At 33.2% G+C, this 72,089-nt stretch overlaps 4 protein-coding genes and 1 non-coding gene across 5 annotated transcripts in view; 4 read left to right on the top strand and 1 right to left on the bottom strand.

Annotated features, from left to right (window-relative positions):
• LOC131654882 (F-box/FBD/LRR-repeat protein At1g13570-like) overlaps positions 1 to 662 on the top strand; it is a 3,917-nt gene extending 3,255 nt beyond the window's left edge. The window contains exon 4 of the mRNA XM_058924805.1: positions 1 to 662. This exon is cut by the window's left edge and continues 1,479 nt beyond it. The gene's annotated coding sequence lies outside the window, so the exon portion shown is untranslated.
• A 3,757-nt stretch (positions 663 to 4,419) lies between these two features.
• On the bottom strand, positions 4,420 to 5,567 carry LOC131654881 (uncharacterized). The gene has a single exon (XM_058924804.1). It carries the CDS (start codon positions 5,255 to 5,257, stop codon positions 4,709 to 4,711), a length of 549 nt encoding a protein of 182 aa, XP_058780787.1. The 5' UTR covers positions 5,258 to 5,567; the 3' UTR covers positions 4,420 to 4,708.
• A 38,405-nt stretch (positions 5,568 to 43,972) lies between these two features.
• LOC131660263 (kinesin-like protein KIN-6) lies at positions 43,973 to 57,292 on the top strand. Its single transcript, XM_058929472.1, has 35 exons — positions 43,973 to 44,578; positions 44,681 to 44,865; positions 45,678 to 45,801; positions 45,886 to 45,980; positions 46,568 to 46,703; positions 47,027 to 47,092; positions 47,279 to 47,341; positions 48,036 to 48,086; positions 48,235 to 48,317; positions 48,412 to 48,553; positions 49,274 to 49,313; positions 49,407 to 49,475; positions 49,558 to 49,638; positions 49,722 to 49,799; positions 49,881 to 50,035; positions 50,169 to 50,357; positions 50,778 to 50,884; positions 50,988 to 51,054; positions 51,319 to 51,467; positions 51,579 to 51,654; positions 51,929 to 52,023; positions 52,132 to 52,207; positions 52,693 to 52,799; positions 52,917 to 52,974; positions 53,098 to 53,204; positions 53,319 to 53,376; positions 53,498 to 53,604; positions 53,714 to 53,771; positions 53,884 to 53,990; positions 54,150 to 54,207; positions 54,670 to 54,755; positions 54,855 to 54,930; positions 56,386 to 56,516; positions 56,613 to 56,691; positions 56,829 to 57,292. The coding sequence occupies exons 1-35, from the start codon at positions 44,069 to 44,071 to the stop codon at positions 56,934 to 56,936; spliced, it is 3,777 nt and encodes a 1,258-aa protein (XP_058785455.1). The 5' UTR covers positions 43,973 to 44,068; the 3' UTR covers positions 56,937 to 57,292.
• A 2,203-nt stretch (positions 57,293 to 59,495) lies between these two features.
• LOC131657522 (uncharacterized) lies at positions 59,496 to 61,575 on the top strand. The gene is made up of 2 exons (XM_058926910.1): positions 59,496 to 59,564; positions 60,807 to 61,575. Exons 1-2 carry the CDS (start codon positions 59,496 to 59,498, stop codon positions 61,236 to 61,238), a joined length of 501 nt encoding a protein of 166 aa, XP_058782893.1. The 3' UTR covers positions 61,239 to 61,575.
• An 8,609-nt stretch (positions 61,576 to 70,184) lies between these two features.
• On the top strand, positions 70,185 to 70,268 carry TRNAL-CAA (transfer RNA leucine (anticodon CAA)). Its single transcript has one exon. It is a non-coding gene; the product is annotated as a tRNA-Leu (tRNA).
• The last annotated feature ends 1,821 nt before the right edge of the window (positions 70,269 to 72,089 follow it).

Below are 72,089 nucleotides of genomic sequence, written 5' to 3'. Positions count from 1 at the left end.
TTTTTTATTACAGAAGACCATTAGAAGGAGTTGGCATGCGCAACTATAAATGCTCTAAATCTTGCATGTTTGCTGTTTAATTTGAGTTTTAGTGCTTAGGGTTTTCTGGTTCTAACTGAAATTAAATTGTACTGTTGAAGTTTGAGTGGATTTGGGGGTGATATTCATAACCAGGAATTAAAAATGAGGGGGATGGTATGTTGCTTTCTGGTTCACGGCCGCCTCGCCAGAATTCGTGGCAGACAGACGGCAGTTTCTTTACGCAGTGAGAAGTAGGGGTGCTCGCGGTGCGGTTTGGGCGGTTTTGACGAAAAAAATATCCGAACCGCAAGAGAAAAAATAGTGTGGTTTGGTTTGGTTCGGTTGGTTCGGTTTTTTACAAATATTTTATTGAGCCATACATACACATATAGATGATAACATAATTTTGTATTTATACATTCATACACTATCAAATAACAACAAAACTCGTCATATTTTGACAACAATTTTCCATTTAATATGTAAAAATTAAATTAGACAAAAGTGGAATATTAAACATAAAATAATAGCATAAAACAATATAAAAATTATTATAGCGAAACAAAAAAATAGAAGAGACGAAAGATTAGTGAAAGTGAAAAAGAAAAAAAGTGTTGAGAGATTAGAGAAGAAGATATGTGATAAAAACGAAACAGAAATACGGAACATTTACATAAAAAGGAGAAGGTGAAAAAGAACGAATATAAGAGAGTAGAGATTATAGAAGAAGAGGGAAGATGTATGTGGCAAAGAAGGTGCGATAATGTTATTAGAGATTTTAGAAGATCGGGACTGAAATTATATGTGTAAGGATGAGAAAATTATTCGTAATCATAATGCTAATGTATAATAAGTTTAAGTTTGGGTTGGATGTGAGTTAGTAAAATTTAGGTTGTAACATAGTGCGGTTTGATTCGGTTTGGTTCGGTTTACAAAATACAAACCGCAAACCGAACCAAACCGTGCGATTTTGTAAAAACTGACCCAAACTAATCCGAACCAAATGCGGTTTTTTGCGTTTCGGTTTGGTTTGGTTTGGTTTGCGGTTTTCTATTGGGTTGGTTTGGTTTTGATCATCCCTAGTGAGAAGAGAGAAAGATGAAGTATTTGTTTGAGATGTATATTTTTTAATTGAAAAATGTTTGGTATCCGTGAAAAAATAAGAACTGAATGTATAATTAATAAAAATAATTGATGTGTGAGTTTTGGTACGGGACGCGCATTTGTTTCACATGTATATATTTTAATAGAAAAATATATGGTCACAAAAAAATAATAATTGAATGTATAATTAATAAAAAATATTTTAATGCACATGTTCTGGTACGGGACACGCATTTGTTTTAGATGTATATTTTTAATAGAAAAATGTCTGGTTAACCGTGAATAAAATGTTCAATATTTTGATCAGTAACTTCATGTTCTTCTATATTGATCAATAACTTCATGTTCCCGTTAATATTAAATATTTTGATTAGTAACTTCATGTTCCCGTCAATATTCAATATTTTGATCTTTAACTTCATATTCTCGTTAATATTTAATATTTTTATTTAAAGATGTTATGTAACATTTTTTTGTTGGAATGAAATTATAAACGATACAGTTAAAAGATTTTTTTTCGTATACCATTTTTGAATAAAAAATATTTGAATCATAAATATCATTTTTCGTGTATAAAAATATTTAGAATAATAATAATTTTTTTCTTATACAAATATTTATTTTGTTTAGGTATCGTTTAAAAAAAATTGAATCAAAAGACATTTTTCTCTCATATACAAAAATAACAGTTTAAAAAAAGTCTATTAGAGTAATATACACCTATTGAAATCTATTGTATAGTATCAATAGTAAAAATCTATTGAAAGCAAATATTATAAAAGTGTTAACAAATGTATTATATTCAGGCCCGACCCTGTGCAGGAGCAAGAGGCTCCCCAAATTTTTGAAAAATTCAATTTTTTTGCATTAATATTAATAAATATATAAATTGATATAAAAAAATTTAATAAATCAAAAAAATGTTACAATAAAAATTTAATACAATCAAAAAATGAGATTTATCAAAGTCCAAATAATTATAATTAATTTTTTTTTATCAATACATAATTATATTTTATTTGTGTCATTTTTATTTATTATAATTGTATTTTTTTTAAAAGATTTGGGCTCATTTTATAAATTAGAACAGAACTTTCTGCTTGATTGGGCCGACCCTGGTATATTATATAAATTAATTAAGTTGTAGTATAAACTTTTCAAAAACAGAAAAAGATAATTACTTTATTAGGAAGAAAGAGAAATGATTGGAATTCATTTAAGACATCCACGTGGAAGCGCATCAAAGCAGCAGGACAATATTGTCTTTTCTGGAATATAAAATTTTCTTATATTATAGATTAACTTGACAAGTGGCAGGCCTGGTTTGTACACCATTTTAATTCAATCAAATTTGAATAAAATAAAAAAGCAAACAACGAATCAAACAACGTTAAATGGGGTTTAATAATTTTTTACTCATATTACCCGTTTTTCAAAAAGATTTCAAGATAATTCACATTTCAATTTTTTTTTCAATAAACTCCATTTTCAAAATAATAAAAGCAACGAAGTACTGGTGTCAAATGAATTGACGCATGCGCCTAAATTTAAAGAGGAGGCGCCAATTGAATTGGCACCTACATTAGGTGTTTTCAACTCAATTGACGTCTGTGTGTATTTTTTTAAAGGCGGTGTCAATTCAATTGGCACCAATGTGTCTGTTGTGTTTTTTTAGTACAAATAAAGGTGTCTCATATCATTTCAATTTCACCTCTTTCCATAATCTTGTTTTCTTTTCTTCACTATCTCTATTATGATTGTTAAAAGAGACGGCCATGTATGTTATTTGGTAACAAAACCTCTTATGAAAATGCATTTTTGAACATCCAAAGTTTCGGTATCCTTAAAGGAGTTTGAAAAGTTGGTTAGACAGAGGGATTTATGATGGATAAAGAATTAGAAGAATCGATAGGCTTATTTCGTACCTCTCAATTGCCAATGACAGTAGTATCATGCAGCGTATGTGGCTGCGAGTTAAAGATGATAATGATGTTAAGTATATGATGTCTGCATTAGAAGGTAAGGCAAAATCCTTAAGTGGTTTACGATCATGTTCTTCAGCCATTGCTCTCTTGATTCTTTGGAGCAAAAGTCGTGCACATGCGTATCTTTTTGGTTCGGCTATTGGATCTCCTAAAGCTCAGGTATTGCGAGTTCTTCGCATTGATCGGAAAGGGTGCCTTAATCTAGACGGTGTAACAATAGGGTTACGATATTTGACGTAATTGGTCATCGACAACGGCGCAAAAAACTTTGATACTACTTTGAACATCGAAAGAGAAGCCTTAAGTTGCAGATTCGAAAGATAAGACTCTGAATAATCAGCCTCTGAAGAGGTCAACTTCTGAACACCGGAGTCTATAGAATTGTCAACCTATGATGGATCAGAACCTGATGACTCAGGTTGCGAACCAGGTCAAGGATCAAAACATGAAGATCTCAAACTCAGATCAGGTCAACATCTGAATATCAAGTCAACCTATAAAAACTTAGGGTCTGAAGGATCAAAAACTAAAACTCATCTTTTGAAAACTCAGAAGAACCTGGAGCAATTATAAATTGATAGAGTCAAATATAAATTATTTATTTACAATTACTTATAAATTGCTCAAGAGTCTTAAATAATACTAAGAGTTAAATATAAATTGTTTATTTACAATTACTTTTAAATTATTTAAAGATTGCACAATTTAATTACTTCTAAATTATTTAGAGATTGCGCAATTTACGTCCAAATATAAGACAAACAATTAAAATTTGTTGTTCCATTAGCAATCAAAATTTATTCTTCTATTGGGGATGTTATAGAAACATGGGAAATATTAACGTATCTTTAGGGTAATGGTTAAAATTTTAAATTAGTAACTTTATGTTGATAATTTGCGTATTTAATGTCTTGAAAATTAAAATATTAAAATTTCTATAAAATATTTTCTATTTTAAAAATGTTTAGCGACACACATATTTTAAAGCCATTTCTTATTCAATCTTTCCATTTGGAATATTTTACCATCATCATTTTTATAAATTAAGAAACTTAGCATAATCACTATTTATTTTTCATTTGCAATATCTTACCATCATTTTTATAAAATGAGAAATTACACATAATTACTACCGTATTTATGAAATTAAAATTTACTCTTAAAGAAATTACACATAGTTCTACTGCTTATGCAATCAAAGTTTATTATAAAATAATAAGAAATTACACATAATTCTAACCCCGCAATCGAGAGAGGTTTAGAACCTTTTGATGTCATAAAGGATCCCTGAACCCTTAACCAATGGTGATAAAACGGAAAAAACAAGTTTATTATAAAATAAGAAGAAATTACACATAGTTCTAATTCTACTACTTATGGATCTAGTGATGGTGCATAATCAACAAGCACTCATCATTTTTGTGCACCCCTAATTCAAAAACAACATAGGCGGTCACGTAGACTCAACTAACAATAACAACAGAAAGACAAAAACAATTCAAAACAAAATCAGCAAAGTTACCTTCGCCGATTATTTTATTTACATAATAATAACAATTAGAACTAATAAAACATGTCACGAAAAGAAGCGGACAACTTCACCGGAGACGTAGAAGACGCCGGAGATTGTTGGTTGCACCGTCGTCAACAAAACCACCCGCCACAGCAGCTTCTGTGTTGCAGCCGAGTTTCGATCTCATAAAAAACTTCGGCAACGGCAAGCTACTAGGTGGTGGAGCCAGATTGAAAACCGACTCTGAAAAAACGTCCATGTTTCCAACTCCAATAACAACAGGTAGATTTTTAGGTAGATCTTTCGGGTCAGGTCCCCATGGATTAACCATAAGAATCTCCGGTACAGTTCCCGATCTCTTCTTTGATTGTTCTTTCTTTTTTGATTTCGATTTCTTAGGTGACGGAGACAAGGTTTGCGTGTTAAGGCTTCGTGGAAGCAAAGGTTTGTGATGAAGAATGGTAGAAACATGTGGAAGAGGTAACAGCGGTGGTTGCTGTTGTTGCTGTTGAGGAAGATTCAAAAGACCTGCATAGGTGTTAGAAATGAAATTACTATTGCCACCACCTCGTTTGTTTTTCTTTGGAGTTTTGATTTTCATTTGCTTATTTGTTGTAGCAATGGATTGTTCCATTGAGAATGAAATTGAAAGAAAAAAAAAAAAGCAAAATTAAAACAGGCTATTGGCGGTGGTGATCTTTAAAAAATAAACAGATCAGTGGCCTGGAAATTGGTTTATATAAATATTAGTTAGATAGAAGAAAAATAAAACATATACATAAAAACTATGATAAGAAAATATAAGTATAATAGTTAGATATGAAATTAGAAAAGAAAAGAAAAGTTGGTATGATAAGAATTAGATGAGAGGGGAAGAAAAAAGTTAGAAGTTAGAACGTGAAGATTATGGTGGAAGGGACCCTGCTTTTTAAAGAGAAGGGTATTCCTTTATGTTCAAGCATGCTACTGTCGAACACCTTTTAATATAATCACGAGATAGTAGATACTCTCTAGGGGTTTACCGACAACCGGTTTGGTCGGTTACCTTTCTTGTGGAGTTCAATAGTTGAACAACCGCCATATTGATGAGAGCCGTTGGATTTGGTTTATTAAAATAGCCGTTGAGGAGAAAATGACCGTTGATGGGTTCATTGAGTTTCTTGAAAATGTGTGTGTGTGAGTCAGAAGAGTTGGCGGAAATCGTAGCCAAACACGTCGTTGTTGAAGTGGGGTCCATGTTTTAATTTTTGGTTTATTTTTTTTTGAAACAGCAAAAGATAATTCCATTACCAAAGGCATGAGACATGCCAATTTCCATACAGCATAAAAGTATGATATCAAGCATAGTGTGCAGCCACAGACCAACTGCACAGTGAAGATATCAGAACCATAATCACCATGAAACAATATTAAATTACAGCAATACACCTACATATTGAAAGATCATAACTAAAAAAACACCAACACTAAAATAGACTTGCTCCAAAAGCTAGGCTTCTCAGGATTTGATGAGGGTTCAGAGACTCTGGTTCCTTACTCGTATCCCACTGCCGACACCAAAACACCGAGACTCACAACCAACATAGATGAGCTGGAATTGCTAAACGCCCAGCCATGCTTACCACTCCCTCCAAACAGATATAGTGCTGCCACAAACTCAGCAACGAGCGCATTCAACAACCTGCCCTAAGATATGAAACTTCAGTGACAAAAGCCACCATCTAACACCGCCACGTGGTTTCAAACTTCCGGTAGTCTAACAAGAAGAGGAATGCGAAGCAGCTCCGACTTATGTCCCTGTGAAATGAGACAACCTTACAGCCCCAAAGACATTAAGGTCAAATAGGTTGTCCTACCGCTATCATGTTTATGTTATGACTCTGAACATCCTAGACAGACCCTGGGATTTACATACCACTGGGCTAAGTTCACTTTCATGTTCATATATTTTGTGGACAACCATCTGCGTGATTGTTCTTTAACATCCTCGAGTAACTTTCCAGAATCTATCTCCTTATTGCGGAACATTTTGTCATTCCTAACTTTCCATATGTTCCATACGCACGCGAACCAAACCACACTGACTTTGGACACTATTTCCTTTCCGCCTCCAAGCAGCCCTTCGAACTGGTTGAAATGCATTGTTCCTTCTCTATGAAATGCTGAACATATCCTGAACCATTTGCACACTTCCTGCCACAGACCTGAAGCAAAGCTACACTCGAAAAACAGATGAGATAATGATTCTTCACACCCACAACCCCCGACACAATTGAGCGACTCTCTCCCAATGACTCCCCTTTTAAGCAGATTGTCCTTCGTCGCTAATCTATTTTGAAACAACCTCCATGCTAGGCTAGCGACTTTCAAAGGTATGTATTTATTCCAAGCCTTAGACCATAAGGGGTTGGCTTGGTTAGGGACATTTTCGAGCATATCCCGATACGTTTCTTTAACAGAGAAGAAACTAGAATTTTCCCATTCACCAATATCGGTACCACCCACATCAGTCCACCACTGTGACACTCTATTCCTCGTAACTTCACTAAGGTCATCTAGCCTACCATATTTGTTTATCAATACATTGTACCACATACCGTTCCTTTCCGATTTAATTCTCCATTTCCATTTACCTAAAAGAGCTTGATTGAAAACTTTCAGGTTTCTAACACCCAATCCCCCTTCATCTAAAGGCCTACATACCTTCTCCCATTGAATCCAATTGATTTTCCTCTCATTCTCGCTCCCGCCCCACAAAAACTGTTTAAAAATAGATTCAAGTTTAGAGATAATACCTGTCGGAGCCTTGAAGAATGAGAGATAGTATACCGGAAGCGCAGTAAGGACTGATTTTAATATCACTACTCTGCCACCAAATGAAAGAAAGCGATTCCTCCATCCATACAGTCTTGCTTTAACCACTTCTATCACCGGGTACCATGTTTCTAATCTCTTTGAATTGGCCCCAATTGGGATACCGAGATATTTGAATGGGGTAGAGCCCACTTGACATTTCATGATCTGAGCTGCTTCTTCAAGCCACCTTTGATGGATGTTAATTCCCACTATTTTGCTCTTGTTGAAGTTCACCTTTAGCCCAGCCATTACTTCGAACAGTAAGAGATTTGCCTTCATTATACGAATATTTGACCAACTCTTTTCCCCTACTATTAGAGTGTCGTCCGCGTATTGTAAGTGAGTAAATCGTTCTTCTCCTTTCTCGAATTTGAATCCTCTGAACTTGCCGCTATCCACCGCCTTTTTCATTAGCATGTTGAATCCTTCAGCAACAATAAGGAAAAGAAATGGTGAAATAGGGTCTCCTTGTCTTAACCCTCGCTCCATTCTCACTTCCTTAGTCGGGCTGCCGTTGACGAGCACTGACACAGACGAGGTTTTAAGGCACTCAGCAATCCACCTCCTCCACTTATCATGGAACCCCATCTTTCCCATCACGTGATCAAGAAATGTCCAATCCACCGAGTCATAGGCTTTTTCGAAGTCGACTTTAAACATTAGCAATTCTTTTTTCCTTCTTTTAGCCTCATCCACCAATTCATTAGCAATCAAAATCCCATCCAAGATCTGTCGGCCTGATATGAATGCTGTCTGATGCTCTGATATAACCATTCCAATCACTTTTTTTATTCTGTTAGTAAGGACCTTAGAAATCACCTTGTATATACACCCAATTAGCGAAATTGGCCTGAACTCTGAGATTTGCAATGGGTTTCTCTTCTTTGGAATCAGCACGATAAAGGAACTGTTAGCACCCTTCACCACCTTACCGTTTTCGTGAAATTCAGCAAAGACCCTCATAAAGTCCTGCTTGATTTCGTCCCAAAATTCCTTCACAAATCCAAAGTTCACTCCGTCTGGTCCCGGACTTTTGTCACTGTCACACTCCCATACCGCTCTTCGAACTTCTGCCTCCGAAAATTCTCTAACTAACTCTTCATTCTGCTCTGCCCCTATTCTCTTAAAGTTTAGGTTCTCCGGAACCGCCCTACTTCCACTAGCTGTGTATTGACGCCTAAAGTGCTCAAAGATCTCGTTTTTTATTTCTTCCACCTCCGATATCCTTCTTCCATCTCTGACCAAACTCAGAATTTCATTATCCCTTCTTCTTTTGTTTATGCACCTATGGAAAAACTTTGTGTTTGCATCCCCGTCCTTTAACCATCTTAACCTAGCTTTTTGCCACTGAATGTTACAATTTAGTCTTGATAGATCATATAATTTTGATGCAGTATCTCTTTTAAGTAACAGCTCTCCCTCCGATAAGGCAAAGTTTTCAGCCCGAGTCTCTAGTTGATTTAACTTTTCCTTTGCCTCCAAGATTCTTCCATCCATATTCTGGGTATGGTTCTTGTGCCATTCTTTGAGACTTACCTTTATCCTTTTGAGCTTCTCTTTCAACACATACTTTCCCCTTCCTTCCACCTTGATGTCATGCCACCTTTCGACCACAAAGTTATGGTACCCTTGCATCTCCTTCCAACATTTTAACATACGGAAAGGTTTTGGTCCCCAATCTTGAGATGATTCGCAAAGCATGATCGGGCAGTGATCAGATAGTTCCTTATCCAGACACCACTGCTTACACTTCGGCCAGCTTCTCAACCATTTATCTGACATGAGGAATCTGTCCAGACGGCTCATCACCGAGCCCCCGGGTCTAGACCAAGTAAACCTTCTGCCATGTAGTGGAAGATCTATCAGCTCTGTCTCTATTATAAAATTGTCAAACGCTTCTATCTCGTCCATTCTAACCGCTTCGCTACCTCCTTTTCTTTCAGTGACGTCCCTGATTGCGTTAAAATCGCCCATTAAGCATAAATTCTCTTCCTTCTTACTTTCTATTCTTGTTGCTAGATTCTCCCAAAGAGCCCTTTTTCTTCTACTGTCGCAAGGCGCATAGACCATGGCTATGTTGACTACCGCGTGACCTCATGTGCAGGGAATAACTTGGGGCTTCCCATTTTTTTTCCACCAATGGCTTTCAAGACTCTTGATGTTGGAAGATTCTGCGTTTTGTATGGACCAATAAGATGAGTCAGCTTATTGGTTAAGTTTTACTATACTAGCTTGGGTTTGTTCATAGACGTGAATTGCATAAGTTTTGTTTGGACGTGGGAAAAGTAAGGGAAAACAAGGTTGAGTAAAACAAAATTAGAGATGCAACTCGTGTTGCTCTAGGTGAAAGCGAATTTTTATTTGAGGACAACTTCATTACCCATCGCAAAAACATGGATAATATACTTTCAGCAAATCATATAAATACTATTTAATTTTTATATATTTATTATTTATTAAATAGTACATTTGTTTGTTTTTAAGACATTTTACACTAAGGATAACCTTATCCAACTTTTTGAGTTTGGTGAATAATAATTCACCTTTTTATTTCTCTTAAACAGCGTTTTAGGTACACATGACATAACAATAACGACACTTATCACGTGTAATGAGAGTGTTTACATAAAAAAATTAAGTCATTAGTAAAAAATCTATATGTAATTTTTAATTTTTAATTTTTAATTAAGTTAATATTCATGCATGTGAGTAGGGGTGGCAAAATGGTCGTGGACCGTCGTGTCGGCCCGCGTACCCTTCAAAAAATAGCGGGTTGGGTTAGAATTTTAGGTCCGCCGCTCGTCAAAGTCTGTCCCGCCAAAACCCGCCGCCCACCATAGCTCGCCCCGTCAATGTCCGTCGTCCGCCAAAGCCCGTCTCTCCTCTAAAATTCCCTCTTTTTTAGTTAATTCTAGTAATTCCAATTCTTTATGATTTATTTTGTATATTTATTTGTAAATATATGTAATATTTTTTTAAGTAAAATTTGTTAAAAAGTTGCTTTTATAAAAAATTGTTTTAAAAATAAGTGAAAAATTTAATTAAAAGGTAAAAAAACTATTATTCTTTTAAAAAATGAAAAATAAATAAAAATAAAAATAGGCGGGCAAGCCCGCCGCCCGCCAACCAACATGATTTTTATGCCCATTTCACTTGGCAGGCATGACCGCCCCGCTCATTTTTTGGCGGGCTTAAGACAGGACGGACGGCGGGCGGGCGGCCCGTTTTGCCACCCCTACAGGTGAGGGATGAGAATCATAGTGAGAATTATGCTTTGTATTTCATTTTTTTATCTGCTATTTCCCCTTAACATTATTTTCCTCTTAACATTAAGAGAAGTAAGTCTTGATAACTTACTCTTGAAGTAAGAATATCTCAATGACGGCATGCTCTATTTCCTCAACTTGTCTAATTTTATTTTCTTCCATTATTTTCAATCATTTTTTAGCAATGTGATCACTATCTTCAACAATCTCTGTTATACTTCAAGACTTCTAATGACATGACTTCAAGTGCTTGACAGCGATGCCACAACTCAAGAAACCGACCAAACTAAAACCACCATAGAGATATGAGGATGTCAATAGCTACTTGTGTTTGGGGGTGAAGTTTTAATCTGTTTTGGGAAAGAAGAAATGACATTTCAGTATGAGTGACAACTAGTAACCTCTGTTGTCTACTATTAAAATTTGTAACCCCCGTAACGGCGAAGACTCTTCGCATGTAGATAACCGTCGCGACCGACCATGGTAGATGGCTCTGACCTTACTTGAGGAAACGTCTGTCGAGTTGCAAAGTCTATCTTCGCCGAACTGAAGATTTTTGTCGAGCCGAGCTGATGGCTCTTAAGGTTAATCCCTATTCTTATCCATCTTATTCTAAACCTACATTCTCCTTCTAATGTCGACTTGTTTGTTCGGCCTAATCATTCCACACACACACACACACACATATATATATATATATATATATATATATATATATATATAAAATAGGAAAGTTTTAAAAATAATAGATATGACGATTAAATATTAACCATTAGATTTGATAAATGGTCTTGATGAAGTCACATGTAAGCATATACCATAAATATTAATCAAGACTATTTATCAAATTCAATGGCTAGCGTTTTACTCTTCTACATATTATTTTTAAAATTTAATGGGATGTGTAAAATATTTTTAAAATAAGAGGTAGAAGGATTAAACGCTAACCATTGGATTTGATAAACGGTCTTGATTAATATTTATGGTTATGCTTACATGTGGCTTCATCAAGAATAGGGGTGGAAATAGACCAGGCCGATAACAGGGGCTTACAGGCTGGCCTATAAAGGCTCAGGCCAGGCCACACATTTTTTATAAATAGAAAAGGCCTAGGCTTTTTTATAAGCCTATTTAGTTAAAAAGGCTAGGCCGCAGGCCCAAAAAAAAGCCTTTTAGGCCTATCAGGCCGGCCTATTTAAATAAATATGAATAATTTTTTTATTATCAGTATGTTATGTTTTGTAGTTTGAATTAAAATACATAAATAAAACTTGGTTATCTTAAAGAACTTGTGAAAATAAGATGAAAATACCTAATAAACATTGTTTTCATAAGTTATCTTAAACAGATAGTCTGCCATAACTTATGCTAATAGGTAAGTTAAAATAAGTCAATGTAAATAAATTTTTGGTCTCTTGGTATTTTAGTTAGTTAGTCTATTCAAACAATATTTTAGTTAGTATGTCAAAACAAATAGGCTTTTATGTAGGCTAACAGGCTAACCAGGCTTTCGAAAAGGCCAGGCTCAGGCCTAAAAATAAGCCTATGACAGGCCACAGGCCGGGCTTAGGCTTCGATTTTTTTGACAGGCCAAGCCTAGGCTTGGCAAAGCCTAGCTCGGCCCAGCCTATTTCCACCCCTAATCAAGACCATTTATCAAATCTAATGGTTAATATTTAATCGTCCTACCTATTATTTTAAAAGCTCTCCTATATATATCAGAGAGCTTTTAAAGTAATAGGTAGGACGATTAAATATTAACCATTAGATTTGATAAATGGTCTTGATGAAGCCACATATATAGGACGTATCATATTAGAATGACATTTTTATGTGAGAATATGAGAATGAATCTGAACCATTAGATTTTAAAATAAATGGTGGATATTAAGTGTCAATTTTTTTCTCTTTCCTCAATATTTATTTTAATAATGGAGGAGAGAGAAAAAAAGATTCACACTTAATCTCCACCATTTATTTTAAAATCCAATGGTTCAGATTTATTCTCACATTCTCATATAAATTACTCATTCTCACTAGATGCTCTCTCTCTCTAGGCCGAACAGGAAAGCCGACATTAGAGGGAGAAGGTAGGTTTAGAATAAGGTGGATAAGAATAGGAATTAACCTTAAGAGCCATCAGCTTGGCTCAACAAAGATCTTCAGCTCGGCGAAGACAGACTCTGCAACTCGACACATGTTTCCTCAAGTAAGGTCGGAGTCGTCTACCACGGTCGGCCGTGAAGGTTACCTACATGCGAAGAGTCCTCGCCGTTACGGGGGTTACAACTTTTAATAGCGGACGACAGAGGTTACTACTGTCACTCATAATGAAAGGAATCCAAGGTTCCTCCATTAACACGGGTAATTATTGCTCCAGCAGCTATAAATATGACTCCCGAATGAGGGATAAGCAAGACATATTCTATCTTGAGCTTGCACCACTTGCACGACTCAATTCCCTAAAGCAAATACTTACAAACTCATGTGTGACTTCGCCGAAATTTTCTTCTGGGAAGTAATCAAAAGTGTTCTGCAGGAAAATATATATATCAGGCTCGACCCTATGTAGGAGCAGCAGACTCTATTGTACAAAGCTACAAATTTTGAAGGGCCTCTTAATCTTGAAAAGTCCATTTTTTTTACATTAATATTAATAAACATAAAAAATATTTAAAAAATTAATAAATTAAAAAATGCTATGATAAAAACCTAATACATTAAAAAAAAAGAGATTGATCAAAGTTAAAATAATTATAATTAAAATTTTTAATCAATATATAATTATATTTTTATGTATTATTTTTAACTAATATAATTGTAATTTTTTAATATGGTAAAAACTTAATACCTTGTCAAGACTTCGTTCGACCCCTTCATTAGTCTTAGGATACCTTGTTCTCCTTTGAAAGCATATCCTTTCTTGTCGAATTCACCAAGAAAAATCAAATTTCTCTTCAGATCAGGTACATACCTGACACCAGTCAGTAGCTTAATTGAATCTTACATATCCAATTCCTGCAATTTTGCAGGCTTTCTTAATTCCCAACATCATTGATCCACCATCTTGATCACAAAATTCCTTAAACACATTTGTTTGGAGTCATGTGCCAAGTGCAACCTGAATCTATGATCCATTCCTTTCAAGAATTGCTGCTCGAAACTACAAGAACATTAGATGATTCAAAATCATCTTGCACAATGGTTGCATTACCATTGTCCTTACCACCATGATTGTTATGTCAATCAAGGGCACACCTTTCGTGTGTGGCCCTCCTTCTTACAGTGATAACACCTAATTGTAGAAGTATCACCACCATAAGATTTATGATGACCTTTGCCCTTATTCTTTTCAAACTTACCATTTTTCTTCCAGAATTTCCCCTTAACAGACAAACCTTCACCAATAGACGATGGTTTATGCTCCTTTCGTTCATTCAAATCCTTATAGTACAAGGATGATTAAACTTATTTAAAGGTCATGGACTATCTTCCATACAAGAGAGTTTATATTTGAAGTGAGCATGTGACTTAGATAAAGAGCACAATAATAATGTTTGATGTTCATCATCAATACTAACCTCGATATTCTCCAGATCAATAATTAGCTTATTGAATTTATCCAACTGCTCTATCAAGACTATATTCACTCATCTTGAATGAATACAAAGCTTGCTTCAAGTAGAGGCGATTGACCAACGATTTGGTCATGTACAACTTTTGAGTTTCGGCCATACACCTGCCGCCGTTTTCTCCTTCGACACATGCCGGAGAACCTTATCACCAAGGCTCACTACGATGGTGTTGTGGGCTTTCTCTACCATCGTTATTTTCTCCTTCTCAGTTAGTGCAGCATCCATGGTTGCGGCTCCCTTCAACGCTTCTAGCAAACCCTGCTAAACTAGTAAGGCTTGCATCTTCAAGCGCCACAAACTGAAATCATTCACATCAGTGATTTCTCAATCTCATACTTTATTGACGACATCTTCTTCTTCAAGCTCACCGCACCAATTTGTTATAATGAAGTACCGTCAAGAACAAACCAAAACTATGAGAAATATTGAGTTTCTTGAAAATACACAAGAAACCTTATTAGACTTTTATGAAAGAGAGAAGAGAGAAGAAGAAGAAGAAGAATTAGGATTGATCGTAACTGTTTTTCTATTCAATTTATCTATTAGGGTTTACATATTACAAGTAAATAACAACAATCAACCTCTCTCAACAACCAAAGAGAATTAGTCTATTTATAGACTACTAAGCTAACTTAAGCTACAAGCTAACTTAAACAATTGGGCTAAGCAAACAGGTCTAATTCGAGATGCTAACAAACCTTGCATTATTGACTATTGCATGCTATAACACATTTCGAATAGAGTATGCAAGACTTCCACATCAGCATGTGAACAGACTTCGACAATATGCTTAAACTTTGTCGAACCAATAAGTTATCCCTACCGAGATACTAGAGTTCGATCCAAAAATCTCACAATTCTTTCTAAAAAAAATTCATAATGTAATCTAAAAGCCAAAGGAGAAAGGTGGTAATCCTAGGGAAACTTATAAAGGCAATTATATAAATTCACATCATTTTTGGAACTTTGGAAACCTTTGGATGTATCTAATGTGATTGAGAATCATTTTTAAAAACATTTTACTTGTGAGATTCATATATTCAATGTTGGAGAGATAAATACCACTTGGATAAATAGGCTTTGCTTTTGAAAATTTAAATGTCTATTTTTTTTTAACTCATTTGTAAATTCTTATAACCAGTCGCGGAGCTAAGACTCTGGTCCAGGAGATCAAAAAATAAATAAATTCAAGATTATGCAAATTAATAGTGCCAATAAAATTTTTAACCGAGTTCAAAGTGCCATTTATAAAAATATTTAAGTGTATATTTAAAGCTTAGCGGGTTCAATTGAACCCTCTCTACCCCTGCTTACAACAATTTTTAAAAATTAGAGTAAATTAGAGAGTTGCTATTTTTTTTTAGATTTAATCGAACTAAATAAACAAGTTCCGTTGTATTTTTATCTTTTACCTTTTTTTTATGGTAGATTTGCTCTCCTTTCATTATTTTGATTATTATTGTTCTTTATCAATCATCTTTATTTTAGACGAATTTAATATTAAAGTTCAAATTAATAAAAATTTGATATTTTGAAACTATCACCAAATTCAAAAAAAATTATAGAATTTAAAAAAAAAAAATTGTTGAACTTGTGTAACTTGTGAGAAATTACGATTCTTACTAATATAATTAGTTGTGATTTAATTTGAATGGTTTATTTGTACATTTAAACTATAATTAAACAAATTTAATCTAAATTAGTAATATTTAATAAATATAATAAATAATTATTCTGATGTTGTTATGAATAATTGGATCATTGTCTTTCAAGCATCTTACTCCTTATTTATAATATTGTGTATTTATTATATTATATGTATGTTGTCCTATAAATAGGACCAACCTCATTTAAAATATACATCGATGAAATAATACATAATCATTTTATCTTTCTCTCTTCTCTTTTATCTTATTTCTCTTGATTTTATAACAAATGTAAAATTTAATATAATAACTATTAATATTATAAAATAAGAATGATTGAATATATTTAAAATGTAAAATATTTTAAAAAGATATTGAGTTAAACTAATATATTATATTAAATATGAATATGAATGTGCAATAGCTTAACTATTTTGTGTTAGTTAAATTAAATATATGTAACGTGTTAGTCCGTGGCTCAATTTCTAATGCTTCTAGTGGCAAATTTATTTATATTTATATATTATAAATTTATATTTATAATAAATTAATAATTAAAAAAGACTAAAATATTAAATTAAAATAAAATTAAAGCCACAACAAATAATTGATATATATATATATATATATATATATATATATATTCAAAATATATATATTAAGAAAATCAAAATATATTTATGGGTTCAATGGTATAATATAATTTTTCAAATAGTATTTATAAAATTAAATTAAAAATATTTAATAATAATTAATTAAATATATTTTAAAATTAATTTGAAGTTGTAACCATTTTAAATATTTATATCTCTGGCACATCATTTCTTTTTTACTTTGCAATCAACTCAAATTAAAAATAAAATATATAATTATTTCTAAAATAAAAAATAAAAAATTATTTGTTTACTTCTTATTTTTTTTATCATTGAACCAAACAAATTTAATTTACTATACTTTATATTAAAAATTTATTTAAAAATATTTAGATGAGATTTAACCTTTACAATTACGTATAGAAAATATCCAATTTATAAAAAGAAAATATAAGTGATTAAGTTGTAATAGTTATTAAGTTCTGCTTAAAAATAAACAATACTTTAGAAGAACTCTAATTTATATCTGACTTAAATTGACTTAAATGTAATTTTGGTCTCTTAAATTTTTCAATTGTTTAATTTTGGCCTCCTAAATTTCAATTATTTAATTTTTCGTCCTCCATATTTTCAATTGTTTAATTTTGGTCCTTCAAATTTCTATTGTTTGATTTTAATCGTTCAAGTTCGCCAATAGCTTGATTTTTACCCATCAAATTTGTCAATTGCTTGATTAAATCCTAAATCCTAAACCACTAGCTAATTAAAATAAGAGACTCTTGAGCCAATAACATGTGTGAAGCTTTTAACAAAATCATTTTAAAATATAAGGATAAACTTACAATATAAAGATTGAAATTATACATGACCAATATGATTGATAAACACTAAGACTTTATGCTTAAATATAAGGGAGTTATTGAGTAAAGAGTTTATTATTTTAATTAGTTAGTGAACTATCTTTTTTGTTGTCAAAATAATTTTGTTATTAGACATATGTTAAATGAAATATTTAAGTTTTTCAAGATATTTGTTCAAAACTTAACTAATTAAAAAGTAAGAAAATTAGAAGAAAATTAGGATTATATAAACAAAAAAAAAAGTTCGATCAATTGAGAGACTATCATATATAAAAAGGGACAAATTTAAGAGGTCAATATCAAGCAATTAAAACTTTGAGGACCAAAATCAAGTAGTTAAAAATTTTGGGGAGTAAAATCAAACAATTGGAATTTTGAAGACCAAAATCAAACAATTGAGAAACTTAGGAAACCAAACCAGCACTTAAAGCCTTTATATTTTAAATAGAATAGTTATTACTTAGACTCAGGGGTGGCAAACGGGCATGTCTGTCTCGTTTAGGTCCGCCCTGCAAAAGCCCAAAAAAAATGAGGCGGGACGGACATACTTGAGGTTGCGGGCCGAAAAACTATGCCCACCCCGCAAAAAATTGAGGGCGCGGCGAGAAAATCCTGCGAGCACTGCACCTTTTAAGCCTAAAAACACAAAAATTTATGTAAATGACCGTGTCCGCAAGAGCCCGATTAAAAAACAGGACGGGGCATAGACAAATACATTAGAAGATGAAAGTCTAAATCCTTGACTCTTCTTACCTCCTAGATCCGGACAAAACAGACCTGCCCAAAAGAGCGGAACCATTTTGCCACCACTACACTCTTCTTACCTCCTTACCTAATTCTAGAATACCTAAATCCTTGTTAACATAAAAAAATTACCTTGTATTAAAATCTATTACATTGGTGCCCAGTAAATGTGAATATTGTAAAAAGAGTCAATATTATCTTGAAAATCACATACAAAGATAAAAAACATAACTTCTTCTAATTTGTTAAAAAAAGTTATTGATTATATATCAAAATATTTTTGTCTAGTAAGTTTAATGGCCAGCATTTTTAATAAGTGAGATATATTCAAACTTGTGTTTTTGCAATTAGATCGATGCTTTTACTGTTACCAACTAAATTAAATTAAAGATAAAAAAACATATCAAACTTTAAACTAATATATAATCCAGGGCCACTAAACTCTGAGATCAACAGATTATATTAATTATTTTCTAAGAAAAATGATTATAGAAATCAAAAGCAGATTTAATTTGAGAATTTTATAAGTTACATATCCTTTGGTCGGTGGATCCACTTACCTCATTATTGATTCTTCTGTATATTCAAATTATCCATCGAGCACTTATATTTACACTATTTTAAACTTGTTTATTTATATTTCAAATAGAGTTTTGAGTATTGTGAATAAAATGTTTGATTAAAATAGAGCACTGATAAATGATATGAACCTCACCTGGATAATATGAACGTATATTTAATAACACAAAGGATTTCTAGAAGCTCTTACACATGACAATAAACTACACACCCCTTATTGAATGAAACATGACAATCATCTACCTACTCATTATTGAATCATGACAACTTAGTTTCTTTTTTATTTTTCACATTTACACTACAAAATGTAGATAATTGTAATCAATTGTACCTACTTATTATTGAAACCGTTAAATATGTAATTCTTTTTGTGTTAAACAAAATTGGAAATTTTGACAGAGTCGAAATTGTGTATAGTTGATGGAGTCGAAGTAGGATATGCATGTATTTGATGGGAGATCAAACATTGCTTGTAGTAGATAAGTTGTGTGTATCCGATAGAGAGTCGAATACATCTAGTCGTAGTCGAAGCAACAAGCATTCGACAAAGTTGAATAACAACTTGTTGTCAGTTAGTCAGTTTGAAATTGTGAGATGTGCAATAAATCTCATTATAAATAGGGAGGTACCCTGCATTTGTAATTACAAAAATACTAAAGGAAAATCGCGATATAATATGCAGCAGAAATTAAAATTTTCCTTTAATGATCCTTACGAATGGTCATGATCAGTGATAGAAACGATTACCTCTAGTGGCGATTGAAACCTTTGACGCCGAATCGAAAGAGTGATCACGAGCGTTGATGAAGAACTACTCAGTCCACACGAACATATCCCTTTAGTCTCAGTGCTAGCTGGTACGAATGAAGACTTTGAGTGATAGAGAAGAAAATACGCCTAGGATTTCTCCGACCGAATTTTTATCAAGTCAAATGCTTCAGCACAAGGGTTCTATTTATAGAACCACTTGTGTGGCTACAAGCTAAAAGCTCAATTAAGGCTGCAAGCTAAAAGTCCAATTAAGCTTACGGGCATCATTCCTTATGATGCACTGTATATCAGTTAAGCACGTGGTACTTTACCACATTCCGAATTCACTTAAATGCACCGTACCTTACGGTGTTCCTTATTTTCTCTGTCTCTCATCAACCTGTCCTTATGTGTGTGATCTTGTAGGTTTTCGCAACGTTGGCAATTATATTAAATCACATATTTAACATAATAAACAGTGAGTGGTATCTGGTAACACATCACGGATACCCAAGTCACGAAAATGTCATGTGATCTGACAAAAAAAACCTTTCTGTGATGATACTTGTGTGTACAATTACCCTCTTTCCCTTATGTCTATATTGAACACAAGGCATAGACTGTGTCACCCTTGTCCAGTTCAATATTGGGCCCTTAGACATTTATCCTATTATGCATGATGAGCAAATTCCTTCTAGGTCACTCATGTCCCTCAGCATGCTTTGTGAAGTACCCATCAACGTTCTTTATGGTCTGCAATAAAGAATAACTTATGACAATGAGAATAACGTTTGATCAGCAATAAAGGATAACTTATGACACTTTGCATAACATTCTCCAATAAAGGATAACGTTTGATCAGCAATAAAGCACTTGACTATACATCTAGGGTCCATAGTGGTTTCAGGTCGAAGGGAGGTATACACCACTTATCACAATGAGAATAACTTATGACACTTTGCATAACATTCTATGTAGTATTCTCATAGTGGGTCAATCCAGTATAAATATTACTCCTAATATTTATACCTATGTCAAGACTTGATAACTCCTTATCTGTGATCCATGAGATGTGATCATCAGTCTATCTTCATAATAGTTTTGATGCTTTAATGTTATCCCGCTTCACAATAAAGCTCGACTATGGATACTTTAAGAATAGTGTCATTATGTTTAATGGGGATCTCAAGATTAAGTCGCACTTAACATTTCATTAAACGGACTAACTATTCTAATGACTTTATTATTTTAAAAAAACAAACATAACAAAGAAATGCCTTGTATTATTAATAAATAATTCGATACAAGTACCAAAAGTATTGGCCTCTAGGGCTTACGCCAACAAGTACAACAACAATGACAACACTTTTCATTATATTTTTCTTCCCCTTTTCTCCAAAAACCCTAAATCTTCTCCCTTCTCTTTGCTCTATAAAATTTATCTCCTCTATAAAATATTTGTGTGAGGGAATTTTCTTGCAACTAAGGAGTGGTTGAATCACTCGAGTGAAGATTAAAGAACAAGATTTTTGAATCAATCAAGATAGTGATTGAATCTTATTCTTTCAAGACCGGTTCCAACATATGGTATTTAGAGCACTAGTTGTGATTATTAGGAAGCATGGAGCAATGACTTCTCATCCAAACGGGCATTTTCCAACAAATCTTCTCATCCTGAATGACAAGAATTATGATAATTGGCGTAAGCGGATGAATGTTATCTTCTACTATCAAAACATTTGGGATCTTGTGAAGAATGGAGTAACACTAATTGGCAAAAATGCAACGGATGAACAAAAGGTTGTGCATAAAGATTTGAAGAAGAAAGATTATAAAGTTCTCTTTATAATCCATCAATGTATTGATCCAAACAATTTTGAGAAAGTTGGTGATGTTGACTCATCGAAAGAAGCATGAGGCATCCTAGAGAAATCTTTTAGAGGTGCTGAGAAGGTGAAAGAGGTGATGTTACAAACTAACAAAAGAATGTATGAGATGATTTAGATGGAATAAAGTTAAAGTGTGGCTAATTTCTTCACTAGGGTAACAAGACTGGTGGACTAAATCAAGATGTGTGGAGAAGTGTTGACATCAAAATCAATAGTTACAAAGATCTTGAGGTCACTGCTTTCAAAATTCGATCATGTGGTAGTAGCCACAAAAGAATTGAAGGACCTGTCAAGCATGACAAAAGAAAATCTTCAAGGGACGCTTGGATCTCATGAACAAAGAATGACTGAAAGATTTGCAAACAAGACGAAAGGTGATGCTTCTCTGCATGCACAATCAGCAAAAGAAAAGAAAGGCAAAGGAAAATGGATCGACAACAAAGATAGAGGTGGTTATAACAATTCAAATGGTAGAAGTCACCAACTAGAAGAAAATTCACCGAACCAGAGACAATCCACAAACCAAAGCAATCACAAAGGTGGTGTTGTAGGTAGAGGAAGAGGTGGTGGAAGAAAACCTGATAAGAGTCATATTCAATGTTTCAATTATCATAAACATGGTCATTATGCTAGTGATATCCCAGAAAATAGAATAAACAATCAAGATGGTGATGCAAAACTTGTAAGACATGAAGAAGAAATGTTGCTGATGATCACAACAAAAGAATAAGAAATATTCAAAGGCCAATGATACTTGGACCCGAGATGCTCTTCACTACACATGACTGGAAGGAGAGATTGGTTTGTCAGCATCAATCCCTTTATGAATAACAAGGTGAAATTTGCAAATGAAAATACCATAACTATTGAAGGTAATGGTGATGTCCTAATCATAAGGAAATGTGGCAAATGATCAATAATTTCCAATGTATTATACATACTAGGAATGTAAAGCAATTTGCTCAGCATAGGGCAACTAATCGAGAAGAATTATAAAGTATTGACTGAAGATAAGATGATCAGAATACTCACATTAGGTGGCAAGTTAATCTTGAAGGCACCTATGTCACAGAACATGACATTCAAGATTGGACTCGATGTGATAGAGTGTGTCATACCCCAAAATTTGCCCACATTATTTCTCTTATTCAAGCTTCAAGTCCATAGGCAAAAGCTCATAAACACACTCTCCTATAGAAAAGCTCTGAACTAGGGTTTGATTAATTCAATGGAAAATCATTGAATCAATGGCTCAAGGTGGTTCCATAGGGTCACCAACATCCCAAAGTATCTCCATATAAAGTTTCAAGTCAAACAGAACAAATTTAGTCCCTCAAATCCTGATTAGGTCAACAATCGACTCTCAAGGGCAAAACAGTCATTTCAAGTCAAAATACAGTCAAAGTTCAAGATATTTGGTCAACAATGTCCTTATAACCCTAAAATCATCATTTGATCAAGGGTTGATCATGATGATGCAAGGAAAGATCAGAAAAGTCAAAAGTTACTATTTTGGGCATGAACTGAAAAAGTCAACCAAAGCTTTGAAAATTCACCAAATATTCATACTTCATCAGAAAAATTCCCACCAAAGCTCATTTTAAAGGGAATTCATTCCTCTATCCAATAGTACAAGAATCAAAGCTCATAGGTCAATGGTTTAAGAGATATGGCTTCATACATTATAGGCCCTTCTCAAAAGTCAACAAAAAGACCCTTTTTTCAAAAGGACATAAGATGAGCATGGAAAATAATTTTGATATGAGACCAAAGACACTGGTTAGAGGACTCTCTAAGGTTTCTAAAAAGTCCTAGAACACCTCCATACCTCAAAAATTGAGGGAAGTATGCCTTGTCAAAGTTGGTCGATTTTAAGAGAAAAAATGTAAAATAAAAGGCCCCAAAATGATTTTTTTGCAAAGAGGCCCACTATTGTATGACCCAATCTTGATCCACAAGTCATCCAAGGCCTCAAATCTGGTTGCCACGAATTTTTGGATTTTTATTTAATTTTATATGAATTTTTAATCATTTAAAAGTGGTTTTAATTCATACAAATCAAATAAAAAATCAAATATTCAATCAAGAATCTTATTCCAATTATAATCAATCACAATAATGCTCCATATTTGATACAAATTCGTGCAAAAACAAGATTGGTAAAATAAGATTGAGATTGGCCAATTTTGGAAAGGGAAAATCAAGTTTCAATCAAGATTTCAATTATTGGATTCAAAGAGATTGGATTAGTTTTTGTTAACCTAAAATCCAACACACATATATATGGAGGCAATTCAGACTTTAAAGGGAGATTTTTTTGCTGCCTCGTGAACCCCTAACAAAAGCAAAAAACCGTGAAAACAAAGGGAGAGGGGAGACCAAGTTCCAGTGCAATTTGAGTCCTACAAACCGTTCCAACACGTTCTTGGGTGCACACTGATCGATTCCAGCCAATCTCAAGCAAGCAAAGCATCCTGAGTTGCAAAATCGCAATCCTGGTTTCATAACTTTTTCTCTTTTATTTTTATGTTCGGTTTCATGCATACACACGTCCTCAATCATATTTGATCATGTATTCCCGCTAATGTTCATGTTCTGATACTCACTGAATAATTTAATTGGATTTTTAACGCATGAATCGTCATCTGCCATGTTAGGGTTTGAGAGTTTAGATTTAGGGCTTTTTGAATGAGGATGAATTAAGGAATGATACTGGTGCTGTTGGATTCGCGTGACCAAGACGAGTTCAAATATTGTCTTGATTGTGATTTTTGTGCATGTATGAGTTTGTTTCACGTTGCAGGCGAACCGGCTACGAATATAGTCGCAGTTAATTCGTAGCAAAAGCGTAAGTTTGAATTACAGGTTGCTGCGAGGAAGACGATTACGTGTCCTCAGATGGTTGGGCGGTTCAAATTTGGCGCGCGTTTTGATCCATGGCAAGGTATCATATGTTATCATCTGGAGTCATATGCTAATCAAATGTGGAAAGCAGCCTAGTTGGTGGGGACGCTTGCTGGTAAAGCTGAGGCCGCGAGTTCGATCCCTTACCTCAACATTATATTTTTCACAAATTCTCAACTATGGATCCTATGCACACTGCTTACCATGAGCCATCATGCGCCGCCAACCACCAGCCTTCAGATCCTTTCAAACTCAAATCCAACGCAAGCCAGGTTGGAGGTGCACCGTAAACCTCAGGCGTGAGCCACACCCAATCGCAGCTAAGTGTTTTGTTTTATTATTTAATTCTTAATTTATTTACATAAGTCTTTTATTATTTTTAGTTTTTCTCTTGTATTCTTAATAAATATTTTTATATAGAAAAAGTGTTTATCAAACGAATATTTTTTCTTTTGTTATATTATTTTACTTAATTGAAAAATTCGACTTATCTTATAACATTAATAAATGATTATTTTGTATATACTTTTAATTAATTAGTTAATTAAATTAATAATTAGTTTTTAGGTTTGTTAACCTCGAGTCATTTGTAAACCCTAGAAACTTCTGGTAGGTGTTTTCCACTAACAAACCTTTTAGGTCGCAATAAGTTTTCTTAAAAAAGCCTTTGGGGTTTGCAAACCCTTCATGGTTTGTGGAACATTCATACACTAACTTTTCCTGCTTTTGTTCAAATTTTCAGGATTGATCGAGATTCTTCCGACTACGCGCCATGCCAATTAAAAAGCTAAGTTTCCAATCTTTATTTTATTTTATTTAAACATTGTTTACTTTTTGCCTTTTGCCCAAAACAGGGTTTGCCTCGAATTAGCCATACACTCACTACATCCTTTCTCTTTATGTCCAACTTTTCAGGATTATCGTCAGAAACCTCCGCCCATCAACCTTCATCAATCAAAGCTAAAGGTTTGCCCAAACTGCCAAAGCTACGGATGTTGGTAAACCTAAACCCTATTTTTATTATTACTTATGTCAAACCCTTTTAAGGGATCCGCTGGTTTCTTATTCCCTTCCCCCACTATTATGTAACTGTTTACTGGTTGTATTGTTTGGCCTTGAAGGCACTTAAATTATATTATTATATTATTATTGTGTGGTTAGTAATGTAGGGAGTGACAAGATTAATTAATCAAACGTTAGATCACTAACAAGATAAAATATTCGAATACAACCACGTGATTGTTGCACCCACACACCTTTAGGGTAATCCCTCTGGTTGCTTTTGTCGCCTGTTGCCTTGTTTCCTTTAAGTGTACTAAATAGTCAAAGTCCCTCGATTCCGAGGATACCTAAAGCAAAACAAAATGTTGCCCTAAGTTCATTATCATCAATTCTGCCCCTCGAAGCTGCCTCGGTAAAAACATGATGATTGTCCCAATTGCTAAGGTATCCTCGCATGATGCCTAAAAAGATTAATGACTATTATATCTTTCCCTTAGACTACCTGCCCTCTTTATGGCATGGGACAGTCTTATGGCGAACGATTACTCGATGACCCTTAAACATCCAATTGAAAGACTTCCTGCCCTTTATGGCATGGGTAGATCCTTTCGCCTCGAAAAGCTAAAAGAACGAATTTTCAAACTTAGGGTAGTTGCTACTAATTGCTCGCTCTTTTCAAATTCAAATTAAAAATACTTTTCCAACTCAATTTCAAATACTTTCAAAACAAGGCTACGCTTATTTACAAGCTAAAGTCCTTGGACAAAGTTTTTACTTTTTACACACTGCTCTTTTCAAACAAATCAAACAAACAAAGTGAGCTAAGCAATTAAGAGCCCATGGATAACCATGGATGCAAAGGGTGCCTTACACCTTCCCTTTGTATAACTTACCCCCCGAACTCAAAATGTTTTTAAAAGGTCTTTTCCTGTTCTTTTAGCCTTTCCTAAAATTGGATAAAATAAAAGTCGGTGGCGACTCTTGCTATCCGCGACATTTCGTTAAAGTCAGTTCACCGTATTACAGAACTGGCGACTCTGCTGGGGATGCTTTCGATTAAAAGAGGGGTTACCTTAAAACTAGGATCACTTTAAATTTTTTGATTTGTTTGATTTATACTTCAAAGGCTGTTTTGGGTATTCTGCTGAGTGAAAGATCCTACACCCGGATCTAGTGTACCTTAGGTATGTGGCATGAGACCAGGGAGGCTGTACGACATGTATCGTTATGGTTGAACTGGTGGCCACCGTTAGTGCGACGCTTTGGTTTGTCCTGATGGCCCTTGAATATGATCGAGGAGACATTTGGCTACCGGGTGGTGTCACAAGCACTAATTCGCCCTTAGAACCTTAGTTGAACTTGACTTTGGCCTATAGGAAGTAGCGAGATGGCTGGCTTTGGATTCCTGACTAAAGTCGGTTGATACTCGATGCTACACTCATTAAGATTGGACTCAAGGGATGCTTTTGGCTGGCCGATTGTGCGCTATGTTGAGACAATGCCCACGAGAAAGATCAGAGATATGAGCACCATAGAACCCGATCTTTATCTAGGACAGGTTGAACCAACTAAACTTCAGTGGGGAGGGTACTTACCTATGAACTTCACGCGAGCCTTTAAACCTAAGGACACTTGTGTGACTCGTCTGTGTTTGCTACTAAACTTTGTTTTCTTGCAGGTTTTGTTAAAAGACTTGTTTTCCCTCACTATTCTATGTTGTGCCTAATGAGGTGCATTCACATAACATACTAACTGTTGCTTCCTTGCAGGTTTTGTTAAAGGACGGGTTTACCCTTACTATCTCACACTATGTCTAATGAACTGCATTCGCATAACATCATGACATCATTAACTAACCCTTTCAAGGATCTTAGGAATTTAGGAAGCACAATTTCAGGTGCCTTTATCAAGGACTGAATTCCTATCTAGGGGCAAGAGGATTTATTTTCCTCTGGCCACGTACCTTCCAATTCAAAGACACCGCACCTATCAAAGGACAAGAGGATTTACTTTCCTCTTGCTATGTATCTTCAAATTCAAAAGTATCCCGAATCAGAGGCGATGACCCACTCAATATGGTGAGCTCGATTCTCAAAGAAGGATGTTCAAAAATGAAATTCAGAATTCTTCAAACAAAGATGCAACCAAATCATTTTCTAAAGTTGCTAACTAAATTCCTAAAGATCCTTGAAATTATTGCATTTGCATTCATGACATCGCATATTCCTAACCTTGTTTTCAGGTTCCGCCTCGACAATCATTCCTCTCAGATATAATCGAGCTGGAGATTCATTCTGACAAGCCCTTTTTACATTCCAAAACTTCGTCAAAATAACTCATCGACTCTAACAAGCAAGCATTCTCTATCAGATATGGTCTAATATATGATCCGTTCCGGTATCTTCAGTCAGATATGGTCTAATGTACGACTCGTTCTGACATTCCTCAACAGATATAGTCCAATGTAGGACTCGTTCTGACATTCTAACAGATATGGTCTAATGAATGACTCGTTCTGACATCCTTCATCAGATATGGTCTAATGCATGGCTCGTTCTGATTGTTCTCCTTCAGATATGGTTTAATGAATAACTCGTTCTGATGTCCTATGTCAGATACATTCCGGAAGCTCGAATCCCGGATACCCTGAATCTCTACACCAGTTCCACAACAACGAAGAAAGCCAGACGTACCCAAGCATCAATTCACCGAGATCAATATGTCATTGGTTCAAGCATTACAACATCTATTGAAGATCGAATTGATTACTCTGAGGGACCCTCCTAAAAATGCTAACACCTCCACTCCTGACTATAAACTCAACGCGAGGTGCGCGCGCCATCCCAACAGTCCTGGACATTACAAAAACAATTGCTGGACATTGAAGAATAAGATTCAAGATCTGATCAATGATGGAGAAATCTAATTCACCCCTCTTGAGACTCCTGTGGTGACCGCCGCTCTTATGCCTAGTCATGACAAGACTGATTGAGATCTAGACGGACGAACTATTGGATCATTAGATCTACTTTCATGTGCAATTTCTATTCTGTTTGTTTAAACATTTGACTCATGATAGACATTATCTGTTTTAATAATCATCATCAGTGCATTGCATATGTTTGTCTTGAATAAATTATTTCATTATCACTCATTTTTAATTATGTCTTTATTCCGCATATGTTTTTGTGGTATTCAACTCCTGCCAAGCTGTAAGCCTTCTGAGGGAGGATGACGAAAGCGATACCGCAACCTCACACAGTATGCTTTTGAGCGGACTATGCTGACGATGTACAGGCATTGTTTCAATTCCTAAATAGTGGAGATATAAGGATGTTAATCCCTCGTCAACCCCGTTGAGCCTAAGAAGTAGAAGATTTTCTTGTACTAATTAAAACCCTTGATCATAACCTGGGGCAAGGTAGTTCTCAGTTAATTTGGCTGTGCATTCTATTTTAAGAGAATCATTTAGTACATCTTTCAACAAAGGGTCTAATCACAAGCACTCATCCGCACGCATCAAAGAAGTGTTGGAGATGTCAGTCAAAAGACAATGATGGTTCATCAATCATTAAGCAACGCAGTCAATATCTTTCAAAAGGAAAAAAAATGAAAAAACATATATACAAAGAAAAGCCTGCTAAGTCAAAAATCAAAAAGGTGACTTAGGCAAAAAACAAGGCATCCCGCTGACTGTAAGCTCAAAATAGACAGTTCAGGCAAAAGTTAGGGATATCAAAAAGATGAAGAAAAAAAAAAGAAAAAAAAAAGAGGAAGTCAATAAATTCCTGAACAACACAATATTGTGACTACCAAAAAGAAGAAGTGACTGCCATCTCAAAGGTTCTCTTTGCTTGTAGACCATCATCAAGATCAAAGGTGCAAATCCGAAAGTCTCTTGGAACCTGAATGCATAAGTTAAATTAACTGAGCTTAGGACTGAAGAATATCACGATGAAGGGGATGGGTATAAATAAATTTTGAGCCATTATCCTTTGTTTCTTAAACCGTGAACCAAGCCACGTTACAACCCTTAAAAGTCCTAACTGAAGCATGGTTAGTTCGAAAGCATACTGTCACAAAAAAGGTATCCTGACTCCTTAAGGTTTACCACAAATGCTGAGTTGATATTTCATTTTTTTTACAAACATTTCTCTTTTACAAACATCACATTGTTACAAATAGCATGTTTTTACAAATATCACGCTTCTACATCTTCGGTTTTAATGTTTTTTCAAAAACTCGAGACAAACGTATGCATTGCATCTCACGAATACATTATTAAACATATCCTGCTACATAATTTCAAATGTTAGCATCAGAAAGAACTTGCACAGAGTACAACTAATGACTGAAAGTTATCCCGACAAAACAAAATTACTCCAAGAAGCCATGTCTCTTACGTATACAAGGGGCATGACGCGTTTGGCCCAATCAATCTGAGGCAATCAAGTCGAGATTCCGAGACTCTCTCATGGATGGTCGAACAATCAGGGGCATGCATCCAAGCATATCTAAAGCTACTCCCCAATCAACGCGAGACATTGTCATGAGCCTATGATTACTGGGGGCATATTGCCCATAGTGTACATCTCACAAAGACCTCGTGAGGCGAATCTTTCCAAAGTTCCTGTTAACTGGGGCAAATCTATGCAAGTCCAGTTCAACATTTCGATCAATACTCAGTAGCATGTCCTGAATCGAGTAGTAAATAACTATGATACTGGGGGCAACTTTCAAGACACCCACATCTCCCTACAGAGCCAGAAGATCATATCCCCTCAGGGTAATCAATAAGAAGATATCTTCAAATGTGCTCGTCCCGACAAAGACATGACTCCCCAACAGAGTTTACATCTTCGACACTATTATTTCTCCAACAAGTTGCTCTTCTTCAACATGGTCCATTTATATCTCTAAATCAGGGTACATCAAATTACTGATCATCCCCAAGCAGAAACCGTAAATCCCCAGCTGAACATCTTCAAAGATACAGAGATTTATTTTCTCAATCAAGACAACATGAATCATATTCACATATCACATGTCATAAACATATTCATACAATTGCATACACGTTCATACATAATACATAAAACAGCGCGACAATTGCATACATAACATACGAGGTCCTCATTTATTTTGAGAATCCCGTCACACAAACACATTGCATGCATCATGACATGGCATAAAGAAAACTAACCTCTACTTTTCAGGATACCACTATCTCCATTTACAAGAGTTAAGTCGACACCTTTGACGGTTCCTTAACAATCTATTCTCAAGTATTAAGTCGACACCTTTGACGGTTCCTTAATACATCAAGAGTTAAGTCGACACCTTTGACGGTTCCTTAACAACACACTTCAGATATAAGTCGACACCTTTGACGGTTCCTTATACAATCTATCTGCATATCTGAGTCGATACCTTTGACGGTGCCTCAATGATATGCTTCAAAGTTAAGTCGACACCTTTGACGGTTCCTTAACAACCCACATCAAAAGTTAAGTCGACACCTTTGACGGTTCCTTAACGACACACTTCAGATATAAGTCGACACCTTTGACGGTTCCTTATACAATCTATCTGCATATCTGAGTCGATACCTTTGACGGTGCCTCAATGATATGCCTCAAAGTTAAGTCGACACCTTTGACGGTTCCTTAACAACCCACATCAAGAGTTAAGTCGACACCTTTGACGGTTCCTTAACGACACACTTCAGATATAAGTCGACACCTTTGACGGTTCCTTATACAATCTACCTGCATATCTGAGTCGATACCTTTGACGGTGCCTCAACAATATGCTTCAAATTTAAGTCGATACCTTTGACGGTTCCTTAAGTAACCCAACACAGATTTGAGTCGATACCTTTGACGGTTCCTCAACATTCAAAAAAAGGGAAGACAACAAAAGCAGAAATTTTGCAACAATCCATACTCCAACAATTACCAGATGGCATCTACAAGCCCATCTCCGACAAAAGTCCCTGCTTCAAATAGGGCAAATTTCTTGGTATTCTAGTGTTCAATCAACTTCCACCTTCAGATACCGACTGGCATACAACCACTCTACATCTTCAGGTTTAAGAAGATTGAACAGGGGCAGCTGTCATACCCCAAAATTTGCCCACATTATTTCTCTTATTCAAGCTTCAAGTCCATAGGCAAAAGCTCATAAACACACTCTCCTATACAAAAGCTCTGAACTAGGGTTTGATTAATTCAATGGAAAATCATTGAATCAATGGCTCAAGGTGGTTCCATAGGGTCACCAACATCCCAAAGTATCTCCATATAAAGTTTCAAGTCAAACAGAACAAATTTAGTCCCTCAAATCCTGATTAGGTCAACAATCGACTCTCAAGGGCAAAACAGTCATTTCAAGTCAAAATACAGTCAAAGTTCAAGATATTTGGTCAACAATGTCCTTATAACCCTAAAATCATCATTTGATCAAGGGTTGATCATGATGATGCAAGGAAAGATCAGAAAAGTCAAAAGTTACTATTTTGGGCATGAACTGAAAAAGTCAACCAAAGCTTTGAAAATTCACCAAATATTCATACTTCATCAGAAAAATTCCCACCAAAGCTCATTTTAAAGGGAATTCATTCCTCTATCCAATAGTACAAGAATCAAAGCTCATAGGTCAATGGTTTAAGAGATATGGCTTCATACATTATAGGCCCTTCTCAAAAGTCAACAAAAAGACCCTTTTTTCAAAAGGACATAAGATGAGCATGGAAAATAATTTTGATATGAGACCAAAGACACTGGTTAGAGGACTCTCTAAGGTTTCTAAAAAGTCCTAGAACACCTCCATACCTCAAAAATTGAGGGAAGTATGCCTTGTCAAAGTTGGTCGATTTTAAGAGAAAAAATGTAAAATAAAAGGCCCCAAAATGATTTTTTTGCAAAGAGGCCCACTATTGTATGACCCAATCTTGATCCACAAGTCATCCAAGGCCTCAAATCTGGTTGCCACGAATTTTTGGATTTTTATTTAATTTTATATGAATTTTTAATCATTTAAAAGTGGTTTTAATTCATACAAATCAAATAAAAAATCAAATATTCAATCAAGAATCTTATTCCAATTATAATCAATCACAATAATGCTCCATATTTGATACAAATTCGTGCAAAAACAAGATTGGTAAAATAAGATTGAGATTGGCCAATTTTGGAAAGGGAAAATCAAGTTTCAATCAAGATTTCAATTATTGGATTCAAAGAGATTGGATTAGTTTTTGTTAACCTAAAATCCAACACACATATATATGGAGGCAATTCAGACTTTAAAGGGAGATTTTTTGGCTGCCTCGTGAACCCCTAACAAAAGCAAAAAACCGTGAAAACAAAGGGAGAGGGGAGACCAAGTTCCAGTGCAATTTGAGTCCTACAAACCGTTCCAACACGTTCTTGGGTGCACACTGATCGATTCCAGCCAATCTCAAGCAAGCAAAGCATCCTGAGTTGCAAAATCGCAATCCTGGTTTCATAACTTTTTCTCTTTTATTTTTATGTTCGGTTTCATGCATACACACGTCCTCAATCATATTTGATCATGTATTCCCGCTAATGTTCATGTTCTGATACTCACTGAATAATTTAATTGGATTTTTAACGCATGAATCGTCATCTGCCATGTTAGGGTTTGAGAGTTTAGATTTAGGGCTTTTTGAATGAGGATGAATTAAGGAATGATACTGGTGCTGTTGGATTCGCGTGACCAAGACGAGTTCAAATATTGTCTTGATTGTGATTTTTGTGCATGTATGAGTTTGTTTCACGTTGCAGGCGAACCGGCTACGAATATAGTCGCAGTTAATTCGTAGCAAAAGCGTAAGTTTGAATTACAGGTTGCTGCGAGGAAGACGATTACGTGTCCTCAGATGGTTGGGCGGTTCAAATTTGGCGCGCGTTTTGATCCATGGCAAGGTATCATATGTTATCATCTGGAGTCATATGCTAATCAAATGTGGAAAGCAGCCTAGTTGGTGGGGACGCTTGCTGGTAAAGCTGAGGCCGCGAGTTCGATCCCTTACCTCAACATTATATTTTTCACAAATTCTCAACTATGGATCCTATGCACACTGCTTACCATGAGCCATCATGCGCCGCCAACCACCAGCCTTCAGATCCTTTCAAACTCAAATCCAACGCAAGCCAGGTTGGAGGTGCACCGTAAACCTCAGGCATGAGCCACACCCAATCGCAGCTAAGTGTTTTGTTTTATTATTTAATTCTTAATTTATTTACATAAGTCTTTTATTATTTTTAGTTTTTCTCTTGTATTCTTAATAAATATTTTTATATAGAAAAAGTGTTTATCAAACGAATATTTTTTCTTTTGTTATATTATTTTACTTAATTGAAAAATTCGACTTATCTTATAACATTAATAAATGATTATTTTGTATATACTTTTAATTAATTAGTTAATTAAATTAATAATTAGTTTTTAGGTTTGTTAACCTCGAGTCATTTGTAAACCCTAGAAACTTCTGGTAGGTGTTTTCCACTAACAAACCTTTTAGGTCGCAATAAGTTTTCTTAAAAAAGCCTTTGGGGTTTGCAAACCCTTCATGGTTTGTGGAACATTCATACACTAACTTTTCCTGCTTTTGTTCAAATTTTCAGGATTGATCGAGATTCTTCCGACTACGCGCCATGCCAATTAAAAAGCTAAGTTTCCAATCTTTATTTTATTTTATTTAAACATTGTTTACTTTTTGCCTTTTGCCCAAAACAGGGTTTGCCTCGAATTAGCCATACACTCACTACATCCTTTCTCTTTATGTCCAACTTTTCAGGATTATCGTCAGAAACCTCCGCCCATCAACCTTCATCAATCAAAGCTAAAGGTTTGCCCAAACTGCCAAAGCTACGGATGTTGGTAAACCTAAACCCTATTTTTATTATTACTTATGTCAAACCCTTTTAAGGGATCCGCTGGTTTCTTATTCCCTTCCCCCACTATTATGTAACTGTTTACTGGTTGTATTGTTTGGCCTTGAAGGCACTTAAATTATATTATTATATTATTATTGTGTGGTTAGTAATGTAGGGAGTGACAAGATTAATTAATCAAACGTTAGATCACTAACAAGATAAAATATTCGAATACAACCACGTGATTGTTGCACCCACACACCTTTAGGGTAATCCCTCTGGTTGCTTTTGTCGCCTGTTGCCTTGTTTCCTTTAAGTGTACTAAATAGTCAAAGTCCCTCGATTCCGAGGATACCTAAAGCAAAACAAAATGTTGCCCTAAGTTCATTATCATCAATTCTGCCCCTCGAAGCTGCCTCGGTAAAAACATGATGATTGTCCCAATTGCTAAGGTATCCTCGCATGATGCCTAAAAAGATTAATGACTATTATATCTTTCCCTTAGACTACCTGCCCTCTTTATGGCATGGGACAGTCTTATGGCGAACGATTACTCGATGACCCTTAAACATCCAATTGAAAGACTTCCTGCCCTTTATGGCATGGGTAGATCCTTTCGCCTCGAAAAGCTAAAAGAACGAATTTTCAAACTTAGGGTAGTTGCTACTAATTGCTCGCTCTTTTCAAATTCAAATTAAAAATACTTTTCCAACTCAATTTCAAATACTTTCAAAACAAGGCTACGCTTATTTACAAGCTAAAGTCCTTGGACAAAGTTTTTACTTTTTACACACTGCTCTTTTCAAACAAATCAAACAAACAAAGTGAGCTAAGCAATTAAGAGCCCATGGATAACCATGGATGCAAAGGGTGCCTTACACCTTCCCTTTGTATAACTTACCCCCCGAACTCAAAATGTTTTTAAAAGGTCTTTTCCTGTTCTTTTAGCCTTTCCTAAAATTGGATAAAATAAAAGTCGGTGGCGACTCTTGCTATCCGCGACATTTCGTTAAAGTCAGTTCACCGTATTACAGAGTGCAAGTGATTGGAAACTGCAGCTAGCAGGGATCAACAGTTGTGGCACTACAGACTTGGTCACCTTAATTTTAGAGATATCAACAAATTGAAGAGGAAGAACATGGTCTCAGGATTGCCAAAGATTCACATTCAAGTTGAAGTATGTGAGGAAAGTGTGCAGGCAAAGCAACATAAGAAGAGTTTCAACAAGGATGTAGGAAGAAGTTCTCGAACTATACTTGAAGTGATATACTATGATGTGTGTTCCTATCCAGGTGGATTCGATTATGGGTAACAAATACTTTGTCACATCCATTTTTGAATCAAAATTTTGTGGATCATAAATACCATTTTTCTTATATAAAAATATTTAGATCAATAATAGATTTTTTCCTATATACAAATATTATTTAAGTTTAGATTTTATTTACAAAACTAACTGGATCAATAATACATTTTCCTATATAAAAATATCTAGATCAATAATATATTTTTTCTCGTAGACCATTTTTTGATCATAAATATTTGGATCATAAATATTATCTTTTGTATATAAAAATATTTAGATCAATAATAATTTTTTTCGTATACAAATATTATTTATGTTTAGGTATCATTTACAAAAGTATCTAGATCAATAGTAAATTTTTGCATATAAAAATATTTAGATCAGTAATAGATTTTTTTTCTGTATATAAAAATAAAACCGTTTATAAAAATACATGTATCAAATATATTTTATCCAGTACACAAATATTATTTTTTGTAGGCATCATTTATAAAAATATTTAGATTAATAATAAAATTTGACTTTGACCCACAACAAACATTTGACACATAATTAAACTAATAACATATATTTTAGAAAATAATTTACTTGTGAATTAAAAAAGAGATAATACTCATGCACTGAAAGTGTATAATTATTTTACATATGCAAAAAATAGATTTTGGATACAAAATACCCTCAAAATGGTACAATTTAGTTGCAAAAGTACAATTTATAATCAAAAGTACAATTTAGTTGAAAAATATAATTTAGAATCAAAAGTATAATTTAATTGCAAAAAATAAATTTTGGATACAAAATACTCCAAAAATAATATAATAACGGACAAAGACAAAAGATTAAAATTGATATCGTTCAAAACATCTAATTTTCTTATATTATAGATATTTTAAAGTTATGATAGGGTTAGATGTTTCACTTTATTCTCCAATAAACTTTTCACGTGAGACAATCCTCTCTCTATAGATCATGGCTTAAACGATATTTTACTATAGTTTGAAGGACTTTTCTTTAACATCTTTATTAATTACTAATTTATAACACTAATCGATGTTTATTCACAATTATTATAAGAGTATAAATGCATATATGTTGAACGATATTTTAAACAGTAATGCTAACGAGTGTTCTAGAGGCACTGGTTAAGAGTTTAAAATGATATATTTTGTTTATTAAATATTTTTATTAAATGAAGTGAAAATTAAAATAATTAACTATTGTAAAAAATAAAAGGTACGTTTTTCTTAAAAATATTTGTATTCAATGTATTGTAATTTTAAATAATTAATTTATTTAAAGAATATTTTTTATATTTAGAATTCTTAACCAGTGCTCCTGTGACACTCGCTAGCATGACCCTATTTTAAAATGGAAAAGACTCGCACAATCTAGTTTATTTAAATTAAAAATTTATTATAATTTATTATTTTAATGTTAAGTAAGTTAGGGACCAAAAAGAAATTAATTAAGTCAAATTATATAGCTTATAAATATCAAATTAAAAACTATATAAACTAATAGGAATTAAAAACTAGTATATTTTTACCAAAAAAAATAACCATTTTTATTTGTTCAAAAAGTCAAACATTTAATGAGTTTTAAAAAGTTTTAAAAAAAAGGATTTGGCTACAGTTTAGAACTTTCTACAGTCACGCAGTTATGCATATTGACCGTCCGATCTCGATCAGACGGTTGTATTTTAAGAAAGATACTTTTGAAATTATTAAATAAAATTAAATATGACTGTTCTAAACAGTTTGATTAAGATCGGATGGCCATAAACACTGTGACTGCATTAAAAGTATGACTGCAGGAAATCATATATCAATAACTAACTTCTACTTACCACACTAGTACACTCGAAGATCATAAACAAGAAGGGTGTAAAAAGCAAAACCATTTCAAATTCTCACGTAGTGCCGAATCGCAACGTCATTTTTCTCCCCCAAATTCAAAACCCCAGCATTTCTGCCATTTCGTGCTACACTAGTCGCCTTTTCCGCCATGTCGACAACGAAAATGAATAACAGCACCACCAAATCGTGCCCTTACACAATCACCGTTCGCCGGAACCCTGCCCGGCGAGCTCGTGCTCTTCCTTCACACGGAATCACACCGTTTCCGAACGAAGAAATTTTGGCTGAACAAATACCAAAAAATCCAAAAGCAACGTCAGAGGATGATGAGATTCTGGAAAATCCATCAACATCCGAGAATAAGATCAGATAAATCCTACAACATTAGAGACCGAGAATCTGATAAATCCATCGAAGAACAAAATCCTGAAAGTATTTCTCAGAATCCGGCCATCTCAACCTCCAAATTAAGCTTCGCGCGTGAGAGCCAAAACCGCGTGGCTGAAAAATCAAACTAAAAACGTAACTAACAATATGAAGAAGAAAAGCTCCTCTTCGTGTATATCCATTAAAGATTCACAGTCAGTGACATTATTAGTTCCTTCGGATTTGCAAGACACGAAGAGAGTGAAATCAGAAACATACGGTGGTTTCACTCACGTTTTCCCTTCCGATTCATCTAAGGTAATGTGATAAACTTTCTTTATCATTTTTTTTTTGGCATTCACAGTTTCTTCGCTTTCAGTTTCAGCTAACAATGTGATGTAATTGTTTGTTTCAGTTGGAAGTTTACGAGAGAATGGTGAAACCTATGGCGGAGGAGTTTACCAAGGGTAAAAGTGGAATGCTGGCAGCATTAGGTCCCAGTGGGTCTGGGAAGATTCATACTGTTTTCGGAACCCCGAGGGACCCTGGAATGGTACCTCTTGTCCTACGTCATATTGTCCGACCACAACCATACTCGCCCCCGGAAACAGTTTGTTGCCACCATAGATCTACCATCACGAAACTGCTGTAAAAAAACAAGCAAATCAGAAACATATGATTCAAATACATAGTAACAATTCACCTTCCTTCCATCAAACCCTAATAAAAAGTTCACATCTTGAACACCATCAATGATTTTTTATTCAAACCCCTATAATCAAAAAGCATCAACTGAACCCTAAACATAAAAAAATAAATTTGAAAAGCACGATTATTCATTGAAACCCATAAAATAAATATGCATAAATTGAACCATCAAAATTAAAATTTATACGTTGAACCCATAAAATCAAAAAGGATAAATTGAACCCTAAACGCTCCATAGAAGCATCAATGGATGCATTTTGTTCATACAATATTTTAGAGCTTGTTTATATTTGGTTGAAAGAAAAAACAAAAAGAGAAAGAAGGAAGAAGACGAAAAGTCAGGAGAAGGAAGAAGAAGTAAAAGAGGAAGAGGAGGAAGAGTGAGAAGAAGCAAGTAGAAGAAAAAAGACCAGTGATAGAGAGAGAGAAAGAGGATAAAATGAGGATTTAAAAAGAGAGAGAAAAAGACAATACGTGAGAGAGAAAGAAAAGTAAAATATGAGAGAGGGAAAAAGACATTTGTGAAAAGTAAAAGACACTTGTTCATTTGTGATAAGTTAGATTCAAAATGAAGGCATTTAATTGAACCAAATGAGAAATGTGTCATAAAAAATAATATTTGGACACAAAATAACCCTGAAACTAATATGTGTCATTTTTCTAACAAAGGGCAGAATTGAATTTTCTAGGGACATTTGTTTTCTTATATTATAGATTAGGAAATGGTAACCAGTTCTCTTGGGGCACTCTTTAAGTGATTAAAGTGGTGAATTTTTTTAAAAATGTCTGTATTCAATGCATTGAAAATACATTGAAAATTCAAATATTGACTTTTATAATGAATATTTTCTTTATTTTCTAAAACACTAATAAAAAATGTCCAACATACAAGCTTTATCTTCAACATCATTCTAAGATTAGAATGATTAGTGACAAATATCACAACTTAAACAACATTTCACACGAATATCAAAGCTTAGAATTAGAATGGACACTAAAGTGTTAGTCAAAGAGTTTCGCAATAGTTTGAAGAGGCATAACACAATCAATAATTGTTTTTTATTTCCTTTAACATCTTTATTAATTTATTTACAACACTTTTATGTATCACTACTACAAATAATATATTTTATAACAAAGCTTTCACCTCACCCAACAGAAATCCGACGTATAAACTCTGTGTGCATCATGTTTTATTTTTAATTTTTGAAAATTACCATCTATTCCCTTGGTTGAGACACATAACCGAGGGAAAAATAACAAAGAGATACACATTGAATCCCATCAAATGAAGTTTATGTTTTATTTCTTTTATAATATGGCCATTCTTTTATTTTTTTATGTTTCATTTAACTCATATTAAGTCATTTATTCTTTTAGTTAACGTACCAAGTGAGAGGAAATATTACTCAATTTTGTTTATAAAATCATTTGTTCATTAAAATTTAACCCAACCTAAGTCATCTGCAGCCGCTCCAAACTCATAAACATCATTCTCTGAGATGAATTGCAAGATAAAAAATTATTTTAAGGTTTCTTAATTAATTAGAAAATCTTTCAAGGTTGTATGCTATTGTTTTTTGCTGTTGATGTTGTTGTTACATTCATTCATTGAAGAAATTAATTTTACCAACCTTAAACAAAATATTTTTCTGCTTTTGCAATCTACCTCACAAAATGACATTATTGTTGTTCATCCCACCTCTTGCAATCCATTTTTATATCTTTCACAATGTTGTCATCATAGACAAAAATTCAATGATTTAATTATATTTTTGACTAACATCATTGAGAAACCTATTTCTAATCATACTGAAAATACATTGCAATCTAAAAAGAAATTAGTAAGAAGTTGTAAGTGATATTTCTTACAATTTACAATTTTTTTTGGGTTTGCTAAAATACATCCACTTATTTTTATGAATGTGAGTTTTAGCAACATGTATCTTGTAGTGCATTTAACCATTTTTTAGATAAGACCTTCATAAAATTAAGCGAGTCTACGTTAACAACCATACGATTATGAGAACTCTGGTTATTATGAGAACTGATTACTTTTAATAACAACCATACGATTTCAAATCAATGCTCAGATATGCATTCATGTGATATGTATTTAAACCAAAACCTATCTATTAATTATTGTTTTTTAAAATTTGGATGAAATCTGAGGCATTGATTTTAAATCGTATGGTTATTATTAAAAGTTCACAGTTCTCATTTGATACGTCCCCTATATATATACATATATATATATATATATATATATATATATATATATATATATATATATATATATATATATATATATATATATATATATTGCTAACGTAAACCCACTTGATTTTATGAAGGTCTATTTAGCAACATGCACCTTAGGGTGCATTTAATTATTTTATAGTTAATGTTTGCTAAAACACACCCTCATAAAAATAAATGGGTGTATTTTAGCAAACCCCACAAAGGTTTGCTAAAATACACCCACTTATATTTATGAAGGTGTGTTTTAGCAACATGCACATTAAGGTGCATTTAATCATTTTGTAGTTAATGCTTGCTAAAATAGACCTTCATAAAATTAGAGAATTTCTTTATTGACCCCTTAACCTTCTTGACCATCCACGGCGAAATTCCCAGAATGCCCCTATATTTCAGAAATGCATCTCCAAAATCACTTTTTTTCTGAAAAAAGTTGATTTCGGAAGTGCACTTCCGAAAATACAAAAAAAGTGTTTTCGGAGATGCATTTTCGAAATCAACTTTTTTTTTTTCAGAGAGGGGTGCCTTCGGAGATGCATATCCGAAATATTTCAATTTTTTGTCTTGGAATGTTTCGGATATGCATTTCCGAAAAAATTCAATAATTATTAAAAAATTAAAATCAAGGTGAATCAATACAATTACTAGTATAATTAATTGTATTAGTTACAATATATTATTAAATATATATCATTATAATCAAGATATAATAATAATAATAATATTAACCTGATAAATATTTAAATTAACATTTTATTTTTATATAAAAAATTAATAATAATAATAAAGATATTTATTTTCTATTTTTTTATGATACATAAAAGAAATTGTTTTATAAACTAATTTTCAAAAACAATTTTATAGTTATAAAAAAATCATTTTATAAACAAATATAAATTAAAAACATTCTAACTTATATAAAATTATTTTAATTTTCAAAATTTCCTAAACAATTTTAAAATTAAAAATTATTTTATTACCTTATATAAATTAAAAACATTCCAATTTCATAAATAAATTTTGAATTATATAAAATTAATTATATAATTTATTTATTCAATAAATAAAATTAAGACAAAATTTTCTTATAATTTTTTAAATTAAATGAAAAATAATTTTTTTTATCATAATTATTTATTAAAATAATTTTTATATTTTTGATTTTTATTTATTATTTATTATTTTGAAAAACTATGTAATTTGAAATTAATATTAAAATATAAATAAAATAGTAAATAATTTAATTTTTATTTGATCTCTTTTATTTTAAAATTTTGCTGAATAATTATTAATGTATTTATATTTTATATAATCATAATTATTGTGTATTAGTAATAGTTTTAGTAATAATTAATATGAAATTTATTTATTAATTTTAATTGAAATTAGAATAGAAATATCAATCGTATAGTTATCATTATTATTATTTATAACTTATAAATTATATTAATTTAATAATATATGAATCAATCAATATTCCAAAAAAATTTAATGTTTGGGATATTTTCGGATATGCATATCCGAATTAATAAAAATCTTAATTTTTTTGATGTTTCGGAGATGCATCTTCGAAATAATCAAAATCCTAATTTTTTTAGAACATGCACTTCCGAACTCTGGAAATATCTAGAAAAAAATTTACTTCGAAAATGCATTTTCGAAGTAGGGGTATTTAGGGGTTTTCGCTAGGGTCACCCCTATAGGACGGTCAGGAAAGAAATTCTCTAAAATTAAGTGGGTTTACGTTAGCAGATCATATATATATATATATATATATATATATATATATATATATATATATATATATATATATATATATATATATATATATATATATATATATATATATATATCTCAAAGGAACTCATTGAATGCGATAAACAATCTTCTTACCTTAAAATTTTGGCAAATTTTTTTGATACCTTTGAGTTTTAGTTGGGTACCGGTACCCTTAGTGTTAATTGATTTAAAATTTTAATTTTTTAAAATAGAATAATATTAAGAAATGATATGAATTGAATATCTTCATTTAATTCAAAGAAGATACCGATACCCAACTAAATTCAAGAGTACTGAAGTGTTTACCTAAAATTTATTTAGTTTGTAAAACCTTCATAAAAAATGTCCAACGTGCCAACTTTATCTTCATCACTCCTTTCGACATTCTCAAATAACGACGAAGATTAGGGAGCAAATTATCTCCGATCAATTTTTTTCTAATAGAATCCCAACCCTTCATTTTTTCTCTATTAAATACTATAATAATATTTTAAAATGATTATAAGGTGAGATGTTTCACTTTATTCCATCCAATAAATTTTTTACAGGAAGTCAATCCTCCCCTTAAAGATCATGGTTTAAACGACAGTTTACATAAATTTTAGACCCTAGAACCTAAATATAATCACTTCTCCATTCGTCCCACAATGAAGGACTCAACACACCATTTCAAACAGATTAAGAAAAATGTAAAAAGTAAGAGAGATAATATTATTTTTACTATAATATCTTTATTATGCATTGGAAATTATGAACTTTTTAATAATTAGAGAGTAGAATTGAAAAAGTGTATTGAAAATTAAAATGAATAACTTATTTTTGTGACATCATTTTATTCTAAATGAATCATTTATTGTAGAGCAAAAGAGAATAATTTATAACACTATTTATGTCTATACACTCTTATTATAAGAGTCTATATGCATATATGTTGAATGGTATTTTAAAATCGATTGAAAAGACTCTCACACAATCTAATTGATTCAAATTAAAAATTCATTATAATTTTATTTATTTTAATGTTAAGTAAGTTAAGGGACAAAAAAGAAAATAGTTAAGTCATATTATAGAGCTTAAAAACTATATAAATTAATAGGAACTACGGAGTAAAATCTATATAATCTTACTAAAAATAACTATTTTTATTTTTGGATTTGGCTGCAGTCAGGAATTTTCTACAATCACGCAGTTATGCATTCTAACCGTCTGATGATCGGATGGTTGTAATTTAAGAAAGGTATTTTTTAAAATTTTTATAAAACTTTAATCTGTCTGTTTTAAACTGTCCGATTAAGATCGGATGGCCACAAACGTTGTGACTGCGTGATTGTGTTAAAAGTACGACTGCAGGAAATTTATTTTCAAGAACGACTAGTACCACCACACTACTACACTCGATCATATATAAAATAAAAAAGGGTGTAAACAGCAAAAACCATTTCAAATTCTCGCCTATTTGCTAAACCCCAACGTCATTTTTCATCCCAAAATTCAAAACCCCAGCATTTCCGCCATTTCGTGCCACACTAGTCGCCATTTCCGCCATGTCCACAACGAAAATGAACAACAGCACCGCAAAATCATGCCCTTACACCGTAACCGTTCGCCGGAACCCTCCCCGGAGAGCTCGTGCTACTCCTTCCCACGGAATCACACCGTTTCCCAACGAAGAAATTTTGTCCGAGCAAATATCAAAATTTCCAGCAGCAACATCAGAGGATGATGAGATTCCTAAAAATCCATCAACATCCGAGAATGAGAATCCGATCAATCCAACTCCATCGGAGAACGAGAATCTGAAGGTATTTCTCAGAATCCGTCCGTCTCAACCTCCAAATCAAGCTCCGCGCGTGAGAGCCAAAACCGCGTGGCCGAAAAATCAAACTAAAAACGTAACTAACAATTTGAAGAAGAAAAGCTCCTCTTCGTGTATATCCATTAACGATTCACAGTCAGTGACATTATTAGTTCCTTCGGATTTGCAAGACGCGAAGAGAGTGAAATCAGAAACATACGGTGGTTTCACTCACGTTTTCCCTTCCGATTCATCTCAGGTAGTGTGATAACCTTTCTTTATCGCTTTTTTTTTTTTGTGGCATTCACAGTTTCTTCGCTTTCAGTTTCAGCTAACAATGTGATGTAATTGTTTGTTTCAGTTGGAAGTTTACGAGAGAATGGTGAAACCTATGGCGGAGGAGTTTACCAAGGGTAAAAGTGGAATGCTGGCAGCATTAGGTCCCAGTGGGTCTGGGAAGACTCATACTGTTTTCGGAACCCCGAGGGACCCTGGAATGGTACCTCTTGTCCTAGGCCATATTTTCAAGGAGACCGAGGCTTCTAGGTATTCTTGTGCATTTTAATTCACCTTTGTACATATATACATAAGCTGCATTTGATTGACATATGCATCAGATTTCAAGTTTTTCTTAGTTTATTGGGTGCAGTGCACTTTATTAGTTTTAGTCTGTTGCATTAACATTTTCAAAATCAGTTATGGAAATTATTTGTTTCAAGTGAGTCCTTCAATTATTTAGAACTAGTGGAAATTAGCTTTTAGCGAGTTTCTAAGTTGATATAAATTTAAGTTTCCTCACTCATACAAGTTTATGAATGTTTATAGACCGTAGAGTAGTCAAGTGAGAGAGTTTCTCGAAAACTTGAGAAGTAGAAACAAATTTCAACTTATACGAGAAGCTGTTTTTGAAAAATGTCCAGTTAATGCTAGATTCTTTTGATAATTTATTTTCTTTATGTGCTTTTTTAGTAAGTTTATCTAAACCGGTACTTCGTAAATCAAATGCACCACTAAGCTTAAGTTAAGCTGTAGTGTTCTGTTATTACTTAGATATACATTGTATTTGGATATGTTGTGTGATCAGAACTTACATTTGAGTGTTTGAAAAGCTGATACAATTGATAAAATATGCCGGATTATATTTCTTGAAAGAGTTGCCGAGGGGTTACTCCTCTACTTGAAGTTTAGGAAGCATCGTACATGGAGAAAATGTAATTCAAGTGATTTTTATATGTTTATCTGTTCTCAGTAATGACATGAACATGACAGCATAGTGACATTTGCAGCTGTGTTTGATCATTAATTTATGTTGTTTAACTGAATGAAATGTCAATTTCATTCCTTGGTACGTCTCACAGATCCTATTACATAGCTATATTCGAGATATATACTGAACGAGGAAAATCAGAAAAACTGTTTGATTTATTACCAGATGGCAGTGAACTAAGTATGCAGCAATCCACCATAAAAGGCCAGAAAGAGGTTTAATGCTAGATCTGTTTATTTCACTGGACTTTTATGATGCTGTTGGTATTTTATGTTCACTTCCTGTATTTATGTAAACAGGTTCTCATCTCTAATGCTGAACAGGCAGAATCCTTGATAGCACAAGCTGTGATAAAACGTGCAACTGCAATGACAAATACCAACAGTCAGTCGAGGTGGGTTATAAAGTGGGAATTTATGAATGTTTTCCCCTTTCCTCAAAGAATATTCCTTGTATTGTTTGCTTAATGGTTCTTCCAGTAGAAAGCCCTAAACACTGTAACTATAGAAAGAGCTCGTTTGAAGTATATGATGGGTTTTTTTGCTTAAGAGTACCTCTACTAATGAACTAACTAGGACGCCTGTGCTACAATGAAAATATATGTGACATTATTTAGTAGTTGCAGCATGTAAACAATTGTTCTGTATTTTGACTCTAGTACTTGGTTTGCTACTGATAAAGGCTTCATTTGTTCAAAAAAATGGATAGAAAAGGTAAGTAAAAAGAGAAGAAATTATTGACCTTGATATGCAGCTCAACATATTTTGAATAAATCTATGGTAAATAGTTGCTAGTTTTGGTAAGTTTTCTTATAGGAATCACAATTTTCCTGGGCACCTTTCTCTAAATATTATACAGCTAATCTTTTTATGATGAATAAGGTCTGATTCTTTGGTACCTTTCTCTAATAATTGATATACTATGCATACCACCTTTCTTTTTTATGATTGTTAAGGTCTGATTACTTCTTTGTACTTGTAGCCGGTCACAATGCATCATAAACATTCGCGACGGTCCTAAAAAAGGTAAAGGAGTGGTCAATTCTAAGTCAAACAATGCTGTTTTGACTATCATTGACCTTGCTGGAGCTGAAAGAGAAAAAAGAACAGGAAATCAGGTTTTCATTCCTTTTTTCCATTATGATACAACTAAACTTGGTTTGAGCATTTGTTATGGTGAACTTTAGGAAGGACTATGTGATAAAAAAGTAATCTCAATATCTTAATGTCATAGACAAGATTGATTACACTTGTAGAATTGTGCGCACAACTTTGATACACTGCTGGATGTCATCATTTCTTAATATCATAGACAAGATTGATTACACTTGTAAAGGGGTTGATGATCCATGCAATGGAACCACCTAAAGGAATAATATTCAATTGCTCTTGTAAATCTTCTACTTTTATCCTCATCTCAATTTTTGTTGTGATGTTGTAGGGGACAAGATTGGTTGAAAGCAATTTTATCAACAACACGTTGATGGTGTTTGGCTTATGTTTAAGAGTATGTAGGCCACACTTCAAATTATAAATTCAAGTTATAATGATGCCTTTGATTACTAGAGCTTAATTGCTTTTTACACTGCACTCGAAGTTTGAGATATGTTTGATTTTTTTCTTCTCTTCTTCAGTTCCACATTAACCTTCCATAGATTGTTCTTATTTTGTGTATCCTATTATTTTTTTTCAGTCTTTATTGGAGCACCAAAAAAATCCCAAGAAACAATTGCAGAAGCACTTCCAAAATTCTATGGTATTGGTTTGACTAATTATATTTTGTTGTTGGGTTGAGTTGTCTTCTTTGTTACTATCTCTTATAAGCTATGAAGCACAGACTCTGACACGGACACCGAGACACGACACGACACGGACACTCCGACACCGATAATGTTAAAAATATAGGACACCGACACCGCTACATATAAGCTAATATTTGAGTTTCATTTATCCATATAGTGATCAAAATTAATGTCTGAAATTCTTTATTGATAACATTGTTTCAATACATGTTTAACTCTTTTAGATGTGTGTGAGATTTGTCCAAAAAATATATAAATTTGTGTTGAAGCAAAGAAATAAAACAAATTATTGTTTGAAATATTTGTGTGAGTTGTCGGAAATATGTGGTATGGGTGTCATACGAGTGTCGGACACTGATTAAAAGAGTGTCGAAACAAAGAAAAAAACCATTTTTTAGGGGACACTTGTCTGATTTTTCCGACACTTGTTTGACTTTTTCGACACGTGTCGTACGGGTGTCATACAAGTGTCAGACACCGACGCGTGTCGGACACCGCGACACGCCTACTCCTAGAGGTGTCCGTGCTTCATAGCTTATAAGCCAACGTTCTAATTTGTTTTATCATAATCTTTCTCTTTTGGATAAATACTTTGAAGTTTGTAATGGGAAAGTGTTACAAGTTTAACTCTGTCTACCACTTTTGCAGTTAACAAGGTATCTGCGAGACTATTTGGAGGGCAAGAAGCGCATGACCTTGGTATGTAGATACCACTTTGCCATGTTGGAGTTTTCTTTTTCATGAGAATCACATGCCTTTCTGATGTATATTTGAGTTTATCTTTCCAAATATATTAATCATGCCAATTCCTCCTAATATTAACTTTACTTTTTAATTCTGTTTGCAGCTTTTAACAGCCAAGTCGGGAGAGGATGATTATCTTGATACATCTCACCTACTTAGACAAGCTTCTCCTTACATGCAAATCAAGTAAAAATTTTCATTTTCTTCTTCTCATAATCTAACTTGAATTCCATATTTACCCTAGATTGATTTCTAAGTATTTCTGTTCATTCTTGTTAAGGTATAATGAAGTTGAACCATCAATAAATATGGTTCCAAAAAAAAGGAATCACCAAGCTTCTTCCATAATTGATAGTGCAAAACAATCACCTTCATTAGCACATTTAAAGAGGATGAAACTCGTTAGTGAACATACTGTGCAGGTTCACTCTCACTTCCTATCTTGGCTCCTTTCTTGAAAGAATTAGTAGAGATTGTTTGATAGTTATACTTTTTCATTTAAAAATTTCATATATGAATAGCTATATGACCATATAGCATTAATATTCTTTATATTGCAGATGGATGTAATATTCGCTTGCATTTGATTACTCTTAGCATAAGCTATTTGCTGTTTGAGCAAGTAGTGAGCTCTTATAAACTTATGGTGTCAAAAAGACAATTCACAAGTGTGTACTGCCAGAAGTATGTGTGAAAGATTTAAGGACATTTCTATTTAAACCTTGAAATTAAAGATGTCTTCTTAGTAATTAGAAAAACAAGTAATCTGTTTATTTTGGAAATGAGAAATTTAGGATTTGACAACATAACGTTGCTGAAAAATTAGAGATACACCTTTTCTTTGAATTTGACAAATTAAAAACTATGGTGCGTTTAGAAGCTTAACTTGATGTATAAAAGTGAGAAAACCATCACGCTTAACTGAAAGTAAATTGTAATTCATTTATAGCATGGCGTTGTCTTCATGATTAGATGTTATAAACTTTTGGCATGGACTGTTGATATTCAATAATTGACAGTAGAGTTTTACTCTTGGAAATTTAAGCTTTACAAATTGGCCATCTTCATATTAATTTGTATGACAATAATTTAACATGTACCATTTGGTAAATCCCTAACCTTACTTTCTTTTTCTTCATAAGGCTGGAAAGGGTGTTGAAGAATGTCACACTTCGAAGAAAGGTAATATCGGACATTTAAAAATTGTGTTAAACTTATTTGTTCTGTTTATTTTCTGCTATCTTGACTATGATTTTATGACATATACTTCAACAGTGTCTAAATTCGATGCTAGCAGTTCTGTCCCTGAAAAGGGTGTTGAAGAATGTAACACTTCGAAGAAAGGTAATTTTGGACATTTAAAAATTGTTTTAAACTTATTTGTTCAGTTTTTTTTCCTGCTATCTTGACTATGATTTTATGACAGATACTTCAACAGTGTCTAAATTCAATGCTAGCAGTTCTATCCCTGAAAAGGGTGTTGAAGAATGCAACACTTCGAAGAAAGGTAATTTTGGACATTTAATAATTGTGTTAAACTTATTTGTTCTGTTTTTTTTTCCTGCTATCTTGACTATGATTTTATGACAGATACTTCAGTGTCTAAATTCGATGCTAGCTGTGCTGTCCCTGAAAAGGGTGTTGAAGAATGTAACACTTCAAAGAAAGGTAATTTTGGACATTTAAAAATTGTGTTAAAACTTATTTGTTCTGTTTTTTTCTCCTATCTTGACTATGATTTTATGACAGATGCTTCAACAGTGTCTAAATTCGATGCTAGCAGTTCTGTCACTTTAAAGTCAGAGTGCAATAGCCATGTCGGAAGCGAGAGAAATCACATTATAATGAGGAATTTTGCAAGAGTTATATGGAATGTATTGAAGCAATACAATTCCAAAATTAAGGTAATGCTGTTTGCCATAGATAACTATTTTCAAGATAGTTTATTTTTTCTCATTCATGGTTCTTCATACAATGATGTTCATACATGATCAAACTATAGGCATATTATATTCACGTGTTTTTTTCCATAATCAGGTTGCGGAAAGTGAAATACTCAGTCTCAAAGAAAGCATAGGATATGAAAAGGAAAGAAATCTAGAGTTGGAAACGCAGCTGAATGCCTTCAGGGCTGCCTGTACTTGTTGCAAAGGAGGAAATGAAAAAACCAATATTGAAGATGGTTCATTAGTTGATCTTGATCACTTGCATGATTTGGACCAAGAGGTTGAGTATTGTACTCATATATTTCTTGTTCTTTTTTTTTGTCTAAAGGTCATTGAGGATTCAGTTAATGCAACTTAAATGCTCATTAATCTTTAAACTTATTAGTTGGCCAACCTGTACACTAACTCCTAATTTCGTCTTAGTTATAATTACTGCTTGAATTTGGTTTTAATATTCTGTTATCAGGTAAATATATTCTTAAATAGATTAAAGTAAAGGTTGTGTTACTAGAAGCATTTGGTCTAATGTGTGAGCTGACCCATTTGTCTTGCGTGCTTTCGTTTTAATGTACTGAAGTACTAAGTGAATGTTCACCCACTACTTGATTTGTCATAATGTAGACAGTCTTCTTGATTTGTCCAAATGTAGACAGCCTTCAAATTCTAATATTATTGTTATTTTCTTGGCCATTCTTTCCAGGAAACCTTTGAGGCAGAGTCACCATCTGAGCCTAGAATCGACCTATCAGATGAAGAGCATATACTGGGTACTACTAGTACAATGTTTGATTCTAAAAAATCAGAAAGGTTAGTCTTGTGAGTAATCATATTTCCCATGTGATTCTTTAATTTTTTTTGCTTTGAACGAAATATGACTGTTCCTTAATTTCTGCTTGGTGCAATAATATAGGAAAGTTTCAGTCTCCTCGTCAAAGTCGGGGCATCATAATGCTTTGGAGGCTGATGACGAGAGCAAGGTACATAGTGTGATTTGACTTTCCATACGTTGTTAAATGGATCAATTTTCTTGAACTTTTATTTTTAGTTAATTGTACGAGAGACTGTGCCTAAATTGACTTCAGCTGATTAAACCGAGCTTTAGAGTGAGCCGATATAAATGTACATTTTTGCGTATTTCATGCAAAATCGTTCGACCTAAAGTTTTTTTTCAAAATATATGGGAGTTTTTTATTGCAAATATTGTTATGTATTTATCTTATGTGGTCATCCATTATTTTCAGGATACATTTCATGCGCAACCTTCTTCTGAGCCTATACTTAATGTGTCCAATGAAGAGCCTACTGTTTTTTCTGAGCCTATACTTAATGTGTCCAATGAAGAGCCTATTGTTTCTTCCCACACACTGTTAGATTCTGAAAAATCAGATAGGTTAGTCTTATGACTAGTGTTCTTCCACTTGTGATTCCTGCTGTTTTTTTAATTTTTGGTTTGGACCATTATGCTTGTGTTCCTCAATTCTTGCTTGGTGTGATAATACAGGGAAGTCTCTGTTTCATGGTCAATGCCTGTGTGTCATAACGATTTGGAAGTAGATGCTATGTGCAAGATATCTAGCGTAAGTTGACTTTCGATGTGCTAATAAACGAACCATTCTGCTTGTACTTATTCCATTAAGGAGAGAATGTTCTATGATTGGGTTCTGAACTTGTGGCAATTAGTTATTGCTGGGTTATGGGATTTAATTTCTTGATAGCATGTGAATTTTGGCCTCAATAGGTTAGTAAAACTGTTATACTAGTTAAGGCATCCCATCTAATATGAGTTGACATGATTATTCTTCAAAATGCAGTATCCGATTTACATATTATTTGCTTGTCCATTTCTTCCAGGAAATATTTCATTCAGAGTCATCACCTGAGCCGTCTAATGAAGAGCATATGCTTGGTTCTAGCTGCACGGTGTTAGAACCTGAAAAATCAGATAGGTTAGTTTTGTGACTAATGGTCTCCCACACGTGATCCCTGCTCTTTTTTTATTTGGACTTTGGTATGTTTTGCTTGTTCCTTAATTCCTGTTTGGTGTGATAATTCAGGGAAGTCTCAGAATCATTATCAAACTCAGGAATTCATGAGGCTTTTGAAGTTAATGCTGTGAGGACCGTACCTAATGTAAGTGGACCTTCCATATCAATCTGCTTAAACTTTCTTTATTACTTCATTAAAGGAGAAATTGGACTTTAATCAAGTTCCGATCTTGTCAGTTCAATTATAAACTAAGCTTGAGGGTAGGTGTGCATTTAATTTGCAGTTTTATATCATGAAAGTTAATTAATGTGGTTGCCTTCTGAGTTGACTTTAACCTGATAAATATTAATAGCTAACCGGTTTCTCGAATTCCTATTTTCCTTTGACATATAGATATTGCTGGGTTTCAAAGTTTAATGTCATGATTGCATATAAAATTTGTCTTCAATAGATAAATAAAAACTATTATGCTAGTTGAGGCATCCCATCTAATGTCTGAACTGCCATAATCTTGTTTTTCTGTTCTTTCATGAGAAATGACTTACCAACTAGTTTTTCCTTTAAGTGTATGTGAACAGAACATTTCATTATATATATGTGTTAGGTATTTGATTTTCCATTCTTTTCAGGAAACATTAAATGCAGAGTCACCATCTAAGTCTAGAATTGACCAGTTGGGTGAAGAACATATGCTTGGTTCTACCTGTACGAAGTTAGACTCTGAAATACCAGATAGGTTAGTCTTGTAACTAATAATCTTCTCCATGTTATTATTATTATTATTATTATTTATTTTTCTTGGCTTTGAACAAATATGTCTGTTGCTTTCTTCCTGCTTGAAATAATAATATAGGGAAGTCTCAGTCTCTTCATCAAAGCCTGGGCATGGTAATTCTTTGGAGGTTGACGCTGTGAGTTGACTTTCCATTTGCTTTAACATATTACTTTCACTTTGTTCTGTGAAGGATAAATAGTGAGCAGAACATTTCATTATATATATGTGTGTTAGGCATTTGATTTTCCATTCTTTTCAGGAAACGCTAAATGCAGAGTCACCATCTAAGCCTAGAATTGACCAGTTGGGTGAAGAACACATGCTTGGTTCTACCTGTACGAAGTTAGACTCTGAAATACCAGATAGGTTAGTCTTGTAACTAATAATCTTCTCCATGTTATTATTATTATTATTATTTATTTTTCTTGGCTTTGAACAAATATGGCTGTTGCTTTCTTCCTGCTTGAAATAATAATGTAGGGAAGTCTCGGTCTCTTTATCAAAGCCTGGGGATGATAATTCTTTGGAGGTTGACGCTGTGAGTTGACTTTCCATTTGCTTTAACATATTACTTTCACTTTGTTCTATGAAGGATAAATAGTTAGCAGAACATTTCATTATATATATGTGTTAGGTATTTGATTTTCCATTCTTTTCAGGAAACATTAAATTCAGAGTCACCATCTAAGTCGAGAATTGACCAGTTGGGTGAAGAACATATGCTTGGTTCTACCTGTACGAAATTAGACTCTGAAATACCAGATAGGTTAGTCTTGTAAATAATGATCTTTTGCATGTTATTATTATTATTATTTATTTTTCTTGGCTTCGAAAATATGTCTGTTGCTTACTTCCAGCTTGAAATAATAATGCAGGGAAATCTCAGTCTCTTCATCAAAGCATGGGCATGATAATTCTTTGGAGGTTGACACTGTGAGTTGACTTTCCATTGCTTTAACACATTACTTTGTTCTTTGAAGGATAAATTGTGAGCAGAACATTTCATTATATATGTGTTAGGTATTTGATTTTCTATTCTTTTCAGGAAATGTTAAATGCAAAGTCACCATCTAAGCCAATAATTGACCCGTTGAGTGAAGAACGTATGCTTGATTCTACTTGTACGGAGTTAGACTCTGAAATACCAGATAGGTTAGTCTTGTAACTAATAATCTTCTGTGTGTTATTATTATTATTAATATTATTTTATTATTGTTATTATTATTATTATTTTTATTATTATTATTTGATTTTCTTGGCTTTGAACAAATACGTCTGTTGCTTACTTTCCCGCTTGAAATAATAATGTAGGGAAGTCTCAATCTCTTCATCAAAGCCTGGGCTTGATAATTCTTTGGAGGTTGACGCTGTGAGTTGACTTTCCACGTGCTTTAACATATTACTTTGTTCTTTGAAGGATAAATTGTAGTTGAATTCAATTCTTTGTGAGTTAGTACTGAGTAAGAAACTAAGTTTGAGAGTAAGCGTCCATTTATTTAGTTGAGGAAGTTTGATTGACATAAAATAAATTCAACAATTAACTTTTGGTAAGTTAAGTTAGCATGAACCTATTAATTGGCTCACCTGTTTCCTTAACTCTTACTCTCGTTGTACATATAGTTATTGCTGGTCTTTGGGTTTAGTAGCTTGTTAATAAATTAAAATAAAAACTGTTATACTAGATAAGGCATTCAATCTAACATGTGAAGCGGCATGATTACGTTCATCCACTAGTTTCTTCTTCAAAAAGCTTCAGACTGTTAATATTTTTTTTGAACAATTCAGATTGTTAATTTTATATGTTCATTATTTGGTCATCCCTTCATTACAGGAAACATTTCACGCACAGACATCATCTGAGCCCATGACTGGTCCTGGCAGACAGTTGCATATGGAAAATTCAAATAGTTTAGTCTTGTGAGTAATACTTCTTAAGCGTGATTCATGCTATGTTTTTCTTAGTTTTTAGTACTTAAGGCTGCGTTCCTTATTTCCTGCTTGGTGTAAATACATTAGGGATGTTTTGGCCTCCTCATCAAAACCAGAGGATCATAAGGATTTGGTAGTTGAAGCTAAGAGCAAGATACCGAGTGTGAGTAAACTTTCCATTTGCTAATATATACCATACTGTTTGTTGCATCTTTATAATTTATATTTGAGGAAATTCAAATAAGAAGTTAATGTGTTTATGTATGTAAATCAACAACTGTTCTAAAATTTTATGCCATTGGAAAAGCTCTAGCCCATCTTTACCTTTTACTTAACTTTAACTCGCGACTATGGGTCATTGGGAAGGGAAAGTTGAGAATGGATTCTATCTTGGGAGAAAAAAAATTGTTTGTTTGGGAGACCAAGTTGGTGGAGGAGCTTTTGGCTATGATTAGAGGGGTCACTATCACTATTGCATGTGACTGTTGGTCTTATGATTCTAAAAACCTGTATTATGTATCAAGGACTTATGGACCGAATCCTCTTGGCTAGAAATCAAACAACCCCAAACCATAAATCTCTGACTTGGAGAAAGCTGAGAATGGATCATGCTACACTTGTTTTAAAATCTCTGACTCGTCGGTGGTCATCCGGTAGGGATGGGAGTTTGCTTTGCCACTACACTTGCCTTCTTTACTCTCAATCTTTTGCTCTTTCTTATGTCACCCCAACCTAAGACAATGCTTAGCTTTAGTTTGTCACAGTTATTGGATTGATCTGGAAGTTGCGGAATGATGCTATCTTCTCTGATTAGTTAGTTAATTCAGATTAATTGGAGTATCTGGTTAAGTCAATCACTTGAAAGTGGTTTTTGGGTAACTTCTCAAGATCTCCTTGCAACTTCCCTAGAGCGGGTTGGCAATCCTATCACTTGCTTATCATGTTAGATTTTCCTCTGTCCCTTAATTTTTCTAGTGTGCCACTTGTTTTTATATTTATGGTTCTATTCTTTTGCTTGAGAGTTTAGGCCTTTGGTTTTTTATTTGTACCTTGTACTCGGAGGTGATTGGGTATCTCTTGTACTCAATTTTCACCTGAGTATCCTACTATATAAGTGTTTTATTTGTCTTCATATAACATCCATTGGTCTAGAGAATTCTTGATATATCACAAAATTCGAAAACTACATCCCAATGGTTAACAGAGAGAGATTGTATGGACTGACTCACTACATATATTGCGAAGGTAATACATATCTTGTCTACTTATAGGAAGATAGTTGAATTTCTCAACTAACCTTGTGTATCTATGTTGATCTGAAATGGCTCTCTCTGATATGGAAATAGTTTACTGTTTGGAATCTTGGTTGGTTTAAAATTAGTTGTTCAAAGATGCTGATAATTGATTGCCATCTTTTCTAGAATCTAAGTTGTTAACCAAAGGTTCAAAGAACCTTTTAATATACTGTTAATAACAAGAATGAAAAGTAAGTTTGTGAAATCCTTCTATCCATCTACTTAGTGCTTTTCACAGAATAACTACTGTTCTTGTTACCATGCTAAGCTTACCGGAAGTTTGTTTCTGCTTTCCTCTTTCATCTTGTTAATTCACCTTTCAGGAATTGTTAGATTCTTCGCTGTCAACAAAAGATGGTATTTTGGATCCTTCATTGCCCAAAGATGTCTCATCTACCGAAACCCAGAAAGATAAAGTAGTCAGTAACTCCTGCAAGCCGCCTAGGTCGAAAAGGTGGGGTTGTGTTTTTATTTTAAAAGAGTACTGAAGTGGTGTTTTTCCTTCCATACTTACAAGTTACGGTTTTTACGTGTGATATGTTGAAATCAGGACACTTATGCCTTCCTCATCCATTTTATCAAGAAACTTGAGCACCTTTGATCTTTTTGACGAATCCGAGAAATCAAAGGTACTAGACAATTTTTTTTTAATTAAATTTTGGATCAGTTATCTGTGCAGTACATATGTCTTCATGAAATTGAATGCTGTCGCTTCAATAGAAAAACCCATGATGTTAAATGTTAACGGTGTCTATCTGGTTTACAGGAGAACAGGGGCACACGGAAGCTGGGTGCACGTGATGATCCTAAAAGATCAAATGGAAGCATCTCTCTGCTCCACATGCTCCATGGTGCTCCACATGCTCCATGGTAGAAAAGGAAATATTCGTCACTAGAGTAGCCACCAAACCCTTTTTGTAGAAAATGCTTGGGACAAGGGATAGTCTTGATTTGGTCTGCGGTTGGTGAAGAGACATTACAATTTTTGGAATATCTTATGCCTTATAGTTATAAGCTTTGGTTATTTGAACTAAATACTTACTGCAAACATTTGCTTACTTATTTGTAAGTAATGCTGCAGTTGTAGTGGCATAGCAGAAATGTTGCAACTGTAATTTTTTGAATTAATTAGTTACTGCTAACAAAAAGTGTTGCAACTGTAGATGTATATATATTATACACACGACCTCCAAACCTAGAGAAATGAAATCTTACTCTTTCTATTTGTTACTTTCAGTATTTGCATCATTAACTACTGTCATACCGTCCATAAGATTTTGAATGCTCTATTTGAATTTTGGGTTATTAATTACACCCTCTGTTCTTAATAAGTGTCTCATTTGCGTTTTTTCTATATCTCAAAATGAATGTCTATTTAAAATATCAATACAACATTTATTATTTTTTTTTTCCACTACTATGCCCTTATTTATAAACTTTTACGTTTCTCAACTACTCCACTACCTATAATAAATAAGGATATTTTATTAAATGATACTAATTTTATCATTAAAGCCAATACATATAATATTTTTTTTTTTAAATTGCATTAATTATTTCTTTGGATTATTATTTATAGGTCTAGTGGATTGTAAGTTACTACCTCCGTTCCTTTTTATCTATCAGCTCAAATATGTAGAAGTATAGTGAATAGTCTCACACCGAATAATATCGTTAAGGCTCGCTACAACCTGGCAAAAATAAGACCGGCTCTAAATCCAAACATCGATCCAAAAACTTAACTAATTAAAAAACCGACTCTAATTTTTTTAGGTAATCTATAATATAGAAAGAAAGATGCTATGGAAAAGACAATTAATCTTTCTTCTGCTCCTTTGTTTATTATTCATCCATCTCTACTTTATAGTAAAAATATCTTAATCCATCTCATAGTATTTTTAAGCATTTTATGAAATTTCATTTTTGTCCTGTTTTCATAAATGTATTTACAATTTTTTTTTATTTAACGTTGAATTGTTCCGTAGTTGCATCTACGAAACCGTTTAAACAACGTAAAATAAAGGTTCCGTAAATACGCCTACAGAACAAATCAACGAAACAAATCAACGTTAAATAAAAAAGAGTAATTCTGAAGATACACCTCTAAAAACAGAAGTATTTTTATAAATGCAATGAGAGACCCCATGAAATGGGATGAGAGTTTCTCCTTTTATTTCTCATTTTATAACCTAATCATTCATTCAACTTCTAAAATAAATATTATTTTTTGAAATATTTTCATATGAATTTCAATTAACATTGACATGTCACAAATTAAATAAAAAAAATCCACTTGGGTGTCATGTAGGAAGATTTCCTTGCACAGTCAGTGTAATAGTAACAATATGGTCTTTAGAGATGAAATCTACATTTTGTAAGGGACGGGATTTTTTTTAAGGGAGGATTAATCAAAACACGCTCATATGGTAGGGGGTATAATACATTTAACCCTTTGGAATATTTTATTTTAATAATTTATAATATTAATTGTTTTGTTAATAAATTGATTTTTTGGTTTTAATTTTTTAATTTAAAATATCAGTTATCTATAATAGTGGATCAGAGTAAGTTGACATGCATATTAGTTGGTAAGAAAATCATTGCTAGCCACACTTTTTTTGTGTGTTGATGGCCTTATGATATTCTGCAAAGCTATTGGGAAAAATGCTCAAATCATTAACCATCTCCTTCAAGAATATGATATGAATTTTGGACAATACATCATTCCAATTATGTGTAAGCTTTAGGGTGGAGGTAGATCCTTTGATATAGACTAAGGTACATTGAAAATATGTTTGCATTCATAGTTGGACATACAACATTTAACTATCGTGGAGTTCCTATATTCAAAGGCAAGCCTAGAACTCATCATATCCAGATCATAGCAGAGATAATATTGGCCAAGCTAGCTACTTAGAAGGGCCACCTTCTTTCTATGATTGATAGAATTCAATTGGTCCAATCAATCTTACAAGACATGCTTCAGTATAGTCTTAGGACCTTGTTAGTCTAGAGTTTGACACCAAAATAATTCTTTAATGGATAAATTATTCAAACAAGGTAAAACAAAACTTTCTTGGTAAATTTACAATACCACACTTCTAGAATTACAAGTGCCTCACTTGCAAAACGACTTTCTCCAAAGTGCTATGACTATAATTTGGTGAGAGAAAGTAAACATAAATATTTTTAGAGAGTGTGAGGAATGAAAGCTCACATTTCTGGATATGAAACTATGAGGGAAGAGACATCTATTTATAGGCTAGAGTTTGACACCAAAAAAAAATTTTTTTGGGGTTAGAATTAATGAGTCAATCGATTGACACATCTACCAATCGATTGGTTGGCCTAAAAATAATCGAATAGAAAATTTTAAAAGGCAAGAAAAGATATATAGTTATTGCCAATCATCAAGATGTTGTCCTAATCGTTTATGGCATATTTTTTCACCAACCCAATCAATTGGCTGAAGTGCCTATCAATTGGCAGGAAGAAAATTTTGGTCAGAGCTTTTCTGACAGCTCCCAAATCAGCTGAAACGACTTTAAGGCAATTATATAAATATTTTCTTGAGAAAAATAAGTTAAAAATTATTTTAGTATATGTATGATTAGTTGTATAATTCTACAAGAAGACCCTTAAGCTTTTATTCTCTCATGCCTACCAGAGCGAGCTATTACACACTTCAAGTCTTTTCATATACTTCAATCTTATAGACACATGTTTGAGCTTTACTTTGAGATGAAGCTTGAGTTATATTCCATTTAAATGCCATCATCAGAGATTCCAACTTGTGAAGCATATTGATTTGGTTGCATTTTTAACGACTTTATGCTTGACTTTAGTTGTTATCATTAAAGATTAGTTGTCATCTCTCCTTGAATTAAGTAGAGAGTATAATCTACTTCCTCTAAGAGTATACTTCTTCTCATTTATCAAAATGAAAAACGAGGGTAAAAATACATTACGATCATTTAAATATGCAAATATAAGCGAATAATTATTTAAGGAAAAACATCACTCTTTTTACTAATTAAAAGTTCCTAAGAAATCAAAGTACAAAAACAAACTTGCATAATTGAAATAGTGCGAAAATAATTGAAATAGTGCGGAAAGCAAAAAAATAACATGAAATTAAACACACTTAGGTAAGACTATTCTATATCAAAGAACATATCTCATGATAGTTGTGTTTGGTCAGAGATAAAGTTTCGAATTATGAAATCGAACTTGTCATGATCACATTTATTTGTCCAATTATGACCTTAAATAAATCATTAGTTGAGGATAGTTGAGAAGTTTCAGAAATAGAGTAGTCATATTTGTTTATCATTTTTTTTATCATCACAATATTACTATTAACGACATTCTCAATTCAAAACAAATTCTTACACAAATATCTTTGTCAAATTAAATATTAATCATAAAAATAACAACAATTTTATTTGTAATATTATTAGCCAATACTTTAATAATATCCTTTATTATCATATAGTCTACTTTTACTTTTTTTTTTCTCTCTTAAGAATAAATATATAATAATAGTTGAGTCAACAAAATTAAATGTTCTTTATATTCCATATATATCCGAGGCTAATAAAAATTCCCAAGTGATGACACGTGGAGCTATTTGATTGATGTTCCTAAAATCGATTGGTGGAGTACACCAAAAGTGTGTATTTCTTCGTCACTAAAAAAAAAGTAGAAAAAGAAAAAAAAGAAAAGAAAATAGTGCAAAATATAGCATTACACAAAGCAAAAGACAGCAACATATAAACACAACCGCTTCAAAAACCCTTTGCTAGTAGTTGCTACCGCTACTGTTACACTCTTCGTTATGGCGCTATCTGACACGGTTCTCAGCAACCTTACGATAATCTACGTCACAATCATCGTCTGTATCAAGCTCTACGGCTTTCTCTCCGGTCGCACCTTCACCGGTGCTTTTATTCTGATCATGTCAACCACCGCGGTGATCCTTATTCTAATATCAACGCTGGCGTGGGATGTCTCACGTAAAGCCACGTATGCCTTCAACCGCCACAATCACAGCCATGATGTGATCACTTGCAAGGGAGGTATCTGTTGGCACGGCGTCGCCGTCCGATCACCGGCTTCTCAAGTCCGTTTCAGACTTCCACAACAGATGTTTCCCATTCCCAACGCCGCTTTCTGATGGTAGAATTTGGTGAAGATAGTGAGAGGAAGAAAAATGATGTGAAAAGGATATTATTTAATATAATTTGCTTTTTTTATTCATAATTAATCATTATTATCTCCTTATAGTTTTTTATTTATTTGTTTTTATTTAATAAGCTGCCTAACTTTTGTCTAATACTGGGTGGGTGTACTAGATGCGTGTTTGGGATTCTCATTGAGAGTGTCTTAATATATGTATATATATAAATGCATTAAATTTAATGTATGTATATAAATAGAATTATGTCATTACTTTGTAATAATTATATCTTTATAAGAAAACAACATTTGTCTCATGAGTCATGATTTGTTCATTATTGGATGGGATTTGGCTATATGTAAATTTGTCCAAGTTAACATAGTTATTTCATATTTGTGTTTGTCAATTGTCAGGAATTAAATATATAAATGAGTTTTTACAAGGACAAGAGGGTTGTGTCAAAAATATGATTAAGTGAACTTTATAACTAAACTAAATTGCAATGAATAAAAAAATTAGACTATTTAAATATTAATAAACTGAATCACATATTATAAATTTTTTAATTAATTAAATTTAAGTTTTAAAAGTTAATTTAAATATATTTAAGTAAAATCATACAATTTTGCAAAAATTAAAAAAAAGAAAAATATATCTCTCTCTAGAAAAAATAAAGCATAGAAAAAAATGAACACAATCACAACACATGAACATAACGTAAAAACTAAAAAACTAGGCGATGCGAGACTTTATAGCCTTCGACTCTCTCTTCCATCACTAAACTAAGCGATGTGAGACTTTATAGCCTTCGACTCCCTCTTCCTTTACAAAACTTAGCGATGTGAGACTTTTTCAACATGTATATATTTTCAATATCAACCCCAACACCCCCTATATATATATATATATATATATATATATATATATATATATATATATATATATATATATATATATATATATATATATATATGTGTGTGTGTGTGTGTGTGTGTGTGTTTTTTTTTTCCAATACTATAAAATTGTTTTATAATTGGTTCTAAAATTGATTTATAAGTACAAATTACTTATAAACTAGTTTATAAATAGAAATTGGCTCTAAATTTAAATCAAAATGAAACTAGTTTAACAAATAACTAATTTTTTTTATTAAAATGATTTTCAAGAATTGAGCTAAACCATTAATGTGATTAAATTTAATTTAGTTCTTGAACCATGAACACCCATACTTATATGGGGAAAGAATGAGTGAAGGACTATGTCACGTGGCTAGATATATTGTGCTCGTAATTATCTTATGTTAGGAATTTGAATTGTTAAGAATTTGAATTGTTCAGAATGCAGCACGAAGAATCAATTTTTGACTTGCAGAAAAAAGTTGTGTACTTGACAAATCACCTTATGACTCTTGGTAAAACTTTTTTTTGACGATAAACTTAATCTTAAAATATTTAGATCATTGACTAGGACATGACAACCGAAAGTGACAACAATATCAAAAAAGAATAGTCTATCAAATATGTCTTCCGCAACCTTGTTCTAAAAACTACGAGAGCATGAGATTGAACTTGAAAGACTAGAGAATGAAGAAACTCAAGATAGAAATCTACGATATTGCTTTAAAATTTAATTCAAGGGAAGAAGTGGTAGAAGATCTACCAGATAAAGATGAGAAATTCATTCTTCTTGTATGGGTTAGGCAAGCTTTCCAATAATGATAAATCTTTAAAATTTGCAAAAATGAAGAAATTTTTTCAAGAAGAATGAATCATCTACATCAACCCAGAACTTCAATTGATTTGAATGTGGTAAGCAAGAACACATGAAGACGAGTTATCTAAAATTTACTAAGAAAAGTGGTCATAAAAGGAGAAAGGAATCAAACTTAAAAAGACCTATATTACATGGGATGATAATGACGTGAGTTCATCATCCGATTCAGAAAGCCAAGAATATGCAAATCTTGCATTAATGACTTCAAATTATTTCGATGATGAAGAAGATGAGGTTAGTAACAAAAAACTTTCTTATGATAATGATGCACAAGAAGCAATAAATGAATTACTCAATGAATTTAAAATTTTGCACAAAATGGTGTCAACACAAAAGAAACAAATTTCATTTCTTGAAGAGAAAATTAACACTATGCAAAAATATTTTGACAAAGAAAAACAGAATTCCACATGCAATGATTGTTATTATCTTTCTTTTTAAATTATCCAATTAAAAACAGTTATTGAAAGATATGAAAAGGGACTAGATGGATTAGAAAGTTTCCTTAGTAGACACAGATATTCCAATGATAAAAGTGGATTTAGTTATTCAAAATTTGACAAACCAAGTACTGGTAAAACTATATTTATCAAGGCAAGTGACCGATCCAATAAAGAGAAAGTTAAGAATGTGCAATTTATTCATCATCATCCTAAGAAGAATTTTGTTCAAAATAAATCTTATGTTCCTAGATATAGAAGTAACTTTGTTCCTACATGTTTTTGTTGTGGTTTAAAGGGTTACACACCTAATGCATAATATGTAAGGAATTGTAGTGTTCCTAGTTGACATTATGTGAACGTTGGGTACCTAAAAAAATTATAAATTGTTTTATAGGTATGCTTGAAAACCACTATAAATTTATGGTATCTTGATAATGGTGCAGTGGTGATTGACGCTGAAATTGGTAGGGAGGAACACAATTTGATCTCCCACAATTGCGATCGGGAGGAGGATGGAACCATTTGATGCTAGAACTAACCCTGGAACCAAATTAGGTGGTCTAGTAGGACGGACACTAGTGGTGAAAATAAAAAAAAATAGCACATGACTGGAAACAAAAACAAATTTTCATCTCTAGTATTAAAGGCCAAAGGATATGCCACATATGGAGACAGCAACAAAGGAAAAATTCTTGGCATGGACAAATTTGGATCACCACCTTTCAAAATAGATGATGTACTATATGTAGAAGAGTTAAAGCACAACCTTCTAAGCATAATTCAATTTTGTGACAAAGTTCTCAAAATCAACTTCACCAAACATAAATACATAACTAAAGATGAAGTAAAACATGAGACAAGGATTATGGGTAAAAGAATTAATAATATTTTAATGATTTCTTTATATTATTTATCTTTGAAAATGAAATGTCTTGGGGTATAAGCAATAATGGTGTATGGCTTTGACATAAGAGAATTAACCATATTCATATGGAACATTTAAATAAGTTATTCAAACATGACCTTGTTATTGGTTCTACAAAGATCAAGTTTATCAAAGATAAATTATGTGATGCATGTCAAAAAGGAAAGCAAACCAAATAAACTTTCAAGCCGAAGAATGTGGTAACAACTACAAGGCCACTTCAATTGTTGCACATGGACTTGTTTGATTCATCAAGGACAAAAAGCTTTGGAAGTAATGTATATGCTTTATTAATTATTGATAATTTTTATAGATATTCTTGGACACTATTTTTAGTCTAGAAAAGTGACACTTTTAAAGCATTCAATTATAAATATGCAAAGCAAGACCAAAACGAAAAATCCATGAAGATTGCATCAATTAGGAGTGACCATGGTGGAAAATTACATAATGCATCATTTGAAGACTTTTGTGAGGAGCATGGCATCTTTCATAATTTTTTAGCACCTAGGACTCGTCAACAAAATGGAATGGCTGAAAGAAAAAATCAATCCCTAGTTGTACTTGCAAGAACCATGCCAAGTGACTCGAATCTATCAAAGTACTTTTGGGTGAATATGATAAGCACGACATGTTATATAAGCAACCGAGTTATTATAAGGCTAATATTGAAAAATACTCCTTATGAACTCTTAAAGGGAAGAAAGTTAAAACATTACTATTTCATATTTTTGGATGTAAGTGTTTTATCCTCAATAGTGACAAAGACAATCTTGGTAAGTTCTACGAGAAATCCAACGAAGGTATCTTATTGATTACTCTCTCACAAGTAAGGCATATAGAATTTATAATAAAAGAACTTTAAATATTGAATAATTTATGCATGTATTTTTTGATGGATCTAACACCTCTAAAGATATTTGTTTGTGATGATGATGATATTTTAGAAGTACCTATGGAAAAGATTGCCAAAGATGATAATGTTGAACAATATGAACACAAAGAGGAAATAATTCAACAAGAGAAAAATCAAAGTGATCTTCCTCAAGAATGAATAACTCATCGTGATCACCTAACCGACAACATTATTTGTGAAATTAGCAAATGAGTATCAATAAGACTCAACATCAAGGATGCTTGCTTACATATGGTGTTTGTTTCTCGAATAGAACCTTCAAATATTAGTGAAGCCTTAAAGGATAACCAATGGATACTTTCAAGGCAAGAAGAATTAAACCAATTTGAAAGAAACCAAGTTTGGGAAATTGTTCCTAGGCTTAATAATAAGCACACCATTGGTACCAAATGGGTGCTTAAGAATAAACTTGATGAGAACGATATAATTATTTGAAACAAGGCAAGATTGATGGACCAAGGATACAATCAAGAAGAAGGAAACGATAGTGAAGAAACATTGGCTCTGGTTGCAAGGTTAGAAGCTATTTGATTATTACTTGCTTATCTTTGTTCATTAAATTTTTAGTAATTCCAAATGGATTTCAAGTGTGCCTTCTTGAATAAATACATCGATGAAGAAGTCTATGTCAAGCAACCTCCCAGTTTTGAAGACTTCAAGAATCCTTCACTTGTCTACAAGTTAAGAAAGGCTCTTTAAGGATTGAAGCAAGCTCCAAGTGCTAGGTATGATAAACTTAGAAACTTTCTTTGTGAAAAGTATTTGAAAAAGGTAAGGTTGATACTACATTATTCATTAAGAAAATAAAAGATAATACCATATTGGTTCAAATCTACATTGACGATATCATATTTGGATCAACAAATAAATACCTATGTGAAGAACTTTCAATGATGATGAAAGGGGAATTAGATATGTCCATGACAGGTAAGATGAACTATTTTCTTAAACTTCAAATCAAGCAATTAAAAAATGGCATATTCATCAATCAATCCAAGTATTGTAAGGAATTGGTGAATAATTTGATATGGACAACTAGAAAGAGATAATTACTCTAATGGGTTTAGAACATATGTTGATCTTGACGAATTTGGTATTTCTATTTACATAACAAAGTATCAAGGTATGATTGGCTCTTTTCTTTATTTAACAACAAGTCCTCCCGACATTATGTTTAGTGTTTGCCTTTGGGCTTGATTTCAAGCAAATCCAAGGGAATTTCATCTCGCCTCCGTGAAAAGAATCATGAAATATCTTAAAGAAACAACAAACGTTTGACTATGGTATCATAAAGGTAGTATATGTGATTTGGCTGGTTCTTTTGACTCGAATTATGAAGGTTATAATACTGATCGCAAGAGCACAAATAATACATGTCACATCCTAGGAAATTCATTAGTATCATGGTCTTGTAAGAAACAAGCTTGTATTGCTCTTAGTACATCAGAAGCAGAATACATATCAACAAATAGTTGTTGTGCTCATATTCTATGGCTAAAGCAACAACCTTGCAATTATGGATTTAATCTAGGATGCATTCAACATAGATCCAACAACACAAGTGCAATCAACATAACCAAAAAATCCAGTGATGCATTCTCAAACCAAACAGAGAGACATTCGACATCGCTTTCTACACAATCATGTGCTTAAAGGGACACATGTGGAACCCGATGTTCCACCATGCGTGCTGCAAAATATGGTCTCTTACAATACAAAAATGTGATTGCAGCTATGGTGCTGAGTTATTCTATCCAAGATTCACTTATGATGAAGATCTACATATTCAAGCTGAAGCGTTTATTTGGATGTACTACTGAAATATGTTGAACACGATGCTTCAACATGTGTGCAATGCAACATCTGGCCTTGACAGCAAGCCATGCACATTTTCCTTGGTGGGAAAGTTCTGATTGGGATTGAATCAAATTTGCTGTAGTTATTTTAACAATGTTTGTTTGATTTGTTTGGTCGTTGGAGATCCTCAAATCAAATTTAAATTGGAAATTTAAATTTGATATATAAAAAATCAGATTTAAATGGAAATTTAAATTTGAATTTGAAATATCATATCTTATTGTTGGAGACAATCATGGATAAGATCATATCCAACTGAATCAACTATTTTTTTGAACTAAATCAAATCAAATATCGAAGAAAGAAAAGCCTAGAAGGCATTGCTATATAAAGGAGGCTCAGTTTTACGTTTGAGACATGTATTTTGTGTGCAAAGACTAGGTTATTTGTGTTAGGGTTTGAGTCTTTATAACTTTTATTTGATACTAATGCAATAATAAGGGTTAGGGTAGAATCTTGATGTACACTACTCTATGTTTCAGTAATTTGGCATAGTTGTTGGTTTGTCTTAGTTGAGTTGTAACATTCAACATTCAATATGGTTATTATTGAAGTTGATCACTTGAGATTAGTGATTGAGAGAAAGTGAGAGGGGTTCTCATATTTAGGGGGTGTCCTGAATAGAATTTCATTGGGTAGTGTTAGGAAGAGGCATTGAACAACATGGACTTGTGGTTCATAGAAGAGTAAGTGTACTAAACTACTGATAGAAAATTTTCTTACTTGGGTAGAGTTCCCTCCAAACGTATGTATGGTTTCACCGAACTGGGTTACCAATATCTGGTATTATTTTTGCTTTTACACTAACTCTACAATGCTATCCATATGTGTGCTAAATCTGGGTTATCTTGTTTGACCAGTTGTTCCAACATCGTGCCAACATACGTCCCCTCAGGAATAAAATTTCAATTGTCATTCTTCTGATCATGGAACGAGAGATTAATTAGATGAAGAGAAAAATTCCATTCAGTAAGGTGTCAAGAATTTGATGTGATCGAGAAAGGTATACCTGCAAGGTTAGCATCCTAATGCTCAAGTTAGTGAGGTAATAGCAAAGTAACTTGCAAGAGTGAAAATGAGATAATACTCATTATGGTGCGCGACAAGGCTTATATATGGTTAACAATTAAAACCATCCCTATTTGATCTAGTGTATGTCATGGGGATCCGTCCAATCAGATCTCATAGTGGTTGATGCATTATTAGTTTTGATCAGATGCCCGACCCTCTAACGAGGTTCCACCTATTAACTAGCCTTCTATGACGACGCTTCAGTTTGGGACCCATATTAGACATGTGTTACCAGGCCTTTGGTTGACCAAAAACAGTTTCAAACATAAAAATGAATATTCATGATAAACATATCTTAGTCTAAAAAATTCATATCATTAGGTTTGTAAATAATTAAAATATTAAAAATGTATAATGTATTTTTCTAGTATTAATTTTAAAATAGGAGTTAAAGTGGTACGAGTGGTGTTTAGTGGTGATGACTAGTGGTATTTTACAACAGTTGAAGTGTTAGTTGAAGTGGTAGACAGTGGTGGTGACTAGTAATCAGTATTGGTGATTGATGATGGTTGGGGTGGTTGTTATCGGTCAGAGCCAGGCCTGACATTTAAGAGGCCCTGGACAAAAGTTAAAAATGGACCCTAATAAAAATGGACCTTAATATATATTTAAAATTATAAGATTTTTAAATTTTTGAGACAATGCGCGATAAATACTTCAAAATTTTATTAGAGTTTTATATAATAATGTGAAAAAAGACAAACTAATTAAAAAATAATAAGACCTTAAAAATGCTTTGATAAACCAAACTAATTTTTGTTCAAAAATATTTTTAATCTATTAATTTAATATATATATATATATATATATATATATATATATATATATATATATATATATATATATATATATATATATATATATATATATATATATATATATATATATAATCATAATGATTCAATTAAAAATAATATGAATATTAATAAAATTTTAAAATGATTATAAAGTAACAACCTATGGTTGTTTAACACACTGCCAATGATTTTGTTTTAATATTATAAAATATGACACGCTTTGAAAACAAATGAAAAACAAATGTGGTAGTTTTTGAAAACAATTGAAAAAAACTTACATTCCAACTCAAAGAACCAAGGATCGTACACCTATCCCTTACATTAAATTTACGCAACACAACCGCTGCACTGTAGTTGGATTTGTGTTCATGTCAGTAACATAATAGATATATATATATATATATATATATATATATATATATATATATATATATATATATATATATATATATATATATATATATATATATATATATATATATATATATATATATAAATAGTTTAGTTTATAATTTTTAAAGCCCAAACCCATAAAATATGAGGCCCTCATTTTTTATGAGGCCCTGGGCTGTGGGCCTGCTTGCCCTGGCCCAGGGCCGGCCCTGTTATCGGTGGTAAATATGATGGTTAAGGGTGGTTAATGTGATGGTTAGGGGTGGTCATAGTGGTGTTAGAGGTGAGCATAATGGTGGTAGGTGATGGCTAAATTAGAGATCATAAGTGGATAAAGTGGTGATAAAAAATATTTGGAGTGGTGGTTAGTGATGGTTGATGGTGGTCGGAGGTGTTTGAAGGTGGTTAGAAAAAAGTGGTTGGTGGTGGTCAATGATGGTCGTTGGTGGTCGATGGTTATCATAATAGTGGTTGGAATAGTGGTTGATCATTGATGGTTGTGTATTAACTTTAAAAGAAAAAGAATTTAAAAACTTTAATTTTAGTTTTTGTAAAAAAAATGTTTTGAAATTAAATAAAAATCATAATAACTCTATTTTTGTCGAACAAATTTCATTTTAAAATTGGCTTTAAAAAAAATCACAATCACCCCTAACGACCCATAAAATTGAGAAGGATATGAGGTGGGAGAGTAGAGGTGTCAAGAATATTGAATGAATATGTAAATATATAGTGATAAATATATACAATATACAAAATAATCAACAAGTCAGGATGGCCGAGTGGTCTAAGGCGCCAGACTCAAGTTCTGGTCTTCGAAAGAGGGCGTGGGTTCAAATCCCACTTCTGACATTTTTCTTTATTTTATTTTTAAATATGTTAATTACTACTACTATTTTGTTTGTAAATTTTATATATGTAAAATAGGGAAACTTAACCAAGCGACTATTTCGCAACTTATTGATCTTCGGGCATCTCTCGCTTCATCCTTCCTTCATGTCTACCTCTTGCAGTTATCAATCTTAGAATAATTTATATCTTACTTGGTGGTAGTACCAATTATTTTCCTAGTCAAGGTAGAGCAGTAACCGCTCTACCTTGACTAGGAAACCTGTTAACTTCCTACTTTTCATAGAATCATGTTCATGACCCCTTTCACACATGGTTATTGGTTGCATACACGTCATCATCCACGTCTCTCCTTATGGAGAGCTACTTACAGAGTAAGGACAATGCATAGGTGTCATATTCTAGGGAGGGCACCTAATCGGGGGTGGCCCTTTACCACCCTATTATGGATCTATATAAATATATCACTACAGTGACCAACCATCATCAGTTCCAATTGCTTACCAAGGGAAGCCATATTGACCTTCATCATGTTCTCCTTTCCTTTTTCTCCTTTATCGTACTATAATGATTTATGTATCTTTCAAGATCCGGCCAGATCAGTGCATATTGTTACTGACTCATCATGGATGTTATGATATTTCATCTTCTAGTGGATTGGATAGGCCACCACGTCCAAATATTATAGTGAAGGGTCTGTCCATGATGCAATTGTAGATGCTCTTATAGGGGATTGCTAAAAATGCAAATTGACCATTCTAGTGTCTCTTCCTTCTTAATTTGTGATCATTATATCGATGTATCCTCATGGGTGAGTTACTATGTCATTGAAGGCTTGTAGGTAGGATCCTCCATGTGGTGATAATTTCTACCTCTTTAACTTGGGCTTCTCAAAAAGCTCTAAATACATGACATCGCACGCACTCCCCCCGTCTGTAAGGAATCTAAACACATCGAATTTGTCCATGATCATCATTATTACCAGGGGAAAGATTTCACTTAGGATTCCGCCCACCTTTTCATTGTTGCAGAACACAAGGATATGTCTCTTTGGATTCCCTTCACAGTGCGCCTCTCCTTCTTTGATGACTATCATTAACTGATCAATGGTTGCTCTTTTAACACTGCCCTTGGATGAGTTCCTTGGTCTGGGAAGCCTCCATTAATGGATGAGATGTACTAGTGCTTCCTTTTTTCATTCTTCTTCTTAATCATTGGTATTATCCTTTTTAGCTTTGGCCCCGCCCACGACCTTTACATTCTTCTCGGGAGACCCTTTTTCTCGCTGAGGGGACCATTTATTTATTTCCTTCCTTCTTTCTCGGTCATCTTTTCAACCTCCCTCCTGGGTGTGGAGGATGAGTCTCTCCTTTTTAATCATTTATTTGATCGCCTCCTTCAAATGAACACATTCGTTGCTGTTGTGGTTGTAACTCTAATGGAAACTATAATACCTTTTTTTGTTAGTCCTAGAGGGTTCTTTAACCGGACAAATGTTTCTTATCTCAGCTTCCTTCAAGTCGGTATTTACATAGTCTTTTACAATTTTCTCTTGTGATGTATTCAAGGGAGTATATGAAGAGAGCATGGCTCAAGGGAATTTTTCCCCATAGTCCCGACGGTGATTGTTCTCTCTCTCTCTCTCCCCAATCCCTGACCATTTCTTGAGTGTCATGCTCCCCAACTTTTCTCTACCTCCTCAGTCATGAGTTTTTACTCTTAATTGATGTAGGTTTGGGCCCTAGCCAAAAGAGTGTTCAAGCTATATGCCCCTTCTAGCCTTAGATTCTAGCCGAACATGCAATATGATCTCAATCTTTTCTA

Source organism: Vicia villosa, linkage group LG3 (genome assembly GCF_029867415.1).
Source record: "Vicia villosa cultivar HV-30 ecotype Madison, WI linkage group LG3, Vvil1.0, whole genome shotgun sequence".
Lineage (NCBI taxonomy): Eukaryota > Viridiplantae > Streptophyta > Magnoliopsida > Fabales > Fabaceae > Vicia > Vicia villosa.
This window is presented reverse-complemented; position numbering and strand designations above follow the sequence as displayed.

Bases quoted from the DNA above. Each gene is read 5' to 3' on its own strand.
- LOC131654881 (XM_058924804.1), bottom strand. From the start codon at position 5,257: ATGGAACAATCCATTGCTACAACAAATAAGCAAATGAAAATCAAAACT.
- LOC131660263 (XM_058929472.1), top strand. From the start codon at position 44,069: ATGTCCACAACGAAAATGAACAACAGCACCGCAAAATCATGCCCTTAC. The intron at 48,554-49,273 runs GTTCACTCTCAC...TTTCTTCATAAG, and splicing joins TTAGTGAACATACTGTGCAG to GCTGGAAAGGGTGTTGAAGA. The intron at 52,800-52,916 runs GTTAGTCTTGTA...ATAATAATATAG, and splicing joins GACTCTGAAATACCAGATAG to GGAAGTCTCAGTCTCTTCAT.
- LOC131657522 (XM_058926910.1), top strand. From the start codon at position 59,496: ATGGCATATTTTTTCACCAACCCAATCAATTGGCTGAAGTGCCTATCA. The intron at 59,565-60,806 runs GTCAGAGCTTTT...TGCAAAATATAG, and splicing joins TTGGCAGGAAGAAAATTTTG to CATTACACAAAGCAAAAGAC.